Source organism: Phyllobates terribilis, unplaced genomic scaffold, assembly GCF_046119375.1.
Source record: "Phyllobates terribilis strain yellow unplaced genomic scaffold, ASM4611937v1 Scaffold_2__4_contigs__length_985480577, whole genome shotgun sequence".
Lineage (NCBI taxonomy): Eukaryota > Metazoa > Chordata > Amphibia > Anura > Dendrobatidae > Phyllobates > Phyllobates terribilis.
In genome coordinates, this window is record NW_027362762.1 from 142702342 (window position 1) to 142774284 (window position 71943).

A 71943-nucleotide genomic window follows, 5' to 3' on the forward strand; every position below is an offset into this window, starting at 1 on the left:
TGGGCTTGTTTGCACCCTGAATAAAAATATATAACGTGCAAAAAATCTATTTTGTAAACATGAAGTATTGGTCGATATTTTGGCCAAAGTATGCAAGCTCACAACCCTCAAGGGTCCTCATACAGTGGCATGTAAAAGTTTGGGCACCCCTGGTCAAAATTACTGTTATTGTGAACAGTTAAGCAAGTTGAAGATGAAATGGTCTCTGAATGGCCTAAAGTTAAAGATGACACAATTACTTTTTTAATAGTGTTGAGCGAGCATGCTCGACACTGCTCGGTACTCGCCCGAGCATCTCACTACTCGGGATGTTCGGCGAGTACCGAGCATTTTCGGGTTACTCGGGCGGGAGCTCGGGTCTCCGCCCTGCATGTTTGGCGCTCTTTACAGAGCCAATGAACATGCAGGGATTGCCAGCCAGTCACTGTAATGCCGCAGCCAAGTTGGTTGTGGGCATTACATTGATTGGCTGGCCACACAGCGTCACCTCGAGTATTTGACTCTCCCCCTGGGCCGTGGGGTACCCGGAACCGGGCCTTCTAGTGTTCAGTGCTGATGGGGGTAGTAGTGGCAACCGGATCCCGTTGCTCAGGGTGGTCAGACCAAATGTTGGCAGTCTTTTTATCAGTGTTTTGAATGTCCGACTACGCCACCCGTGGATTGCGGTCGGGGATGACCGCCGCTGCAAGGCAGACCGCTGAGGCTGGTGTTGATGTGCAGCACAGGGATAGGATAACTCCCCACGGGAAGAGTGTAGCCTCAGGGCAGAGTAGGTGGATGCTGGGGGTGATAGTGCGGGCCGCAATAGTAAAAGTTCAGAGCCTGTTTCAAACAGTTCTGGGTCTTTATTGCAGATGTTATTACTGACCCAACAGGAGTACCGGTTAGGAATGGGCCTGGGTATCTGAGAGCATTCGGGCGAGCTCCACTGGTCAGGGTGAGTGTGTAGTCCTACCGTTCTCTCTATGCTCTTTCTGACTATCCCCCTCTTCGTGGTGTAATAGCCCACGTCCCTGAGCTGGCCGTGTACTTCGCCTGTATGGCTTGCGACTCGGGCCTTGGGTACCTTTTGCGTTCTCCTCGCTGTACTGGTCCCTCTGTGTGGCGGAGCCTCCAGGCTTCTTAGGCCAAGGAACCTGAAATCCCTCACGGGTTGGTTCTCTGCTGCTGGGCTTACAACCCTGACAGCCTCGGACCCCAATGTCCGGTTGGATTGGTTCTCTCAGCCAGGACCGGCTCTCGTCGCCTCTGTCCCTGGCTTGCAGTTTCTCCTCTGCCTCACGGACTCCTCAGCTACAGCTGAACTGTCCCTCCTTCTCTGGGACTAGTCTCAGTCCTGAGCTAGGTCGTCTAGTTCTCTCTAACCCTGCCCCCAGTTCCAGCTTTTATAGGGGCAGCCTGCTCCCCCTACTGGCCTGGGACAGGAGGTGCTGTATGCTAATTGTCCCTAACCAGGGAACCTCCCTCCTGCTCTCAGACACAGCCTTTATTATTTGTGGCATCCAGGCCTGGCGTGACACATTCCCCCCTAGTAAAATTTAGTACTCCGGACTAAACAGAAAACACAAATACAGGGTATAAATGACAACATATCATATTTACAAGTACATTTTGTCCTTAAGGTCACGGCACTTCCGTGACCGGGTGTCCATATCACCCAACAAGGTGAAGTTTTCCACAGTGTGGGGACCTGTCCCTATAAACCCCAAGTTCCTAGCCTTGGGCGTGGCGGCAAGGTAAAAGCTAACTACTTTGGACCACAAGGAGGCCACGCCGGACAGGTTTTTCTTCTGTGGCCATCTTCACAAGAGGGCACCAAGTGCAACTATCTACATGGTAGTTCCGGTTATTCCCTGTCCATAACCTGTCAGTCCATTGTATCTAGGAAAACTGGGAAAACAGTATTAATAACCAGGGTACAAACATAAAACATTAAATATATACTTTACATTCAGATCTTCCAACGAGCTGGTATTTAACCCCTAGTGCTCCGGGTTGACCTGCGTAACCCACTGTCTGGTGGTGGTCTAATCTGGCTTTCCCCACTAGCATTTAGGGTACAGCTACTAGCTGGATTTACAGGCAGGGCAGGGAGCTGTCTGTGGGTCCTTTGGTTTTCCGCAGGCATGGCAGGCTCACTGTCAGCAGAAGGTTGACTCTCCTGGGCTGCTGGCATGGGTTCTTCTGCCTCCGGGGCTGCTAGTTCTTCTTGTTCTTCCTGCTCTCCTGTAGGCTCCTGCTGGGTAGGTTGAAGAAAGTGTAGGACGGGTACCACTATGGCATTGTTTATTCGAGTCCAGGACCGGGGGAACTCTCCAAGAACTGTGCTGACCATTTCTTCCTTGTCCACTGCGGGCTCAAGGTCATCTTGATCTTCACTTGGACTCTGCAGTTGCTCGGGGCACCGTTTTAGGTGGTCTCTGGAGACAGTGCTAGTGGTTTCTCCTCCATCCTTGGTAATTACACATACCTTCGGGTTGTTGTGGTCGGACTGCAGTACTGTGTACGGGTCTCTCTCCCACTGGCCATCTAGCTGGTGAAGCTTCCTCTTCCGCTTCAGGACCCGCTCACCAGGATCCAGGGGACCAGCAGGGGCATGTTGGTTGAAGAGCCTCTCTTGCTTTTCTCTCGCTTGAGCCAGACTCCTCTCCACACTCTCCTGTACCTTCTTGTACTGTAGCCGCCGTTCCATATCCCAATCCGCATCTGGGGAGGTGTCCTCGGGTGTCAGGACTCCCATCTCCAGGTCCATAGGCAGCTTACCTGGTCTTGCTCGCATCAGGTAAGCCGGGGTGCAGTTGGTAGCATTCACCGGGATATGGTTGTATAAGTCTATCAGGTCCGGCAGTTTTTCCGGCCACAGGCTGCGTTCCTCCAGGGGCAACGTTTTGAGGAGATCAATGACGATATTATTCATTTTCTCACACAGCCCGTTGGTTTGCGGGTGGTAAGGCGTTGTCCAAATCTTCTTACAGCCGTAGAGGTTGCAGAACTCCTGGAAGATTTCTGCCACGAACGCTGGACCTTGATCTGTCAAGACCTGTTCCAGATACCCGTGTGGATGGCAGAAGTGTTGTTGGAAGGCTCTGGCCGCTGTTTGGGCTGTCAAGTCTTTAACGGGAACCACCACCAGGAACCGGGAATAGTGGTCCACTATTGTCAGGGCATAGACGTAGCCCGACCGGCTTGGAGCCAATTTCACATGGTCCAGAGCTACCAGCTCAAGAGGCTGCCTGGTGACGATGGGCCTCAAGGGTGTCTTCTGGCTGGTACAGTCCTTCCTTCTGAGGTTACATGGGCCGCAGTCCCTTCACCACTTCTCTATGGCCCCTCTCATACCGACCCAGTAGAACCGCTCTCTCAATAGGAACTCCAGTTTCTTCCACCCGAAGTGTCCCGCTCTGTCATGGTAGGCCTCCAGGACCATTGCTGCATCTCGTCTCGGGACCACTACCTGCCAGGTCAGCTCGTGCGTCCGGTGGTTGACAAGCCTTCTGCACAGCTTACCTTCGTAGAGGAATAGCCTGCTTTTCTCCTTCCATAACTGCTTGGCTTCCTCTGGAGCGTCCAGGCCAGGGCTAGCGTCTGCCTGGGTGAACAGGTCTTTCACCAGGCGAATTGCGGGGTCACTATCTTGCGTTTCAGCCCAGCCGTGGTGGGGTAAGGGATTGAACATGACGGTGGTTAGGTCTTTGTCTCTTACCCGGTGAGAATACTGAATGGCCCCATACCGGTGGAACGCAGGGAGCTCTACTTCCTCCAACTCTTCTGAGTCCTCTTCTCCTTCGGGCAGGTGGGGCATTCTTGATAGGGTGTCTGCATTGGCATTGCTTCTGCCTGCCCGGTATTTGATTGTGAAGTCATAATTTGATAGCCGGGCCATCCACCGCTGTTCTAGGGCACCAAGTCTTGCATTGTCCAGGTGTGTCAACGGGTTGTTGTCCGTGTACACAGTGAACTTTGCGGAGGCCAGGTAATGTTTAAACCGTTCTGTGACGGCCCACACCACTGCCAAGAGTTCTAGCTTGAAGGAGCTGTAACTCTCCGGGTTTCTCTCGGTGGGCCTCAGCTTCCGTCTGGCGTACACGATCACCCTTTCTCTGCCCTGTTGGTTTTGTGACAGTACGGCTCCCAGCCCCACATTACTGGCGTCTGTGTGGAGGATAAAAGGCTGGCCATAATCGGGGTAGGCCAGGATCTCATCCCCCGTGAGGGCCATCTTCAGCTGGCGAAAGGACTCCTCTTCTGGCTTGAAGGGTGGCTTTTGGCTTCTGGTCTTAGATTGTCCTATAAGGAGGTCCTGCATAGGGGCTGCCATCTTGGTGAATCCGGGGATGAACCTTCGGTAGTAGCCTACCAATCCGAGGAATTGCCTCACTTCCTTGATGTTAGAGGGGCCTGGCCAGCTTTTGATTACTGTAACCTTGTCGGGGTCGGGGGCTACTCCCTCTGCACTCACCACGTGTCCTAGGTACTGTACCTTTGGCTTTAACAGATGGCACTTGGAGGGTTTCACTTTCATGCCAAAGCCTGCCAGGGCCTCGAACACCTCGGCCAGGTGCTTTAGATGGTCCTCGTAAGTCTTCGAATAGACAATCACGTCGTCCAGGTAAAGTAGGACCGTCTCAAAGTTTCGGTGCCCTAGACAGCATTCCATCAGCCTCTGGAAGGTCCCGGGTGCATTGCAGAGCCCGAATGGCATACAGTTGAATTCACTTAATCCCATCGGGGTGGTGAAGGCTGTCTTCTCCTTGTCAGCCTCTGCCACAGGAACCTGCCAGTACCCGCTAGTAAGGTCCAAAGTAGAGAAGAAATTAGCTGATTTTAGTGCTGCCAAAGACTCCTCTATTCTAGGCAATGGGTATGCGTCTTTATGGGTGATACGATTGACTTGTCTATAGTCCACGCACATTCTCATGGTACCGTCATTATTTTTTACCAGAACCAAGGGGGCTGCCCAGGGGCTACTGCTGTCTCTAATGACCCCGGCTTCTTTCATTTCTCTCAGCATGCCCTTTGCGTTCTGATGGTGTGCGGGGGGTACAGGTCTGTATCTCTCCTTTATTGGTGGGTGGCTCCCCGTGGGGATGTGGTGTTCTACCCCCTTCACTCTGCCGAAGTCTAGCGGGTGCTTACTAAAGATTCTCTCGTACTCCTGAACCACCCGGTAGACTCCTTGTTTTTGGTGCAAGGGAGTGGAGTCAGCACTCACGTGGAGTTTGTGGCACCAGTCCTCCTTGGGTTTCTGGGAGCCATTACCCTCCGCCTGGGGAGATGGAGGCAAGGGTTCCACGGCCCTGATAGCATTGTGTTCAACAGTAAACAATTTGGCTAGTGTAGCGTACCGGGGCAAGTGTACTTCCCTTTCCCCAATGTTTAAGATCCGGATGGGCACCCTTCCATGGCGGACATCAACCAACCTCCGGGCTGTCAAAATGGTGGGCCTGCTGTCTGAGTACACGGGTTCTACCATGGCTTGGTAGTCTCTTCCTCTCAACCCGATTGCAGTCCGACACCAGATCATCATTTCACTTTTGGGAGGCATGGCAATGGGGAACGGGTCGCTCATCCTCACGCTACCGATCTCACCACCAGACAGTTCTACCTGTTGCCGTCTCATCAGGGCTCTTATCTCTTTCTGGAGGACCCTCTGCTGGCTGGAGCTCGCATTCATCGCCATCTGCTGCAAAATTACAATTACTTCTGAAAGACAATTTTTAATCACGTTAGTACCCAAGGTTATTTTAGGGTGACTTTCTCGACGGTCAATGTCCACAATGATCACTCCCTGTGCCAGCAGTTCAACTTTACCAATCTTAATGGTCATCTCTCTGAACCCCATCTGCGGCACGGGCTGGCCATTGCTGGCGATGATGCTCAAGTCATTGTCTGGATAGCGGGTTATGTCCATGTCACTCCAATACTGCTTAAAAAGTACATAGGGGATGGTAGTTACTTGTGACCCGGTATCCGGCAGTGCACTCAATGGGGATACCGTCCAGCACTACGGGTAAAACTGGGCGTCCCCCCACGTACTTATCACGCCAATTAGACAGGCCTGATGACCTTATGCCCCAGGTCGGACCCATTTAAAGTACAGTACCTGGATACGTGTCCCGGCTGGCTGCAACGGCGGCAAATCGGCTGTCCATCCTCAGTGTAACGGTCGGTGGGCCTCCCTCTGAACGACGGGATCCTCCTCTGTCGACGCCACGGGACATCCTCCGGACTGGAAGCCAGCTTGATTGGTCCTGACGGGTCCATCTGTAACGACTGTACGGTCCTGGTCAATGCAGCAACACTCTTTGTTAGTTCTTGGACCTGATGGTGCAGGTTTGCAGGCGGGGATGGGTTTAGGGCCTGCGCATCAGCCCCCGCAAGGTCTGCGGGGTAGGGCGCTGCCCCCTGGTGGTAAGTGATGGCAAGGCGCCGGGAAGCTACAGCGCCACCTGGTGCGGGTTCTCGGAGCACCCGGATGGCCCTATCTTTGAACTGTGCAAAAGTCAAATCGGGGTTCTGTAGGGCCATGAGGAGCAGCTGGGTTCTGTGGGCACTGGACAGCAGACCTTCTATGAACTGGTCAGTCAATAGTTTATCTGTATCCTGCACGCTGCCAGGGTCAGCTTGCTTAATTGCCCCCAAGGCTTCCTGTAAATTTAGGGCATAATCTCTGATGCTATATTGAGCTCGCTGCTTACATCCATAGAACCGCATTCTGATTTCTGCTGAGGTACGGGTATCAAAGGTGTCCTGTAGACCGGTCAGAACCCCCCTTACAGTCCATTTCTCTTCAGCTGGGCCGCACCAATTAACTGCCCTATCAGTATGCTTACTTTCTGTTCTTCTGTCAGGGGATAAACTTTGAACAGGCTATACAGCCTTTCTTTAAAGTCGCCCAAGGTATGCAACTCGCCGGCATACTGTGGCAGCCAGGCCGCTCCGGGGATATAGGGTATGGAAAACGGCATCACAGCTGCAGCGGCTATAGTAAAAGTTCAGAGCCCGTTTCAAACAGTTCTGGGTCTTTATTGCAGATGTTATTACTGACCCAACAGGAGTACCGGTTAGGAATGGGCCTGGGTATCTGAGAGCATTCGGGCGAGCCCCACTGGTCAGGGTGAGTGTGTAGGCCTACCATTCTCTCTATGCTCTTTCTGACTATCCCCCTCTTCGTGGTGTAATAGCCCACGTCCCTGAGCTGGCCGTGTACTTCGCCTGTATGGCTTGCGACTCGGGCCTTGGGTACCTTTTGCATTCTCCTCGCTGTACTGGTCCCTCTGTGTGGCGGAGCCTCCAGGCTTCTTAGGCCAAGGGACCTGAAATCCTTCATGGGTTGGTTCTCTGCTGCTGGGCTTACAACCCTGACAGCCTCGGACCCCAATGTCCGGTTGGATTGGTTCTCTCAGCCAGGACCGGCTCTCGTCGCCTCTGTCCCTGGCTTGTAGTTTCTCCTCTGCCTCACGGACTCCTCAGCTACAGCTGAACTGTCCCTCCTTCTCTGGGACTAGTCTCAGTCCTGAGCTAGGTCGTCTAGTTCTCTCTAACCCTGCCCCCAGTTCCAGCTTTTATAGGGGCAGCCTGCTCCCCCTACTGGCCGGGGACAGGAGGTGCTGTATGCTAATTGTCCCTAACCAGGGAACCTCCCTCCTGCTCTCAGACACAGCCTTTATTATTTGTGGCATCCAGGCCTGGGGTGACACATATTTAAAACCGGGCGCCGCCATCTGGGACACAGTCGCTCCGGATCAGACAGTGTGGGGAGAGTGCTGCTGAGCTAGGGAGAGATTTATACTGCGAAATAGGTAGTGTAGGGTCTCTAAAGCCTGAAAAATCAAGCAAACAGTCCTTCTGAGGACCAATATACATCCCAGATATCAGGCAGGCAGGCTGTATAGGAGACGCAGTGGTTATACCAACAAACACTGCATTACAGTCCTGTGTGCTGCTTCTCAAATTGCTAGACTTAGCCCTAGGTCTCGAGGGCCAAGAAAAATCCTTTTTTTTTCATCCAAATCCTCTTTTTTTTTTTTCCCTCAGTCAGACTGTACAAATACCCATCTTATTAACCTTTTGGTATCCCCCCCCCCCCAAAAAAAAAAAAATTGAGTATGTCTGTGAGTATTCAGACACAAATATATCTGTTTAAAAGAGTCTGGTTTCGCCCAGATAATTGGAATTGTGGTTTTGCAGTTCCACTGTTCAAATCTCTGTATTATCCACTTTTTTGCCTTTTTTCCATAAAAAAAAACAGTTTGACTGTCTCGCTGACTATACCACCCCTTTATAAAGCTGTCATTGTAACATTCTCCTTTATCCCACCTGATGAAGACGGCTTAGACCGTTGAAACGCGTTGTGGCAGTGGTATTGGAGGAAGAATAAAAGTCGGTTGCCATCTATTAAATTGTCCAGTATTCCTTTGGCGCTCCCTGAGACCGCTGCACCATTGTTTACTTGTGAAATATCTCCATACGGAGCCAAAGCGGCAGGAGCAGTCTGGTCTATTTGGATGTGTGAGGACCTGCGGTTATCCAGCCACCGGGTTAAACTACTGAGGACCTGCGGTGACGTGGTATCTGGTCCGGCAGGATCGTGTGACCACTTGAGGAGCACGGAGTTGCGAGGCAAACACCGACAGGACGATACTACAAATAGAGGTGACCCGGAGCCTCATTAATCACACGCTTAATCTTGGTTGTGTAGACGTACACAACCATCACAGGTGAGTGTACTGGCACTTTTTAAATTATTTAAATAGCCCTGTGAGTCTACACATGCGCCCTTTCTTTTCTTTTCCCTAACTATTCAGACACAAATATATCTGTTTAAAAGATTCTGGTGTAGGCCAGAGAAATAGAACTGTGGTTTTCCTCTTCTACGGTTCAAATCTGGGTGTAATCCACCTTTTTGCCTTTTTTACATAAAAAAAACGGTTTGAGTGTCTCACTGACTGTTCAGACACAAATATATCTGTTTAAAAGATTCTAGTGTAGTCCATAGAAATAGAATGGTGGTTTTCCTCTTCCACGGTTCAAATCTGGGTGTAATCCACCTTTTTCCTTTTTTTCATTAAAAAAACAGTTTGAGTGTCTCGCTGACTGTCCAGATACAAATATATCTGTTTAAAAGATTCTGGTGTAGGCCAGAGAAATAGAACTGTGGTTTTCCTCTTCCATGGTTCAAATCTGGGTGTAATCCACCTTTTTGCATAAAAAAAACAGCTTGAGTGTCTCGCTGACTGTCCAGATACAAATATATCAGTTTAAAAGATTCTGGTGTAGGCCAGAGAAATAGAACTGTGGTTTTCCTCTTCCATGGTTCAAATCTGGGTGTAATCCACCTTTTTGCATAAAAAAAACAGTTTGAGTGTCTCGCTGACTGTCCAGATACAAATATATCAGTTTAAAAGATTCTGGTGTAGGCCAGAGAAATAGAACTGTGGTTTTCCTCTTCCACGGTTCAAATATGGGTGTAATCCACCTTTTTGCCTTTTTTACATAAAAAAAAAACAGTTTGAGTGTCTCGCTGACTGTTCAGACACAAATATATCTGTTTAAAAGATTCTGGTGTAGGCCAGAGAAATAGAACTGTGGTTTTCCTCTTCCACGGTTCAAATATGGGTGTAATCCACCTTTTTACCTTTTTTACATAAAAAAAAAACAGTTTGAGTGTCTCGCTGACTGTTCAGACACAAATATATCTGTTTAAAAGATTCTGGTGTAGGCCAGAGAAATAGAACTGTGGTTTTCCTCTTCCACGGTTCAAATCTCCTTTTTATTACCCTTTTGCCATTGATAGTGCGAGTGTAAGCTATTTTACTTCATTTACAATGGGCAAGGCATGTGGCAAGGGACGTGGAACTGGACGTTCTGGTGATGGTGCTTGCAGAGGACGGGGGACGTGGCTAAGGTGAAAATGTGCCATAACCAACAACTACATCTTCTCGCTCCCTGTTCTTGACTGAATTACTAGGGAATGACACAACAACACCACTATTGTGAACTGATCAGTGTGAACAGGTTATTAATTGGATAGCAGATAATACTTCCAGTCACCTGGGCACCACCACTTCCGGTCTGTCTTCCACACGGTCAAGTCTTAGTAGCCGTGAGTCTCGACCGCATACTCCTCCTCACCCTGATGCTCCTTCCTCCCACCATGCCGAGTGTCGTCAGACAGCAATTGATCCCACACTTGGACACTCTGAAGAGCTGTTCACTGGTCCATTTCCATATTTGGGCCCCTCGCCTGCTACGCTTGAAGTGGTGGAAGAGGAGATCCCATGTAGCGATGCCCAAATATTTGAACAGCCACGGCCACAGGAAGGCGACGCTGGCAATTTGTCACAAGAGGTGGACGATGACAAGACACAATTGCCATGAAGTGAGGAGGAGGACCGTGGTGCGGAAGTGGAAGAGGAGGAGGTGGAGGATGATCTAGAAACTGATCCAACGTGGTAGGAGAACACGCAGAGCGAGGCAAGCAGCATACAGGGGGAGGGAGGCCGAGTACCCCAACAGGCAGGAAGAAGCAGTGTGGTGGCCGCAGACAGAAGGCGGTCAACCGTTCCCTGTAACACCAACATGAGGGACGTTGCCAGTACAACCAGTAGGTCTTCCAGAGTCTGGAATTATTTTAAAGACTCTGCTGATAACCCCAAAAAGGCTATTTGTACCACCTACCAGGGCAGCATCAGCAGGTGTGACAAAACTACCAGCCTGACCACCACCAGCATGATCCGGCACTCGTCAGCAAAGCACCCAACTTTGTTGGGCGAACCCCAGGGTCCACGACCAGTGTCAGCGGGTGTCACCACTGCTTCTTCCGCTGTTGTGCGTGTAAGAGAACCACCTGTTGTGCGTGCAAGGCAATACCCTGTCCATACTGCATGCAAAGATGCCCCCTCCTCTCAGTCTTCACTTGTTATGGCAGTTTCTCAAGAAACAGCATCAACGTCCATGTCCACGTCCCACCGCAACGTTCAATTGTCCATATCCCAGAGCTTTGAACAAAAGCGCAAATTCGCATCCAATGGGCCACAGTCCTAAATTCGCACATTTCACGACTGCTTGCATTGGAAATGCTGCCTTTTAGGCTGGTGGAGATGGAATCCTTCCGCAACCTTATGGCGGTGGCCGTCCCCTCGTTATTCGGTCCCCAGCCGACACTATTTTGCCCGGTGTGCCATCCCCACACTATACAAGCACGTGTCCCAAAACATCTGCCGTGCCCTCAACAACGCAGTTACTGGGAGTGTCCACCTGACAACGGACACGTGGACAAGTGCTTGTGGCCAGGGACGGTACATCTCCCTGATGGCACACTGGGTAAACATAGTGGAAGCCGGGACCCAGTCGGAACTTGGGACGGAATACATCCTCCCCACACCGAGGATTGCGGGCCCTATGTCAGTCAGAGTTGCCCCCACAGTGTACAGCTCCTGCGCATCATCCTCCTCCTCATGTTCAGCCTCCATCTCAGATATCACCACACCAGTTACAAGCTGGAAGCACTGCAGTACTGCCTCAGCCAAGCGGCAACAGGCTGTGCTGAAACTCATAAGCTTAGGTGAGAAACCTCACACTGCTTGTGAGTTGTGGACAGCTGTGAAAGAGCAGGCAGATCTGTGGCTGAGACCGCTGAACCTACATCCAGGCATGGTCGTGTGTGACAATGGCCGTAACCTGGTGGCGGCTCTGAGGCGAGGCGAGATCACACACGTCCCATGACTGGCTCATGTGCTTAACCTCATGGTTCAGCGGTTTCTTAAATCGTACCCCGAGTTGCCAGATCTGCTCGTCAAAGTACGCCGCCTGTTAGCTCATTTTCGGAAGTCACCTACAGCTTCAGCCGCCCTTGCTGTGTTGCAGCAGCATTTGCAGCTTCCGACACACCGACTGGTGTGTGATGTCCCCACACTTTGGAACTCTACCCTCCATATGTTGCAAAGGATTTGTAAGCAGAAGAGAGCAGTTGTGGAGTACCAACTGCAACAAGGCCATCGATATTCAGGTCAGACTCCACACATAAGACCTCAGGAGTGGACCTGGATGTCTGACATATGTACCATTCTGACAAACTTTGAGGGGTCCACCAAGATGGTGAGTGGCGATGACTCCATCATTAGCGTCAGCATCCCACTTGTCTGTCTTTTGCAACGCTCTCTGCAGAGAATTAAAGAGGAGGCATTTCTGCCAGAGTATGATGAGATGGATCAAGAAGCCATAGCTGGCGATTATACACAGCCCAGCCTCATCTCATCCCAATGTGCATTGGGGGACAATGAGGGAGAGGAGGAGGAGGAAGAAGAAGAACAGGAGCTTGTATCATGCGCTGTAGAAGGTAGTACCTGTGAAAACTGTCATACCGTCGGTTCAGCATGGGTGGCCTGAGGACAGGGGGGAGGAGGAGGAGAGCATGGTCAGTCATCATCTTGGTGAGGACACGGAAGTCTTGCCCGTTACCAGTCTGGCACGCATGGCTGACTTTATGTTACACTGCCTTAACCGTGACCCTCGCGTTGTCAAAATGTTGGGTGACAGTCATTACTGGTTGGTGACACTTTTAGACCCCTGCTACAAGGAGAACTTTCACTCTCTTATTCCTGAGGTGGAGAGGTCTACAAAAATGGGGCAGTACCAGAAGGCTTGCTGCAGAACTGTTAAAAAAATTCCCATCTGAACACGCTAGCGGCAGAGGTCACAGTTCGTTGCCCAACCAAGGCGTACAGGCGAGAAAGACGCAACTCCGATCCAGCAGTGGCAGGGGAACACTGTCAACGTTCTGGGACAGTTTTCTGAGACCCGCCCAGCTTACAGACCCTTAGGCGCGGGGTACTCTCACAAGGAGTGGAAAGTTTCAAAAGATGGGAGTACCTTGCCGACCGTACCAGCGTCCTTCATGATTCCTCTGTGCCTTTTAATTATTAAGTATCCAAGCTGGACACTTAGAATGTACTCACTCTGTATGCCTTGGAGGTCCTGGCCTGCCCTGCCGCTAGCGTGTTACCAGAGCGTGTTTTTAGTGCCGCTGGGGGAGTTATAACTCATAAGCGCACTCGCCTATCAACTGACAATGCTGACAAGCTGACCCTTATCAAAATGAACAAGGGCTGGATTGGGCCAGACTTCTCATCAAATCCACTGTGTTATTTTGGGAGGTGTATTCCCATGCACTGCTTAACACCCACACATGGGTATACGCTTCCTCATTTCGGCTGTTTTTTGCTCTTCTCCTTATCCTTAGCCTCCACCACCACTATACCACCAGGGTGACCGTGTCCGTGTTGCCAGCTTTGCAAGTTCCTCCGTCCTAACTTTTGGCAGCTTTTGCTTGGAAGGCATAGGCAAAGACTATGGGAGACCCACTCCCCAATAATGGGAATAATGTTTTTAATATGCTGTACTGCATGGCTCTTGTAAGGGGCATTGCAAGTTCCTCCATCCTAATTTTTGGCAGCTTTTGCTTGGAAGGCATAGGCAAAGACTATGGGAGACCCACTCCCCAATAATGGGAATAATGGTTTTAATATGCTGTACTGCATGGCTCTTGTAAGGGGCATTGCAAGTTCCTCCATCCTCATTTTTGGCAGCTTTTGCTTGGAAGGCATAGGCAAAGACTATGGGAGACACACTCCCCAATAATGGGAATAATGTTTTTAAGATGCTGTACTGCATGGCTCTTGTAAGGGGCATTAAAATCATCTTGTTAAGCTACTGTGACCTCCACGTCTCTTCGAAGGGATATTCATATTGTCTTTTTATTCCACTGGGACCTCCACGTCTCTTGCAAGGGGCATTGATATTGTCTTTTTATTCCACTGGGACCTTCTCCACTCTTCCAAGGGGCATTGATATTGTCTTTTTAATCCACTGGGACCTCCACGTCTCTTCCAAGGGGCATTAAAACCTTCTTGTTAAACCACTCTTTCCTCCACGTCTCTTCCAAGGGGCATTAAAACCATCTTATTAAACCACTCTGGCCTCCACGTCTCTTCCAAGGGGCATTAAAACCGTCTTGTTAAACCACTCTGAACTCCACAGCTCTTCCAAGGGGCATTGAAATGTTGTTTTTAATTACCTCCACGACTCTTCCAACAGGCATTGCATTTCCTCCTAATTTTAGTCAGCTTTTGCTTTTCAATGCATAGGCGAACACTAAGGGAGACCGACTCCCCAATGATGGGTAGAAGGTTTTTAGTATGCTGTAATCCACGTCTGTTTCAAGGGGCATTGCAGTTCCTCATAACTTTTGGAAAGCCTTCCATTCACTGCTTAGGCCAAAAGTGTACAGGAGACACAGTTGCTATAAATGGAAAAAATGGTTTAGTTAAGGCCCTCTGACCTCCATGTCACTTCCAAGGGGCATTGCAGTGCCTCGAAATTTTTGGTAGGCATTGCACTCACTGTATGCCCTATAACTGTGTAGCTGAACCGCTTCTTTTGGTACAGAAACATATCCTACAAGACATATGTGGTTGACTGGCCTGATATTGATGTGAATGGTCCCTGTTCCTCCTGCTCTTTCTCCTTTGCCACCACCTCATCCATCATTCATCACCTGAAGCTTTGTTTTAACGGGAGTCAGAGAACTGGGATAGTAGCAGGAAAACATCCAGCAATCCTCGAAGGAGGTAGAATATACGCCAAAACGCTGACCACCTCAGGCCTAGCCGCTACTACATACATGTGCTTGCATTCCAAGGAACAGAAAGCTAAAGAGATGGATGGCCTCACGATCATGAATAATTTACTCGTTGTGTAGGAGGCGGACCACTGCTGCTGTCTACCTTCTGAACTTTGTGTTGAAGCCTGATTGACCCAGGACCCGCAATCTTCTATGTCTGGAGGAGGTGTTGCATCCCAGTGTCCAACTGTGTCCTGGCTTCCACAATATTAACCCAGTGTGAAGGTGTCAGTGAGATGGACCATCCCTGGCCACATTCACTTGTCCATGTGTTTGTGGTTAGGCTGTCCTTCCCACTAAATGCACTGGGGAGGGCACAGGTAATGTTTTGGTCTGCGCGCTTGTGTTTAAGGCGCACCGGGACAAATATGGGCGGCTGGGGACCATTTATGGACACCAGGCCGCCCCCAGGCGGCTGGGGACCGTGTGTGCGCACCCGGCCGCGGGGCGGCTGGGGACCGAGTATGGACACCTGGCTGCCCCCTGGCAGCTGGGAACCAAGCATGGACACCTGGCCGCCGGTGGCTGGGGACTGAGTATGGATACCTCGCTGCCGAAGCAGCCATGAGGTAGTGGCCAGCTTCGGCCTCCTCCAAACTAAAAGGCCCCATTTCAAGTGCAAGCAAGCAAGCAGTATGGTATTGCAGCCTGGGGGTGGGTGGGTGGCAGGCTGCATACTTGCGCTTTCATTGCAAGGAATGGGGGAGGTACAATTGAACACTGCCCTGGGACCAGAACTTGCACGGGGATAGTTGCAAGTCTGCATCTTCTGATGTGCCAAGGATCACTTCTGATGGGCACACTTTTAGGCAGTGACCTGGGTGTCAGAGATGCTTCCAGGGGTCTTCCCCATGCTGTTCCCATGTCTTTTCAGCACTGTATGCATATGTCACACAGCACATGGCCAGATAAGGTTGTAAAATGTTAAAATGACATTTCCCGGTGAATGCATTTGTCACGGTTGAAAGCAATACAAAAGTGCAAAAACGCATAAAAAATGCTACTTGTGAACATAGCCCAAGGTGTGGAGGAGTATTTTTGTTTTTGGTTATTTATTTTACCTTATGCACAAGTCTTTACCCTGGAAAGGATGTTCCTTAACATATTTCACAGGAAAACAGTTTCAGTTTCGTTTTTGAACATTTTATTGTGAGCCCGTAAAAGTGGCTTAATACCTCTGGCAACGTTGTTGACAGCAGTGACCTGGGGGTTAGAAATGCTTCCTGGGGCGATTCCCATGCTGTCCACATGTCATTTGAGCACTGTCACTATCGTTTTGGGCACTTTTTAGGCTTTCTACAGACTGCCGGGGGTGCCACCGCAAAAATGCTCGGGTCTCCGATAGACTAACATTGGGCTCATTGCTCGGGTCGAGCACCCAAGTATCACGGTGAGCTCGGCCCGAGCATCGAGCACCCGAGCATTTTAGTGCTCGCTCAACACTATTTTTTAAGCAAAAAAAATATATATGTATATACTGTATATATATATATATATATATATATATATATATATATATATATATATATATATATATTTTTTTTTTTTTTTTTTGGCACCCCTGGAGATTTATGTGTTCAGATAACTTTGACCAAGGTTTCACATTATAATTTACCAGTTAGGGTTATGGCTTGTTGACTTTCATCATTAGGAAAGGCCAGGTGATGCAAATTTCACAGCTTTTTAAAAACCCAACCTCCTCTAACCTTGTGGCAAAAAACAGCAGCCATGGCTATTTCTAAGTAGCTACCTAGCACTCTGAAAATGAAAATGGTGGAGGTCCACACAGCAGGAGAAGGCTTTAAGAAAATCGAAAAGCGTTTTCAAGTTGCCTTTCCTCAGTTTAAAATGTATTTAAGAAATGGCAGTTAACAGGAACAGTGGATGCCAAGATAAGGTCTGGAAGACCAAGGTAAATTTCAGTGAGAGCTGCTTGTAGGATTGTTAGAGAGGCAAATCAGAACCCCCACTTCACTGCAAAAGACCTTCTGAAAGATTTAGCAGACTCTGAAGTTGTGTTACATTGTTCTACTTTTCAGGGACACCTACACAAATATGGCCTTCATGGACGAATCATCAGAAGAAAACCTCTCCTGCTTCCTCACCATAAAATTCAGTGTCAGAAGTATGCAAAAGAACATCCAAACAAGCCTGATGCATTTTGGAAACAAGTCCTGTCGACTGATGAGGTTTAAACAGAACTCTTTGGCCACCATGATCAAAGGTTTAGATTTAGCTAAGGAGAAAGGACCTTTTATCAGTTTATCCCACTGATGACAAGGTAGAGGGCGAATGCTCCTGCTGCAGTAATTTGTCTTATATCCAGATATACAGTAGAATAGTGAGGAAGAGTAGAGGGGACTCATGGGTGCATACATTTCTCAGGTTTAAGGAGATTTCTGTAGGAAGTGCTAGGATATTCTTTTATTTTTGTGTATATTTTCTAAGTTTAATACTCCTTTAAAAATATCCAGTAGATTTGCGCTAACCACTGGCGGACAGAGACAGAAGAGGGTCCCTGTGCAAAAGCAGTATATGAGCACTTTTGCAGTCCAATAGTTCATCATAATGCACAATTTCATCTGTTTTGGAGGAGGATATGGGCCACTTACCTCTTGGGCCCCTATGTGGTTGCACAGATTGCACCAATGATACATCCACCCCTGGCACTAAGTGTATGAACAAGAATCTGTAATGTATACAATTTGGGAGGGTAGGGCTGGTAATGAAAAAGTAAAGCCTCCAGGAAAAAGTAATTACACATTGATGCAATCCTTTTCTACTATTGCATACACTGATGCAGTCAGCAGTTCAGTATAAGTATTATATTTTTAGTGGCAATTTAGGAAATGTTTCCGTCAGATTTCTCTGTGTGTCACAAAATTACATCCAGACCATTGGCCACCAATAGTACTATGTAGATGGAGATTGGAGTGTCAGAAATGAATTCAGGTGGTGGGAGTATGTTCGTCTCTGCCTTAGTCAAAGGACTTAGGACAGGTCTATGGCAACAAATTGAATCTTTTCCTTAGAAAAGCGCACCAACACCTCTGCAAATAGGGCATGGCCACCATAAAGAAAAAGAAAGCACAGGGTACATCCATGCAGATTGTATGATTTATCCTGTGGTGCCGTGTGAATTATACTTCTGGGTGGTATAGCCCTTTAAGCAATCATATAATTACTGTTATCTTGTGTTATTACTTATAATTGGAAAATAAATTCAAATTCAAACACTTATCGTGTGTTATCATGAATGCAATTTATTAGACAAATTATATAGCTTGAAAGGAGCTTAACGATTACCACATTGAACTGACGTTGCATCTGGAGCAGGCATCATATGTAAAAATAGTACAGTGATACAAGCATAAAGTGCCATATACAAAATATAACATGCGCAGAGAATTTCATGGAACATACGGTACGTATTTATCATACCTACATTGCCCACATGTCCTTAGACAAGACCTTGTTTAATTAATATTCAGCCTTTTTCTCTGAACTTATAGCCCAACAACACCAAAAATCTGAGAATTTACATGTGACTTGACTACAGTTAATTCCAATACGTTCCTCTTTCCTCATGTCACTTTCAAAGAACTTTAAGAAGTTGAGATATGAAGAGCTGCCAATTTCACTCATCTGATGTTCAGGGGTTTCCTGACCAAAACTCCATAGTCTCATAGGCATTTGTAAGACTGTTGAGTTCAGGTCAGGAGACCAAAGGCTGATCCGGACATTGTGGTCTGCACTTGGACTGCAAATGTCGGACATATGAATCCAACCTTAGGCAATGTCATCACACTAGAGAACAGGTGGTCACTGGAGATTTTTGCTCCCTGATAACGTTTTAAGCATTTAAAAGCAGTAGACTTTATGCCCATCAATATTCAGAGTGGGGGTTTTGAAAAATACCATCTTTTAGACTTCAAACTTGTGACAGGGGAGAAAAAAGTACTATGTTAAGTAATGTCACACCAGGATTTTTAGGTTTTTTGGTTTCTTGACATTTAATACATCCATTACATATATGTATATGTCATCTGGTTATATGGTGGTAATATTACAATTGTGGATCAGCTTGTGTTTTCTAAAGTGGGGGAGCTAAAAGTTTTCAGTGACTAGTCTAGAGCTGAAGTGGTGGTATTCACTGTTGGACATAGAGAGACATAGAGAGAACTGCATCAGATTCTAATAGAATATGGTGAATTGTCATAGTCATAATTTCTCTGGTTTGCAATTCCATTGACTTCATGACATTGCTGTTTGAATGAGGTGAGGCATGTAGGAGAGAAGGACATACCCTAGCAGATAGAAAATAAACTTGATGGGGTAATGGTAGGCTTAATTTATTTTTCTGGTTGATGAGGAAGAGGATGTTTTGGAAATAATTGTCATGCCTTGCCTGCTTGAAGAGCTAGAGCCACCCGCTCCAAAACCATAATCTCCTCCGCCACCTCCACCACCCATAGAATATCCTCCTCCATATCCACTACCTCCTCCAGCTCCAAAATCCATTCCCCCTCCTCCGTATCCACCAGCTCCTCCAAATCCACCACCTCCTGCTCCAAATCCTCCTCCTCCTCCTCCAGCTCCAAATCCACCTCCTCCATATCCGCCACCACCGCCGCCGGCTCCAAATCCACCGCCGCCAGCACCAAATCCACCTCCTGCTCCTGATCCACCTCCTCCCATGCTGTATGAAGTGGAGCCGCTGACCACAGCTGTAAGAAATGCTCATATTAGAAGTGAATGGCAATAAATTGTACCAAAAACATGAAGAAAACAGATTCTGGTTTACTTACATATATTCACAGGATTAGTAATTTCTCCTGACATCCTGTAATTAAAATGAATGAAAAAAAAATTAGATACTTTACAAAATTTGGCATATCCTTCCCTGCGGACAGTTTACTGACATATTTCAGTCAATGAATACAGGGGTCTAGTGTAGGAGATATTTAGATGGAGATCACTCAAACACCCATTTATGACAAGGACAATCTAATTTATTTTGGCAATTCATTCGTATTCGAAGCAAAGTGGAGTAATCACATGACCCATGGTGTCACAGTGTGACAAATAGCAAATTTGAGAGTGTGCCAATGTCAACATCTCATATTTGTAGAATTGCGATAAGTTTGTGATATGTGTAGGAAAGTAGAAGTCCATTACTAACCTGCATTCTTCTCCTTCCAACAATGCTCTGTAGGTAGCAATCTCAATATCCAGGGCCAGCTTCACATTCATCAGCTCCTGGTACTCACGCAACTGCTTGGCTAAATCTTCCTTTGCCTTTTTAAGAGCTGCTTGAAGCTCATCAAGTTTCTTTTGGGCATCTTTTACAGCAAGCTCACCGCGTTCTTCAGCTTCTGCGATTGCTGCTTGAAGATTAGCACACTGAAAACAAGAAAAATAGTTATAATACTATAAATTTCTACAGAATCCTATGTAATAATACTAAATAAAGGTCATGGTATAAGGCACTGTAAATAAAGTTACCGGTACAACTGCGAATGGAAAAATCTGTTACATAAGTTTAGATAGAAAATAGGTTTGATGATTTAATAGTTATTTTCCATTATATGTAGCCGTCTTATAGAAGAGAAAAGTTCTACAACATTAATGGCATATCCACAGGCTATTTCCATAACTCCCATATTCTTCAGTGGTGCTCACATGCAAAGCCATTTCTCCACTAAGCCTCTTCCAAAGGAGCCCAACACTGGCATCATTCTTTGATAAAAATGGTCATATATGTCGTATACTGTAAATTTTCCTGATAGGTGGGAACAGTGTTGGACTTGGGTGGCAAGGGCCCACCAATAATATTGACTCGAAGGGTCTATTGTTCAGCTATATGCAAATATTACATTACCCTCTTTCACAAATTTACCTCTGCTTTTATATAATATTAAATCAGGTAGTTTGTTGAATGAATGATGAGATGCTGCTTATGTTTCTGCATAATGAATCAATGTATTGGTCCAAAAGCAGCTCATGATGAAGGTTAAGTGGCATACTTCCGCAAAGAGGCCCATCAAGGGATTCACTTGGTTGACCAGTCTGAACCTGAGTGGGAGTCTTAGCAGTAGGACCTCTACTTATCAGATAATTACAATATATCCTGTTCTTAATTTCTTATCTAATGCTCTTCAAATACTTTTGGATTTTGTTCATAATTATAAGGACCAAAATAAAAAAGATAAGCTTTTAGAAGACAAAGTACCATTTGGCCTGCAAAGCCAATAGCTATATGACTTGTGTCTAGGCCGAGTGTCAAAGAGGTCTCTGTAGGATGAACTTGAAAAGTTGACATTGGATTCAAGGATGTACATACAAAAATATATGAGGAAACATGTATTCTTAATGATATAGTTGATGTTTAAAACCTCTTGTGTAGGTGTGAATGACCTATTACATAAGCTAATTAAAAATAATACATGAAATTAGGTAGTTAAAATCTTTCGTGTTTTAGGGAAAGACTAAGTGAAAATATGGTGTAGGTATCAATGACTTACAGTAAGTACCATGAAGCAAGCATCAAAGACAACTTTGATCCCTTGTTTTAGGTTATTAAGAAAAAGTTGTGTAGAAAAACAAAAGATGGGAGTTAATGAAACTAGTAGGGCACCGGCCTAACATCTAATTTGCAAGTGTGCCCACAAAAAAAAGTATCAGACTATTATATTGAAAATGAAGTTCCGCTATATTCTCTCTTGAGGACTGTAAATTTAGAGCAAACTGGAATTTTTTTGACGAGCACCGCTTGTACCTGTTTCTTCACACTTTCGATTTCAGCCTTCAGTCTTTGAATCATACGGTTCAGATCAGCTATTTCGCTCTTGCTGTTTTTCAGACTGTTACCATGTTGACCTGCGGTGTCTTGCAGCTGTTGGAACTATAGTGGATCATAGAGACTTTGTATGATTTCCTTTACAATGGTGGTCATAATAATACCATGTGTTCAACTTATTGTACGTGTTGTAAAGCATCAATAGGTAGTAGGAAACATCAATATAAGCATTTACAACAACATTAAAAGTCTACAAAAACACTTTAAATGCTAATCCATTTTGGGATTTAATAAGATAACTTGATATTGTGATATCATTATTCATATTCATAACTCTTATAGAATAGCTGCTTATGCTTATATAAAATATCTCTTTCATAATCAGGTATCATAAATGGTCAATTAGCCATAATCATACTCAGTAACAAGATGTTGAGTTACAATGGTTGATCCACTGAATTCTGCACTAGTGTCTTCAATATCTAATACCTGGTTAATATTGGCATTCCCTAGTTACAGCAGGATTCATCTTTAGACACATCATTTAGATAGTGAAGCCCTATAGAAAATTCCCTATCTAGTTAAAATACCTAAACTCCCATTACAAACATGGTATTGCTATTACCTTCATAGCATATGCATTTTCGGCCTCTGCTCTGCTCTTCTGCGCGATTTCTTCATACTGAGCCTTAACCTCAGCAATGAGGCCATCAAGGTCTAGAGCTCTGTTGTTGTCCATGGAAAGAATGACTGATGTATCAGAAATCTGGCCTTGAAGATCACTCATTTCCTGCAATTTAAATACAGCAGGTTAGTGGTCATCAAAAGATAAAATGCAATATCTTTAGTAAACTTAGCTAGGTAACAAATAATTAATATGCACTTGACAAGCCAGGTCAATTCTTGCAGAATTACCTTTGTACAAAATGCTCAGGTTAAAATTACCTTGTGTTGTGTGTTCAAAGCTTATGTCAACTTTAGGGATTTGGAAAATTCATTGTTGAATTGAGGAATTTAAACTTTATAGATTGTGATTCCTTATTCATGACCCTCATCTAGTTAGGGTAAAAGACTAGCTACTAACAGTGCCTGTCACTCTGGAGGACCCAACATGTTCATGCATTACAGACAGCCCAGTGATTCAAGTAAGAACTCTGCAATACTTCCTTTGACCTGTGGAGGCACTGCAGAGAAACTGATTACTTCTAGTCTTGCTTTAGTACAATAAATCAATTTTCTCATAATGTTTTAACATCCAGTTGAAAGGTATTTATTTTTTTGTTGGGAAACTTTGCTATTAAAACATATTACAACATGACCCCAAAATGCTGCAGATTCCTTCCTTCTATCCTATTTAATAGAAGATTCAAAGGACCATATTTTTGTAAAATAGAAGTTAATAATTACAGGATGTAACCAGAAAGGTATCTTTATCCTGTTTTAAAGATGACTTTTTTCCTAATCTTGATCACTGATGATCGCAGGAGTGGGATACTCTGTGATCAGCTTATTTTTTGGGAAAAACTTTTATAAGATAAGGGGACTATCCATAGCAGAACAGACGCTGCATTGCCTCTGTTATAACTAGAAGTGAGACTTTACCGTTTCATAGAGTGTTCTTATGAAGTTGATCTCATCAGTCAAAAGATCTACTTTGCTCTCCAACTCCACCTTGTTCATGTATGCAGCATCCACATCCTAAAAATAGTTTCACAGAATGAATCAATGAATGCACAATGAACAGACCTATTGAGACATTAATGGTTGAACTGCAATCACGATGGCTCAAAATGACATAATGATATTAATTTCCCTCATCAGATAGATAGATAGATAGATAGATAGATAGATAGATAGATAGATATTGTTTTTTTTTAAACATTTTTGATTGCTTTCATTTATTGCAGTTTTGTCAATAGTCACCTTCTTGAGGACCACAAATTCATTTTCGGCAGTTGTACGCTTGTTGATCTCATCTTCATATCTAGCATAAAACAGAAATGTAATGTCACTGTATTGCATCTATAGTATCTACAGTACTTTAATGTAATGTTAATCATTAGATAGCATTGCTTTCCTATACTTAGGAGTAGCAGAGTAGATAGCAATCAACCAGTATAAAATCATGTATTAACAATTTAACATACTAATAAAGTAATAGCTCTGCATTCTAGATATATGACACTCATCAGATTAAATAAATTCAAGGCACACCAGAAAAACATACATTGTTCTTAGCTGCATAATCCTATTGACTTGGAGAACTTTGCTTAATGGCTTATTCTCAAGGTTGTTAGTTATCCCCTAAGGATAGTAGATACCTTACTGATCACTGGAGTCTGACTCCTAAGATCCCAAGAGATCCCAAAAATAGGGCTCTGGAACTCAGGAACCATAGTTTCATAGTTTTAAGGTTGATGGTAGACATTAGTCCATAGAGTTCAACCTGTAGCCTAACCGGCCTCTGCAGAGCTTGATTCGAGCGGAAGTGTGCATGCTCAACTTCTGCTCCATTCATTGTCTTTGAACCACTGGCGAAAGCTACAGATACTATTGTACTAAACATTCTTTTAGGTAAAAAAGTAATGCTTTATTAAAGAAACTTAAAATATACCCAACCAATGTATCACTCAATACTAAGAACAAAAAGTGATACGCAATTGTATCAACCTTTGACAATTGCAAGGGAGAAGTACAGAAATATATACTGCTCCAATGCGATGTTTAGGGTCTGTTGGGGATTTTGCCTATTTTAATAACTCATAATCTATGTGTATATTGATGAAATATATTTAGACCCTATATTGGGCAGAGGTTGTCACTCTAATGGACAGGTGATAATGACTCCCTCCAGTCTACATCTTAAATTGCCAATAATATCGAATGCATGCATAAGTACCCTCACCCCAAATTTCATACAAAACAAAAAAATACTAATAAATGTAACCTCCATATGTTAACTCTATGTAGTAAGCTAAATAAATAATAATAGATTTCCAGAACACTAACTGGTCCTTATAAAAGTATAATAAATTGTTTTATACTTAGGCAGCTAAGTACTTGAAGAGCTCCATTCAAGATGAGACTCTGCACAGACCAATTCCTGGGTTCAAGTGCCCTATTCTCAATATTTCTTGGGGGTGCAGTAGTCAAACTCTCAGTGATCAGTAAGTTATCCCTTATCCCAAGGTTAGGTGATAACTTACTATATTGAGAATCACCTTTTGAATGCTTCAGAAAGTCTCAGTGATACAAATATTGGCTCTTACTCACCCTACTAGGCCAAGAACATTATTGTCTCACTACTGTTAACAAACCATTACTAAGTCATATCTGCAGTAGAAATATAACAGAGTAGGATACATTTGCAATATTAACAGACTATATATATAAGCAGATGACTCATACTTGTTTTTGTAATCTTCTACTAAGTCTTGCATGTTCCTGAGTTCTCCATCAAGACGAGTTTTTTCATTAACTAATGAGTCTAGCTGACGCCTCAGGTTGCTGATGTAAGCCTCAAAAAGAGGGTCAATGTTGTTTCTCTTTGTTCCCCCTTTTTGCCCTTGTTCCTGTAAGAAGCTCCACTTTGTCTTTAGAACTTGATTTTGTTGCTCCAAAAACCTGACCTATAATATACAACAATATAGCAAAAATATAATACAATTATAAAATATCTACATAGCATGAACATAAAGCCAATAACAGTTAGTGAACAAAGTAGATTACATTACCTTGTCAATAAAGGAAGCAAATTTATTGTTGAGGGTCTTTATCTGTTCCCTTTCTTCTGTTCTCACTTTTTGAATAGTAGGGTCAATTTCCAAATTCAGAGGAGCTAACAGGCTTTGGTTAATGGTTACTTGTTGAATTCCACCAGGTGGGCACACAGGAAAATTTGGGCCACCAAAACCTCCATCTGGGAAGCCGCCTCCAGGTCCTCCAAATCCTCCACCTCCCATTCCACCACCAAAACCTCCTCCACCTCCCATTCCACCACCAAATCCTCCTCCACCTCCCATTCCTCCACCAAATCCTCCAGCTCCTCCACCTGCTCCACCACCCATCCCATAGCCACCACCGCCACCACCGCCACCACCAGCACGAGAACTAGCACTAATAGATATTCTCTTGTTTCCCCCAAGAGAATAACAACTTCTAGAACCAAAGCCACCAGACCGGCCACCACCACCACCACCTCCACCTCCCATTCCTTTTGACACAGAAGCTGAGCTAAAGCTAGCTCTTACTGCACCACCTCCACCACCACCACCACCACCACCTCCAAGAGAAGCAGCTGTGAAATTCCTGCCGCCTGACATAGACATACTACCAAATGACTGGCCCCTACTCATTTTGGTAAATTTTGCGATAAAGAAAAATGTAAGAAATTAATAAGCTGATCCACAAAAGCAGAAGTCAGAGGGAAGGAGTCTAAACCCCTCTGTTCAGAGAGGTCGTTGTGCTACCTTTTATACCATCTAATAAGTGGGTTTGGCTGCCTAGGGAATCAGAAAATCAATTTACTTTAATCATGGGCTTGGCAGGTTTGGCATGCCTGGCAGCTCATCTTTTATTTTAGCTGCATATTGGGTTGATAAATTGGGACACACCTTTAAATGAATAGGAAAAAAAAGAATGCAATGAGATATTACTTCACTTAGCTTTGGGGTTATGAAATCCTTTTATGTATAAATTAGTGAACATATCCCAGAAGAGATCTCCAGGCTACCTTTTTTATGTAATCAATGTGCAGAACCAGCATATTTAAAGCTGAGCTCCACCTTTTCATCTCATCTCATCTTAGACTTTGTGCCAAGTCATTAACATGGAAATTACACTGAAAAACAAAAGGTCCTTGTGTGATCTCTTTTATATGCTATAATTGTCATTATGGAAAGCTATAATCTAAACTAGTACATAAACTAAACTACATTGAAGATACATAAAAATAACCTAAAACACAATGTAATCTAAGTATGTATCATGTAACTCACCTGCTGCATAAATCATATCTCTAAAACAAAAAATATATTTTGTTCAAAACTTTAAAAATGTTTTCTGACTGTAAATAGCTCAAAATTGGGAAAAGTGATTTCAGTAGGTGTATGTTGTGTGTCCTAAATATATTTCATTCAGAGATCTTAAAGGGAATCTATCAGGCAACGCATGTTGTGCTGACCAAACCATGTGCAGAATGAATCTCCCCCCTCTATACGTGTACTCGAGGGAGAGACCTGTCAATCAACTGCAGTTGCACTGGGAAAATCTTCAAAGTATATTTTATCTGAAACTCTGGAGCATTTCAGTAAGTAATATACCTGTCTGTACTTGTGCAGCCAGGCTCTGATTCATACTGGCAGTAGTTTGGGTAGCATTGATCACCTGACAGATTCCCTTTAACCCCTTCTTGACATATGATGTACAGTTACATCAAATGTGGCGCCCCTGAGGGTTCGACCGCCACAGGGATGCTGCACTTCTCTAATGGAGTGTAGTGTTCCTCCTCTGAGGTAAGAACAGTGTGATAGTCATGACCCAACCTTGCATCCAACACCACATTTCTCCACCAGAGGGGGCTAGTATGCACTAGGTGCTGCCCTCCTGGTTACAGGGAGACTGGGGAACCAAGAGTGAGGGGAACCAGTTAGTGGGTGAGGGTGGAGGACTTACAATTTAGTTACACTTTAAATTTAATATTTAATAAAAAGCCATCTTGGGTCTTGGTTCTTGGAAGATACATTGACTGTCTGTATGCTGTCAATTGCTGAGTGGTACTGTGATCTCCCACCCTAACGCGGATCCTGTGTGGGCCTGCATCGGATGGAGACACAGCCCTCGTACCCCGGCCTTGGGATGAGGGGCAGGTTGTAGACAAGGAATGTCTCGACCTGGTCAAGAACCAGGACCAAGAAGGCCCGGAGCTTAAGAGTGTGGCTCCATAGCAAATGGATCCCGGGGAGGATGCAGACGGAGCGGTGTACGCCACCTGTCCTCACCACCTGATATATTCAGAGGGAGTCCGGCTGCAAGAAGGGTACCGGCCCCCGACACTCGACCTTGCTACTCCATGTCCTGGTCGGGAAAGCCCGGTAGGCCCTGAGGATCCCACCGGGTATCGGAAGGAGCGGAGCTGCCACCCGTACCCTTGTTCTGAGAGGAACTCAGAGGGAGACCCGGCCTATTCGCACACACACGGACAGGAAAGGATTCGGTCTGTAGTTCAGGAACACTCTGGTGTAGGGTCCCGACGGAACGCTGGACTTACTCGGAGGTTGTCGGACCCCCGTCACTGGTGACCGCAGGACTCCATGGGGAGCAGGGAGTCGCCTTCCTTCTGACAACTCTAAAGTGAGTAAAGCCTTGGAAGTTCACCCATATGGCCTCCGGACTGTTTATTCTGCACCACACCGCGCGACGCGGCATCCGTTCTCCTCTACTACTACCCCCTCCATCCTGTCCCCCTGCCCTGAGGCCCTGCTCCGCCTGGGGGAGTAGTAATAACTTTGGCCACTATAACATCATGCCTCAGCGGACTGCAGCGGCGCTGGTGGCCTTCACCAGGTGCCACAGGTGGCGTAGTCATAAATCAGCCACTCAACCCGGATAAGCCCATACCATCCTTTTAACTGTGACGGCCCTGAGCACGGGTCGGGTCCGGGCCACGGCTGCACCCCATCTCTCCATCACAGGACCCGACTCCGAGTCCCCCATCTCCCAGGGTAAACAAAGGGCTTTTCGAGTAAGAGGCGTCACACATATGTTTGGTCTGTAACATTGATGCAGGCTCACAAGCCGAGCAGGTATCTTTCCCGGCAAATGATGGCTGAATTATTCAGCCATCATCTGCCTTCAACAGCCTGCATGTTAACCTGTTAAGTTATGCTGTCAATCTCTGACAGCAGCATTTAACGCATGCTGGCAGGAGGGCACCTGGAATGTGATCACAGGGAGCCAATGGGTAGCCATGACAGTAGGGGTCGGCCGAATACTTACATGCTTGTCATGACTATGCATGTTTGGTATCTGAGTAATCGTACTGACCTGGAGAAGCATTGTACTTATTTTGCAATTTCAAAGCACTTGGAAATTTTTCCCACTTTCCAGTGCATCACATGATAAAAACTTGTCTCGCAAAAAAACAAGCCCTCAAACAGTTATGTGGATGGAAAAATTAAAAAAGTAATTTCTCTTAGAAATGGGGAAGGTAGGGGGTAAATGAAAAAAAATCAACTGAAAATAGTACAGTCATGACGAGGTTAAACAGTCCCCATAGACCTACTGAGCAGAGTTAAAGTTGTAGAGAAAAACAAGTTCCATGTAACATAAATTTTATTTTGCTAATAAAGTGCAGGACAGACTGACTACCAAAAATTTGCTAATCGTACCAGCAGTTTACAGATTCCTAAATTGCATGGGTGGAGTTTAAAATACAGATTTAGCCAATCGGCATCTAGAACAAAGAGATCTTTCATGAAATTTACATGGAATAATGTAGTGATCAGCAATATGAGACTTCACACATCATCACTAGTGTTGAGCATTCCGATACTGAAATATCGGGTATCGGCCGATATTCGCGGTATCGGAATTCCGATACTTAATTCCGATACTATTGCAATATCGTATACCGGAATCGGAAGTTCCCATAATGCAATGAGACATTTTCATTTTATTCAGCCAATGAGGATCCTAAGAAGTGTGGGCACATCCTGTTAGGCATGTAGGCATCTTAACTAATGGCATGGCTGTGATTGGCTGCTGAAATGATGTCATGATGCACTATAAAAGCCACCGCCGCCATTTTGAGCTCACTCTGCTGTGAATTCAGTTAGGGATAGGACGCTGTTGTTCTGAGGGACAGTTTTAGCTACCTATTTGCTCTATACTGCTTTACCCAAGCTACTTTCTAAATCACTGTGCCTTGCAGTGCTAGTGCACAGTTCCCTGTGCTGTTCACCGCTATCTGCAAGGTCTGTGTGTGTGAGTGCAGCTCACCCTGTAGTGTGTGCTTCAGCCAAGTCTGGTTGTAGTGCACTCAGTGTGTGTCACTGCCTCATACATTGTCCTTTTTTGCCAATTCATAATTTTTCCTGATATCTCCTATTAGTGTGGTGGTTCCATCTGTATTCAGCTAAATTGGTTCCAAACACACTATATAGGAGTAGATAGAGAATTTTTTTTCCGTCTTGCAGCACTAGTGCACAGTGCTCTGCATCTGTACTGTTCACCGCTGTCTGCAAGGTCTGGTGTGTGAGTGCAGCTCACCCTGTAGTGTGTGCTTCAACCCCGTCTGGTTGTAGTGCACTCAGTGTGTGTCACTGCCTCATACATTGTCCTTTATTGCCAATTCATAATTTTTCCTGATATCTCCTATTAGTGTGGTGGTTCCATCCATATTCAGCTAAATTGATTCCAAACACACTATATAGGAGTAGATAGAGGAGCCTTTCTGCAGCATTGGGCCCTGCAGCCCCAGCCAGATTAGTATTAGCCTATTTTTTGCAGCCTCATCTATTGCATTGTAGGTTACCTTCCTACATTGTAATAGCTACAAAAAGTTTGTGATACTATCGTTATTACATCTTTAGGCACATCCAGTGTCTTTTTGTGACAAAAAAAACCTAAATAAAGTTCACCAAACACTCCACTTTACAGTTGTGTAGGCCACATTAGCTCATATTAAAGTCTAGTCCACACTTTATAAAATTAGTGTTTCTTATACCTGTTAGCAGCTGTTCAGGAATAAGCACACTAAGCCCTTAGTACTTTTCTGCCTATCTTTATCAGTCTACCAAGATGAAGAAGGCAGGGAGTAAGGCATGTGGTCGTGGTCGTGGGCGTGGGCGTGGAGTTTCTGCAGGGAGAGGACGTGAGGATTCTGTGCCTGCAGGGAGAGGACGTGGGGATTCTGTGCCTGCTGCGGGCACCAGTGACTCAGCATCCCCCAGTTTTACCAGGGAACAGTCCTTTATGCGCAGCTTTGTAGGAGCTAGCCGTACCCCACTGCTGCGCGAGGACCAAATTGAAGCCGTTGTCGGATGGATGGCAGCTAACGCATCGACTTCAATTAGTTCCAGATCCTCTCAGGTCCTGAGCACTGAAGAGCACCCATCTGTCTCTTCACCACCTGCCAAATTGCCCAGGCAGTCAGAGAGCCCTGGACAGGAGCCATCTCTACTTCTGTTCTCTGAATCTCTTGGCTTGGAAAGAGGGGGCCAGCCAAGCAGAATTCGAGAATTTGAAGAAGAGGTAGTATGCAGTGATGCGCAACCGTTTTGTCTCTCTGAATCTGAAGAGGCGGGTGGGCCAGTGCCTATGGTCAGCAGCACACCTCAGTACGCATCTGATGATGAGACTCAGGTGCCACTTTCTGGTGCGTACTGTGCTGTCGAGACTACCCAGGAGAAGCAGTTGTTTGAAGAGGGTGGTGTAGATGATGAGGTCCTTGACCCATCATGGCGTGAGGGACAGGAAGGTGGTGGGAGCAGCTCTGAGGAAGAGATTCCCCGAACGGCCCAAAAAGGAGGGAGAGGGAGGGGGCAGACTTGGTTGCCTGTAGCCTCCACTTCGGCACCCATTAGGAGCATGGCTCTTCCAAAATCCAAAGCGGGCGCTCCCAAGACTTGCAGTGCCTGGTCCTTTTTTGACACAGTTGCAGATGACATTTGCTTTGTCAAATGCAAGCTGTGTAATCAGAAGGTGAAAAGAGGGAAAAGTGTCAGCAACCTCAATACCACAAATATGTGGAAACATGTGCGGACCAAGCACGTGGTGGAGTTACACAAACACACTGAAGACCTAGGCCAACCTACAGCGCCACCTACCACCTCTTCAGCTCGTGTTGTAGCCTCTTCCTCCAGCTCACACACAGCTGGTTCGGCTTCCTCACAGGATCGCCATGGAAGAATCTCTGGCACTGTTGTACAGAGACACAGTGTAATTCCACCCACAGCACCACTTTCCCAGTCATCCTCACACTCCCAGGCCAGTCTACAGCCATCGTTAGCACAGGCATGGGAGAAAAGGCGCCCATACTCGGCAAACCACCCCCGAGCACAGGCTCTGAATGCTGGCATTGCTAAACTACTGGCCCTTGAAATGCTATCATTCAGGCTGGTGGAGACTGACACATTCCGTAACTTTATGGCATTGGCAGTCCCACAATACAACGTGCCCAGCCGCTTTTATTTCAGCAGGCAAGCCGTCCCTGCCCTGCAACATCATGTGGAGGGAAAAATTAAACATGCGCTACAAAACGCCGTCAGTAGCAAGGTCCACCTGACCACTGATGCGTGGACCAGTAAGCATGGACAGGGACGATACCTTTCCCTCACTGCCCATTGGGTAAATGTTGTGGAGCCGGGTACAGATCTTGAGAGTGGCGCTGTACGTGTTCTGCCAACTCCAAGGATTGCAGGAATCCAGTCTGTACACATTGACTCCTCCTCATACTCCAGTTCCTCTGAATCAGCGCTGCAGGAGCCGTCACGGTCTACCTCCACATCGACCCGTGAACGGTTACCTGTTATGATGACCGATATGAGCACAGCCGTGGCCAAACGTCAACAGGCCGTATTAAAATTAATTTCTTTGGGGAATCGAAGCCACACAGCGCAGGAGCTCTGGAATGCCATCAAGCAGCAGAGTGACGTGTGGTTTGTGCCAGCGAATCTCCAGCCAGGCATGGTAGTGTGTGACAATGGCCGAAATCTGGTGGCAGCTCTGGGCCTAGGCAACCTCACTCACATCCCATGTCTGGCACATGTGCTCAACTTGGTCGTGCAGAGTTTTTTGAGGGACTATCCGGATCTTGATGCACTGCTTCACAAGGTCCGCATAGAGTGCGCTCACTTGCGGCGTTCCAGCAATGCAAGATCACGCATTGCAGCTCTGCAGCGCCGATTATGTCTTCCGGAACATCGCATCATATGTGACCTACCCACCAGGTGGAATTCAACGTTACATATGTTGGAGAGGTTGTGTGAGCAGCAGGCAGCAGTAATGGAGTACCAGCTGCAGCAGGCGCAAACAAGTCGCAGTGCGCGCCGTTCACACTTCACCACCACTGAGTGGGCCTCTATGAAGGACATTTGCCACGTTTTGCGTGCCTTCGATTATTCCACGCGGATGGCGAGTGCAGATGATGCACTAGTCAGCATGACTATCCCCCTTATCTGCCTGCTTGAAAAAACACTGCAAGCACTAAGGGACGAGGTTTTGGAAGAGGTGGAGGATGAGGAGTCACAAATGCCATCTGCTTCTCTACAGTCTGCGCAACGTGGTTCCTCACAAAGGCCTAGGCAGGGGACACTTTGTGAGGAGGATGAGGAGGAGTCAATGGATGAGGAAGACATCTGTCCAGAGGAGGGAGGTACACAATGCTCTAGTAGTCAGTATCTAGAGCGAGGGTGGGGTGATGCAGAGCAGGCAGAGATCACGCCTCAAGCAGGGGACAGCGTTTCTTGGCCAGTTGGCAGTCTGCAGCACATGGTTGATTTCATGCTGCAGTGCCTCAGAAACGACCGCCGCATCGCCCACATTCTCAACACGGCTGATTATTGGGTGTCCACCCTCCTAGATCCTCGCTACCGGGACAACTTACAAAGCCTCATAACACCATTGAACCGGGAGCGTAAAATGCGGGAGTACCAAGACGCACTGGTGCATTCCATCATGTTCTCCATTCCAACCGAGAGCAGTGCTGCTAGTGCTTTACAAAGCAGCTCAGTGCGTCGAGGCAGTGGAGGAAGCTCTGCACAAAGAGGGAGCAGAAGCAGCGCCTCAGCACAAGGCAAGACCAGTATGGCCGAAATGTGGCAAAGTTTTGTGTCCCCGCCGCCACAAATGTCTACACCATCACAGACAGCTCCAGTCAGCAGGAGGCAACGTTTTCGTCAGATGGTGACAGACTACATGTCTTGCCCTCTTAGTGTACTCCCAGACGGCTCTTCTCCCTTCAAGTTTTGGGTCTGTAAGCTGGATACATGGCCAGAGCTTAGTCAGTATGCACTGGAGGTGCTAGCTTGCCCTGCTGCTAGTGTATTATCGGAACGCGTCTTTAGTGCCGCAGGTGGTGTACTAACAGACCGTCGCATGCGACTATCCTCCGATAACGTTGACCGGCTTACTTTTCTCAAAATGAACAAGGCCTGGATCTCTCATGAATTTGCCAGTCCTCTTCCAGAATAAATAATTGGTTGGCAACAGTATCCAGGTCTCCTGTTCTGTTCATGTTTCTACCACCTGAACTGTAATCCCTGAGCTCCAACACCGCCAGTTGGCGCTCGGAAGTGCCGTCTGCACAGTCAACACTTGCTGCCGTGTTATTGGGGTTCAGTAACGTCAGCTGTTCTCCTGCTGTGCGGACGGCAATTTCTCCTGCTTTGTCCAAATCCACTGTACTACACATTTTAAAGTTGCTCGAATTACACCTCTGGCTCCTCTGTTTTCATTCTTATCCCTGGGCTCCAGCACCGCCAGTTGGCGCTCGGAAGTGCCGTCTGCACAGTCAACACTTGCTGCCGTGTTATTGGGGTTCAGTAACGTCAGCTGTTCTCCTGCTGTGCGGACGGCAATTTCTCCTGCTTTGTCCACATCCACTGTACTACACATTTTAAAGTTGCTCGAATTACACCTCTGGCTCCTCTGTTTTCATTCTTATCCCTGGGCTCCAGCACCGCCAGTTGGCGCTCGGAAGTGCCGTCTGCACAGTCAACACTTGCTACCATGTTATTGGGGTTCAGTAACGTCAGCTGTTCCCCTGCTGTGTTCACGGCAATTTCTCCTGCTCTGTCCATATTCACTGTGCTACTTATTTAAAACTTGCTCCAATTACACCTCTGGCTCCTCCGTTTTTAGTATTTACCCTGGGCTCCAACACCGCCAGTTGGCGCTCGGAAGTGCTGTCTGCACAGTCAACACTTGCTGCCGTGTTATTGGGGTTCAGTAACGTCAGCTGTTCCCCTGCTGTGCGGACGGCAATTTCTCCTGCTCTGTCCACATTCTCACTACTACAGATTTTAAAGTTGCTCGAATTACACCTCTGGCTCCTCTGTTTTCATTCTTATCCCTGGGCTCCAGCACCGCCAGTTGGCGCTCGGAAGTGCTGTCTGCACAGTCAACACTTGCTACCATGTTATTGGGGTTCAGTAACGTCAGCTGTTCCCCTGCTGTGCGGACGGCAATTTCTCCTGCTCTGTCCACATTCTCACTACTACAGATTTTAAAGTTGCTCCAATTACACCTCTGGCTCCTCTGTTTTCATTCTTATCCCTGGGCTCCAGCACCGCCAGTTGGCGCTCGGAAGTGCCGTCTGCACAGTCAACACTTGCTGCGGTGTTATTGGGGTTCGGTAACGTCAGCTGTTCCCCTGCTGTGTTCACGGCAATTTCTCCTGCTCTGTCCATATTCACTGTGCTACTTATTTAAAACTTGCTCCAATTACACCTCTGGCTCCTCCGTTTTTAGTATTTACCCTGGGCTCCAACACCGCCAGTTGGCGCTCGGAAGTGCTGTCTGCACAGTCAACACTTGCTGCCGTGTTATTGGGGTTCAGTAACGTCAGCTGTTCCCCTGCTGTGCGGACGGCAATTTCTCCTGCTCTGTCCACATTCTCACTACTACAGATTTTAAAGTTGCTCCAATTACACCTCTGGCTCCTCTGTTTTCATTCTTATCCCTGGGCTCCAGCACCGCCAGTTGGCACTCGGAAGTGCTGTCTGCACAGTCAACACTTGCTACCATGTTATTGGGGTTCAGTAACGTCAGCTGTTCCCCTGCTGTGCGGACGGCAATTTCTCCTGCTCTGTCCACATTCTCACTACTACAGATTTTAAAGTTGCTCCAATTACACCTCTGGCTCCTCTGTTTTCATTCTTATCCCTGGGCTCCAGCACCGCCAGTTGGCGCTCGGAAGTGCCGTCTGCACAGTCAACACTTGCTGCGGTGTTATTGGGGTTCGGTAACGTCAGCTGTTCCCCTGCTGTGTTCACGGCAATTTCTCCTGCTCTGTCCATATTCACTGTGCTACTTATTTAAAACTTGCTCCAATTACACCTCTGGCTCCTCCGTTTTTAGTATTTACCCTGGGCTCCAACACCGCCAGTTGGCGCTCGGAAGTGCTGTCTGCACAGTCAACACTTGCTGCCGTGTTATTGGGGTTCAGTAACGTCAGCTGTTCCCCTGCTGTGCGGACGGCAATTTCTCCTGCTCTGTCCACATTCTCACTACTACAGATTTTAAAGTTGCTCCAATTACACCTCTGGCTCCTCTGTTTTCATTCTTATCCCTGGGCTCCAGCACCGCCAGTTGGCGCTCGGAAGTGCTGTCTGCACAGTCAACACTTGCTACCATGTTATTGGGGTTCAGTAACGTCAGCTGTTCCCCTGCTGTGCGGACGGCAATTTCTCCTGCTCTGTCCACATTCTCACTACTACAGATTTTAAAGTTGCTCCAATTACACCTCTGGCTCCTCTGTTTTCATTCTTATCCCTGGGCTCCAGCACCGCCAGTTGGCGCTCGGAAGTGCCGTCTGCACAGTCAACACTTGCTGCGGTGTTATTGGGGTTCGGTAACGTCAGCTGTTCCCCTGCTGTGTTCACGGCAATTTCTCCTGCTCTGTCCATATTCACTGTGCTACTTATTTAAAACTTGCTCCAATTACACCTCTGGCTCCTCCGTTTTTAGTATTTACCCTGGGCTCCAACACCGCCAGTTGGCGCTCGGAAGTGCTGTCTGCACAGTCAACACTTGCTGCCGTGTTATTGGGGTTCAGTAACGTCAGCTGTTCCCCTGCTGTGCGGACGGCAATTTCTCCTGCTCTGTCCACATTCTCACTACTACAGATTTTAAAGTTGCTCCAATTACACCTCTGGCTCCTCTGTTTTCATTCTTATCCCTGGGCTCCAGCACCGCCAGTTGGCGCTCGGAAGTGCTGTCTGCACAGTCAACACTTGCTACCATGTTATTGGGGTTCAGTAACGTCAGCTGTTCCCCTGCTGTGCGGACGGCAATTTCTCCTGCTCTGTCCACATTCTCACTACTACAGATTTTAAAGTTGCTCCAATTACACCTCTGGCTCCTCTGTTTTCATTCTTATCCCTGGGCTCCAGCACCGCCAGTTGGCGCTCGGAAGTGCCGTCTGCACAGTCAACACTTGCTGCCGTGTTATTGGGGTTCGGTAACGTCAGCTGTTCCCCTGCTGTGTTCACGGCAATTTCTCCTGCTCTGTCCATATTCACTGTGCTACTTATTTAAAACTTGCTCCAATTACACCTCTGGCTCCTCCGTTTTTAGTATTTACCCTGGGCTCCAACACCGCCAGTTGGTGCTCGGAAGTGCTGTCTGCACAGTCAACACTTGCTGCCGTGTTATTGGGGTTCAGTAACGTCAGCTGTTCCCCTGCTGTGCGGACGGCAATTTCTCCTGCTCTGTCCACATTCTCACTACTACAGATTTTAAAGTTGCTCCAATTACACCTCTGGCTCCTCTGTTTTCATTCTTATCCCTGGGCTTCAGCACCGCCAGTTGGCGCTCGGAAGTGCTGTCTGCACAGTCAACACTTGCTACCATGTTATTGGGGTTCAGTAACGTCAGCTGTTCCCCTGCTGTGCGGACGGCAATTTCTCCTGCTCTGTCCACATTCTCACTACTACAGATTTTAAAGTTGCTCCAATTACACCTCTGGCTCCTCTGTTTTCATTCTTATCCCTGGGCTCCAGCACCGCCAGTTGGCGCTCGGAAGTGCCGTCTGCACAGTCAACACTTGCTGCCGTGTTATTGGGGTTCAGTAACGTCAGCTGTTCTCCTGCTGTGCGGACGGCAATTTCTCCTGATTTGTCCACATCCACTGTACTACACATTTTAAAGTTGCTCCAATTACTCCTCTGGCTCCTCTGTTTTCATTCTTATCCCTGGGCTCCAGCACCGCCAGTTGGCGCTCGGAAGTGCCGTCTGCACAGTCAACACTTGCTGCCGTGTTATTGGGGTTCAGTAACGTCAGCTGTTCTCCTGCTGTGCGGACGGCAATTTCTCCTGCTTTGTCCACATCCACTGTACTACACATTTTAAAGTTGCTCGAATTACACCTCTGGCTCCTCTGTTTTCATTCTTATCCCTGGGCTCCAGCACCGCCAGTTGGCGCTCGGAAGTGCCGTCTGCACAGTCAACACTTGCTGCGGTGTTATTGGGGTTCGGTAACGTCAGCTGTTCCCCTGCTGTGTTCACGGCAATTTCTCCTGCTCTGTCCATATTCACTGTGCTACTTATTTAAAACTTGCTCCAATTACACCTCTGGCTCCTCCGTTTTTAGTATTTACCCTGGGCTCCAATACCGCTAGTTGCTGCTCAGAAGTGCCGTCTGCACAGTCAACGCTTGCTCCAGTGTTATTGGGATTCAGTAACGTCAGCTGATCCCCAGCTGTGTGTCCGGCAAATTCTCCTGCTTTGTCCACATCCACTGTAGTACGGATTTAAAACCTCCTCCAAATACACCTCTGGCTCTTCTGTTTTTAGTATTTACCCTGGGCTCCAGCACCGCCAGCTGGTTCTCGGCAGTTCCATTGGCTCTTGTACCTTCTGCTACCCATCCGGGTTCCAGTACCGTCAGCTGGTTCTCGGCAGTGTCTTTGGCACGGGTACTCCCTCCTGCCCAGCCTGGTTCCAGCACGCCAGCTGTTTCCGGGTAGTGTCAACGTCACTTTGCCTCCAATGCGTTGTCCTGTCGTGTTGCGGTCGGGTTAGCCGACTCTATGGTGCCTGCAGTTTAGGTGACTCCTATGTGGGCTGCGGGATCTGGCAATGAAGGCTGGTTCCATAGTGCCAATAGGACAAGCACCCTCTGTAGGACTGTGGGTTTTGGTAACTGCGGCCGGCTCGCGGCCTTGAACTTTTTTTTTACATGGGTACCTTCTGCTACCCATCCGGGTTCCAGTACCGTCAGCTGGTTCTCGGCAGTGCCTTTGGATTAGGTGCCTCCTTCTCGGTATCCAAGTTCCACCAACGTCTGCTGGTCCTTGGTAGTGCTTTCTGGCACAGGTACCTCCTGCTTAGTAACCGAGTTCCAGTAACATCAGCTGGTCCTCGGTAGTTCCATTGGCTCTTGTACCTTCTGCTACCCATCCGGGTTCCAGTACCGTCAGCTGGTCCTCGGTAGTTCCATTTGCTCTTGTATCTTCTGCTACCCATCCGGGTTCCAGTACCGTCAGCTGGTTCTCGGCAGTGTCTTTGGCACGGGTACTCCCTCCTGCCCAGCCTGGTTCCAGCACGCCAGCTGTTTCCGGGTAGTGTCAACGTCACTTTGCCTCCAATGCGTTGTCCTGTCGTGTTGCGGTCGGGTTAGCCGACTCTATGGTGCCTGCAGTTTAGGTGACTCCTATGTGGGCTGCGGGATCTGGCAATGAAGGCTGGTTCCATAGTGCCAATAGGACAAGCACCCTCTGTAGGACTGTGGGTTTTGGTAACTGCGGCCGGCTCGCGGCCTTGAACTTTTTTTTTACATGGGTACCTTCTGCTACCCATCCGGGTTCCAGTACCGTCAGCAGGTTCTCGGCAGTGCCTTTGGATTAGGTGCCTCCTTCTCGGTATCCAAGTTCCACCAACGTCTGCTGGTCCTTGGTAGTGCTTTCTGGCACAGGTACCTCCTGCTTAGTAACCGAGTTCCAGTAACATCAGCTGGTCCTCGGTAGTTCCATTGGCTCTTGTACCTTCTGCTACCCATCCGGGTTCCAGTACCGTCAGCTGGTCCTCGGTAGTTCCATTTGCTCTTGTATCTTCTGCTACCCATCCGGGTTCCAGTACCGTCAGCTGGTTCTCGGCAGTGTCTTTGGCACGGGTACTCCCTCCTGCCCAGCCTGGTTCCAGCACGCCAGCTGTTTCCGGGTAGTGTCAACGTCACTTTGCCTCCAATGCGTTGTCCTGTCGTGTTGCGGTCGGGTTAGCCGACTCTATGGTGCCTGCAGTTTAGGTGACTCCTATGTGGGCTGCGGGATCTGGCAATGAAGGCTGGTTCCATAGTGCCAATAGGACAAGCACCCTCTGTAGGACTGTGGGTTTTGGTAACTGCGGCCGGCTCGCGGCCTTGAACTTTTTTTTTACATGGGTACCTTCTGCTACCCATCCGGGTTCCAGTACCGTCAGCTGGTTCTCGGCAGTGCCTTTGGATTAGGTGCCTCCTTCTCGGTATCCAAGTTCCACCAACGTCTGCTGGTCCTTGGTAGTGCTTTCTGGCACAGGTACCTCCTGCTTAGTAACCGAGTTCCAGTAACATCAGCTGGTCCTCGGTAGTTCCATTGGCTCTTGTACCTTCTGCTACCCATCCGGGTTCCAGTACCGTCAGCTGGTCCTCGGTAGTTCCATTTGCTCTTGTATCTTCTGCTACCCATCCGGGTTCCAGTACCGTCAGCTGGTTCTCGGCAGTGTCTTTGGCACGGGTACTCCCTCCTGCCCAGCCTGGTTCCAGCACGCCAGCTGTTTCCGGGTAGTGTCAACGTCACTTTGCCTCCAATGCGTTGTCCTGTCGTGTTGCGGTCGGGTTAGCCGACTCTATGGTGCCTGCAGTTTAGGTGACTCCTATGTGGGCTGCGGGATCTGGCAATGAAGGCTGGTTCCATAGTGCCAATAGGACAAGCACCCTCTGTAGGACTGTGGGTTTTGGTAACTGCGGCCGGCTCGCGGCCTTGAACTTTTTTTTTACATGGGTACCTTCTGCTACCCATCCGGGTTCCAGTACCGTCAGCTGGTTCTCGGCAGTGCCTTTGGATTAGGTGCCTCCTTCTCGGTATCCAAGTTCCACCAACGTCTGCTGGTCCTTGGTAGTGCTTTCTGGCACAGGTACCTCCTGCTTAGTAACCGAGTTCCAGTAACATCAGCTGGTCCTCGGTAGTTCCATTGGCTCTTGTACCTTCTGCTACCCATCCGGGTTCCAGTAACATCAGCTGGTCCTCGGTAGTTCCATTGGCTCTTGTACCTTCTGCTACCCATCCGGGTTCCAGTACCGTCAGCTGGTTCTCGGCAGTGCCTTTGGATTAGGTGCCTCCTTCTCGGTATCCAAGTTCCACCAACGTCTGCTGGTCCTTGGTAGTGCTTTCTGGCACAGGTACCTCCTGCTTAGTAACCGAGTTCCAGTAACATCAGCTGGTCCTCGGTAGTTCCATTGGCTCTTGTACCTTCTGCTATCCATCCGGGTTCCAGTACCGTCAGCTGGTCCTCGGTAGTTCCTCAGCTTTCTTGCACCTTCTGCTACATTTCCAAGTTCAAGCTTTTTGAAATGGTTCTTGGTAATCACTCTGGATCTCCCTGACGAGGACCCTGAAGACGAGGACCCTGAAGACCAACCCTAAGAAGACGAGGACCCCGAAGACAATGACCCTGAAGACGAGGACCCTGAAGACCACCCCGAAGAAGACGAGGACCCTGAAGACCACCCCGAAGAAGACGAGGACCCTGAAGACCACCCCGAAGAAGACGAGGACCCCGAAGACGAGGACCCAGAAGACCAACCCGAAGAAGACGAGGACCCCGAAGACGAGGACCCCCGAAGACGACGACCCTGAAGACCACCCCGAAGAAGACCAAGAAGATGACCCTGAAGAAGTTGACCAAGAAGACAAAGAAGAGAAGACAAGCACCAAGATACAGAAAAACAAGAGACAGAAAACCAAGAAGCAGAAATACAAGAAGCTGCAGAACAAAAAGCGGAAGAACATTAAGCATAAGACTAAAAATCAGAGCAAAAGATAATATCTAAATTATAAGCAGAAGATGACTAAGCAGTGTATGGGGGTGAGTCCGTTCCTCCTCGTGGTGCCCCTGGAAAAGACCTGCTGCTGCAGGCCAAACTGAACGCGGACAAATCCTGTTGTAAATCTTTTGTGACGGGCAGAACGAAAGGTGTAATGTCCAACCTTTTATAGATAACAACTACAGGAATGCCTGTCACAAATAAGAATATGATGAAGAAGAAGAATATGAAGAAGATGAAGAAGTAGAATATGAAGAATGTAAAAAAAAGAATAATACGAAGAAGGTGAAGAAGAAGAAGGTGAAGAAGAAGTGGATGAAAAAGATGCTGAGGATGATGAAGGAGAAAGTGTGGGAGAAGTAAAAAAGAAGGTGAAGAGCATGGAAGTAGTGAAACATAAATATCTGACAAAATATAAAAATACTTAACATAGTTAATATTTCCGTAACTCAGAACATAATAAAAAAATATTAATTCCTGCTATTCCATTTGACTGGGCTAAACCTCTATGCCTTTATTGTCTCCCCCACCTCTCCCAATACATTCTACATTATTCTTAGTTGTTTTCCTTCATGTAGAAATAACCTACAAGGAAAGAAAGGGTTTATTTTAATTCCGATATTTATGTCCCATTGACTTGCATTGGTTTCCGGTATCGGAATCGGCGATATCCGATACTTTTTCGGTATCGGTCCGATCCAATCCGATCCGATATTTCCCGATATCGGAAGGTATCGCTCAACACTAATCATCACCCATCAATGCATCACAGTCTATAAGTAATAACCTGTTCACAGGACTAGATGAAAACATGCCAGAGATTTTGCCTATTGAGAAGAAAAAAAACAAAAATGAGCTATTAATTTTAAAATAATAATGATAAATGGAAATACCAAAAGAACACAAATGGGTGATAATTCAAAGGGGTTATCCAGGAATTTAAAATTGAGGGCCTATTCATAGGATACACTATCAATGTTAACTTGATGGGGGTATGACTTTTCTACATCTACAGATCAGTTGTTTGAGAGATCTCAACATTATTTACAAGGATAAACTTCAGTATTTTCAATACCAACTGAGTCTGGTACTATAATTCATTGTACCAAGTAAATTATTTAGGGAACACAGCATTTGTAAGAGCCTCTCAGGAACTTTAAACTTTTGGTCAACGAGTGTGCTGAGAATCCGGGAAAATCAGGCCCCATACTGGTCTAATTCTAATGACCAATCAAAAAGCCATTATCCTAAAGTTCGAGATAACCCTCAAATGTCACTTTGGCCCTGAATCATAAATATACTTCAGAATCAATTAAAACAGGCTGGAAAAAAAAGAATAAATACTTGTGTGCTTCAAAGATGAGACGTGATCCAGTTATTGGGCAACTTGACAATATTCTGGCATAATTCTAATTGAAAAGTGGTAATATTTTTGCTCAAAGGGTATCCCTTCTCACTTATTATTACTGCAGATCTGTGATTTTTGCCTTCATTAGTAGAGGTTTTATGGTGTGGAAAATCACACAGTCTGTGTTGTGACAATTTTACACACAAAGCACTACTACTTACCACTAATTTGAAAATTACCACCTTTCTCAATTGTGAATCTGGTTATTCAAATTTCGTCCTTCAATTTCATTATAACAACATGTGGGCTGCAAGATTCAGACACTAAAGCGAAATTAAGTGAACATCAGCTCAATTCAGCTGATGGATACCCCAAACACAGGATTTTCACACTGCGCCTTAGCATGAGCAAGGTCACCCCAATCGAATACATGCTTCAACAGTCCCAAAAGGATTTATAAGGTTGAGATGGAAAATCATTTTAGATTCACACATTATCAACCATCCAACCCTATAAGCTTAATAAAATTACTGAGAGACTTTGCTTTCATTTTTTTCTCTCTTACAGAGCTTTAAAGGGAATCTATCAGCTGGATTTCATCCCCCAAAATTGTTTATATGTGCATGTAGCTATTTAAAAGTCAAATAAAGCAAAACCTTCATATGGCTAATCTGTTTCTCCATTAATGTGAAATCAGCATTTGATTCAATATGCAAATGGGGCTGAAGTGCTTTTGGTGTGTGGAAGTTCTCGCCAAGCCTGTTAGACAGCCAATAAACATGCGGAGATTGTCTGCCATACACGGTAATGCTGTAGCCATGTTGGTTACTGGAATAACTGTGATTGGCCGGCCGCATTGCGTCATCGAATCTTATATAAGACGCGGTGACGCGATGCTCGGCACACTCTCCTCTGGAAGCTGTTCAGGGAGAGTTGATCTAGGAGAGAGAGCTTAGATGAGAGCAGGCATATAGGCAGTGTTTATTTGCTATTGCAGTACTTGTATATTGCTGCTGCACCACAAAAGTTCTTTTAAGGGCTACATACTGACCTTTCTCTAGTAAAACTACTGTTACTTGCATTCAATGTAGGGATTAGAATGCATTCAATGTAGGGATAGCTGATGGAGGAGGGAGAGTTTGGGATTAGAGACATATAGGCAGGGATTATTGCTTTATAGTCCTTCTATATTGATTCAGGCCTCTCGACATGCACGTTTCAAGAGGGACATGAGGAGATTGTGTGTAGTGATGCCCAAATATTTCAGTAGTCATGGTCAGAAGAAGACGACTGTAGAGAACGGCAATTAGTGTCTCAAGAGGTAGATGATGATGACACAACGTTGCCAACAAGTGATGTTGTTAAGTCAACAAGTCAGGAGGAAGTGGAGGATGAGGTGGTGGATGATGAAGTTACTGATCCAACCTGGGAAGAAGTCATGCAGACTGAGGACAGCAGTGCAGAGGGGGAAGGATCTGCAGTACCGCAACAGGCAGGAAGAGGCAGTGGGGTAGCCAGAGGGAGAAGGAGGGCAAATGCTCCCCAGAGCACCCACACATGCCAAGTTCCCAGGCCAAGGGTTAGGTCTTCCCCAGTCTGGTGCTTTTTTAAAGAAAGTATGGTAGATAAAAGAACAGTCATTTGCAACCTATGCCATACCAATATCAGCTTGGGCCTGACCACTACCAGCCTGACCATCAGCAGCATGCTCACTCATATGTCATCAAAGCACCTGACTAGGTGGGCTGAATGCATGGGTCCACAATCAATGACTGCGAGTGACTCAACTGCCTCTTCCCCTGTGCTATGTGCTTACCAATCCCCTGTCCAGGATGCAGGCAGGGATGCTTTCCGCCCTGCTCCTGTCATTGCACATTCGCAATCACCATCAGAAACCAATTACAATTCTTTGCCCCAGAGCAGCGTTCAGATGTCCCTACCCCAGGCCTTGGAACACAAACACAAATATCCAGCTACCCATCCACAGGCCCAAACACTAAACGAGCAGATTTCCAGACTGCTTGCCCTGGAAATGTTGCCATTTAGGCTTATGGACTCTGAGGCTTTCCGCAACCTCATGGTGGTGGTTGTCTCTCAGTACTTGGTCCCCAGCCACCATTATTTTTTCCTGTGTGCCGTCCATGCCTTACACCAGCACGTGTCCTGTAACATCATCTGTGACCTGACGAACGCTGTTACTGGGGAGGTTCACTTAAAGACTGACACGTGGATAAGTGCTTGTGGCCAGGGACCCTACATTTCCCTGATGGCACACTGGGTGAACCTTGTGGAGGCCGTGACTGATTCGGACCCTGGGATGGCACACATGCTAGTAACGCCGAGGATTGTGGGCCCTAATTCCATCAGGATTTCCTCCATCTCCTACACCAGTTCCTGAACCTCCTCCTCCTTCATCTCCGGATTGTCATGTCAGAGCACTTCGTCCATATCACTCGCAAGCTGAATGCACTTCAGCGTGGCCTCGGTGAAGAGACAACAGGTTCTGTTGAAACTCACTTGTTTAGGTGACAAACAGTACATCACCGCAGAATTGTGGAAAGGTATAACAAACCAGACAGATCTGTGGCTCTCATCACTGAACCTACAACCAGGCATGGTCGTGTGTGATAATGGCCAAAAACTGGTAGCGACTCTGAAGCTTGGCAAGCTTGCACACGTACCATGCCTGGCCCACATGCTCAACTTAGTGGTTCAGCGGGTTTTGAAAACCTACCTAGATTTGCGTGAGCTAATTGTGAAAATACGCCGCGTATGCGCCCATTTCCAAAAGTCAGCTACAGCTGCCACCAGTCTGTCAGTGCTGCAGCAGCGCTTGCAATTGCCAGCTCACCGACTAGTGTGCAACGTGACCACGCATTGGAACTCCACATTACATATGTAGGCAAGGCTTTGTGAGCAGCAGAGGGCAGTAGTTGAATGCCAGCTACAACATGCCTATCGATATTCCAGTCAGCCTCCGCACATAACAACCAACTAGTGGGCATGGATGTCTGACAACTGTGAGGTTCTACAAAACTTTGAGGAATAAACAAAGATGGTGAGCGGCGATGATGCCAAAATCAGCGTAACCATCCAGCTTCTGTGTCTACTCAAACGCTTGCTGCTCACAATTAAAGAGGAAGCTTTGCATGTGGACCAGGTAGAAATGGAGGAAGAAAGTACACAGGGTGATACTACCCAGCTCAGCCTCATCTCATCTTCTCAGGGAAGATTGGGTGATAATGAGGAAGAGGAGGAACAGTTGATGGTTGCCTGCTCTACAGAGGTTACTATTCACACCAGCTTCATCCCGTCTTTACAGCATTGATGGGTTGAAGAGGAGAAGGAGGAGGAGAGGGAGGAGGAGATGGAGAGTTGTCCTCCTGGTAGGGACAGGAAAGTCTTGCCTGTTGGGAGCTTGGCCCACATGGCTGATTTCATGTTCCGTTACCTTTCCTGTGACCCTATACGCATTTTGGCCAACACTGATTATTGGTTGTTTAACCTTCTCAATCCACACTACAAGGAGAACTTTCCATCTCTCCTTCCTGTGGCGGAGAGGGCTAGTAAAATGCTGCAGAAGGCCCTAGTCAAAAAATTAGTATAAAAATTCCCATCTGACAATGCTGGCTTCAGAGGTATTAGTTCCTTGGGCAACCAAGGAGGAGAGATGAGGGAGACACACACCAGGCCCAACAGAGGCAGGGGAGTACTATCAAAGGTCTAGGACAGTTTAATTAGACCCTCCCAGCGCCCAAGCCTTGATGCCCAGGGTAGTCTGACAACGAGAGAAAAGTTTTGGAAGATGGTGAAGGGGTACCTAGCTGACTGGACCAGTGCCCTCCATAATTCCTCTGTGCCGTACAACTATTGGGTATCCAAGCTGGACACATGGCATGAACTGTCCCTCTATGTCTTGGAGGTGCTGGCCTGCCCTGCCGCTAGCATTTTGTCAGAGCGGGTTTTAGTGCTGCTGGGGGCATAATAACTGACAGACGCATCTACCTGTCAACTGAAAATGCTGCCAGGCTGACTCTTATCAACCACACCAGATGACAGCAGAGGAACATAAAGGGAATTCAAATTCCTTTTTTTCCGATGTATTCCCATGCACCCCTTCCATGCACCCGTTCCCACCCAAAAAAAGGCATAAGGTTCATGGTTTCTTCTTTTTCTTGTCCTCCTCCTCCTCCTCCACCATATCAACAGGGTAATCATGCGACCCTCCCTCCAAATTTTTAGAGAGTCATCTTGCAGCTCTCGCTCATAATTTTTAGTGGGTCATCATGCTGCCCTCACTCATTATTTTTACAGGGTACACAGGCGGCCCTCCCTCATAATTGTTAGAGTGTCATCAGGTGGCCCTCACTCATAATTTTTAGAGGGTAAACAGACGGCCCTCGCTCATAATTTTTAGAGGGTAATCAGGGGGCCCTCACTCATAATTTTTAGAGAGTCATCATGCGACCTCCGCTCTTAATTTTTCCAGGGTGTGTATGATGCACGCCTTCATAATTTTTACAGGATGTGTATATGGCCTACCTTTTCAATACTCTTGTATTGCTTCTCTCTCAGGTGCTTTTCACAAAATTAGAATATCCTCAAAATTTTTATGCATTTCAGTTCTTCAATACAAAAAGAATCTATGGGGTATTGTCAAGAGGAAGATGAGAGACGCCAGATCCAACAATGAAGACGAACTGAAGGCTGCTATCAAAGCAACCTGGGCTTCCATAACACCTCAGTAGTGCCACAGGCTGATCACCTCCATGCCACGCCTCATTGATGCAGTAATGGAAGCAAAAGGAGCCCCAAACCTGCATTGGGTGCATTTACTGAGCATACATTTCAGTAGGCCAACATTTCAGATTTTAAAAACATTTTTCAAGCTGGTGTTTTAAAGTATTCTAATTTACATTAACAGAAATAAACACTTGAAATAGATCACTCTGTTTGTAATGACTCTATATAATATGAGTTTCACTTTTTGCATCAAAGAACTGAAATTAATTAAATTTTTGATGATCTAATTTTGTGAGGTAAATTTTTTAAAGGTGTGTCAGATGTGACAGTCGACCTGCAGTTGGTTGCAGAAGATCTCTTCATTTGGCATTACAGACACCTTCATAGCTGTTTCATCTAGGACCCAGCAGCTACTTCCTTCCTGCTAATTGATACCCTGGCCTGGGTGTTTAAATAGTTTCACTTTGTAGCAGGAAGGTGGCGGTGATACTCACATGTTTCCTTGTGAATGCTTGGAGCTCTCAGACTGCTATCTTCCTCTGTGGTGCTAAGAGGAAGCTTGGAGTTATCTATCTGAAGTCGGCTAAAGCTAAGCTACTTTCCCCCGTGTTTGTCTCCCTTGTAGTCTTTAGTCGTTAGTGGGGATAGACTAGTGTTCATCCCCCTTTCTCTATCCAAGGCCAAGCGCTAAGGAAATACGTAGGTTCGAGTGCGGCGATTGGTGAGGAACCAATATAGGGACGTTAGTGGAGACAGGGTGAGATCAGATCAGCCTAGGAGGTCTCTACTCCCCCCTTTCCCTAGAGTCTGGGCTCCCTTTCCCCCTTCCCTTTGTGTTGCACTTAGTCTTTCTCACACCTTACGTGACAAGGAGTCCCGCTCCTTAAAATGGGGAAAAAATGTTTTATGAGGCCCTCCTCTATGTGTCTTCCAGAGTGTACTGCAGTCCCTCCTTCTAATGATTGGTAGCCCTTGCACTTAGTGCATAGGCTTTATGAGTCTAGGAATCCCACTACCAAACAATTTTAACAGAATGTGTATGACACCCTCCTTTATATCTAATACAGGTTTTATCGGAGTCACTCTTCCTTCTAATTTTTGACAGTTCTTGCATTGTCCGCATAGGGTTTGTGAGTTTCAGAGTCCCTTCTTCAAAAATTAAACAGGATGTGTCTGACCATGTCACACACCACATGCCCAGATAAGGTAGCAACATGTTAAAATTACATTTACTGGTGACTACCAGTGGGTGTAGTATTATTTCTCCCTCTACTATGTCATCTACTGTAGTCATAGGCGATGGGGAAATATGATGAGAGATGGCCCGGCTATTAAAGTGTGGAGGAGGCATTTTTTTTTTCTATTTTTAATTTTGCCTTATATACAAGTCATTATACAAGAGAGAATGTTTTCCAACATTTTTTCCTGTAAAATCCATTTTATCTTCGGTTTTGTATGTGACTCGCCCCCTGGTAAACCTCGGGGCGCCACATTCCCCCCTGGTAAACCACAGCATGTTCGGGTGGAACAAAGCAAAAGACCATTCAGAAACATGCAAGTTTTTAGAATGCATTCACGTATAAGATTATAAACCATTATAACTCATCCCTTTATGGGAGGCAATTCTTCTCTTTTAACGTTACTGGCACATTTTCTCTTTCAGCAGTTATTATAAGACTTTCTTCACATATATAAAACATTATAAAACTCTTTTCACTTTTATAACCACATCTGTCACATATAAAACATTTTTCTTGTAAACACTCTTCATGTAAAACTTTGGTTAACTGGTCACAGTGTACTTTGCAACCAGGTGTCCATCTTTCTATTAAGTGCAAGCACATAAACACAAACACGAGGGACCCGTTCATAAACCCTCAACGAAGGCCCTGGGGTGGCTGCAGGGCGTAGCTGATCCAGCTGCTGGACCTCGTGTTCAGCCACCTCTAATGGGTTTTTGTTCTGAGGTCAGTTGTTGTTGTGGACTCTTATAAAACTAGTAAGGGGCACTTTAAGAAGTGCAATTATGCACAAGATTGACCGCTCCCAGTCCTCGGCCGGATAGTTCAATAAGTTGGCTGCTCCCAGTCCTCCGCCGGTTTTAACTGACCCGATACCGGGTAACTCTCTGCAACAGTTCCTTCACCCTGACGGGCAACTATGTACATTGGTACGCTGCCACTCCTTAGTAGCGGTGTCCTCCCTGTGCACCTTCTTCCTCCTCGTCATATTCTTCAGACCCGTCCGGGTCCTCTGGGCAACAATACTCCTGGTACTGCTCCTCCTCCACCCTCTGGATGTTAAGGGCATACCACCCCCGCAGACCTCTGTGTCTGGTGTAGAACACTCGATCTCCCAGGAATAAATCCCGCTTCGGGTGTCCTTCTGGCGGGTGACTCTCTACGTCACTCCAGGTGACAAACACATCAGTGTCCGTCATCGGATCCTTGATGAAACCCCACCCCTCTTCTTGGTGTAATTTCACCACAGTACCTATGATTCTGGGACTGCGTGCGGTTTGGGGGTCTCGTCGGGCGCGCATTTTCTCTTCCGTGCTCCGGGCCTTCAGCTGCTCATACCTCTGGCGCCTCACCCGTCTCTCCTTCTCCAACTGCGCCACCTGTCGGTGACAGAACTCCCGCCTGCGGGCTGCGGCCGCCCGCATCTCCTGCGAGAACCCCATGAGGTCCTCACCGGCCTGGTCACACTCGTACTGGACCTCTTCGAGCGGGAGCTGGGGGACATCAACGGGCTGTGGAGCAGGCAGGAGCGGACGAGGCAAGGCTCCGTCCTCTGCGGACAGGCCCACCTGAAGACAAGGGTGAACCCACCCCTCTGGTACGGGGACTGGCTCTCCATCCGGACCGGTCAGTTGGGCATACAGGTCCGTGCCCAGGGGTGGTGGTTTCAAGACCGGGGGCGCCAACGGGCGACAGGCGCTTGAGGGCACCAGGCCTTGCGACCAGGCCTGAGGCGGGCTGCTCTCTGTCACGTCCGGGGTCAGGGGGCACGACGGGGGGCGTGGTTCAGCGGCGGTCTTCGCGGCTTGCGGCCCAGGTGTTTGCAGCGGGAGCATGGAAGCTGCAGTGGCTCTCGGGACTTCTGGCTCCGCGGTGGGATCCAGGGGTAAGGCGTCCACCTTACCTGCCTCTGCGGCAGCGCTGTTCTCGGCCTCCGGTCTTCTCTCTCTGTCTTCGGGGGCAGGCGCACTGCCGGGTGCTGGCAACGTCTCTTGCTGCCGGGTCGCGACCCGCCGGACCATCTCCTCCCTCCATCCGTCGATGACTTCCCTCTGCGCTCGGACCATCCTCCGGTCCAGCTTCTCCAGCGCTGTCCGCAGGAACTCAGGGTCTTCTGCGGGGAGCTGAGCCATAAGCTCCGTGAGGCTGTACGGGGACGCTTCGGCCTGTATCAGGCCTCTTGCCAGGGTGCTGGAGTTGACGCTCCTCTCCATCTCCGGGTGTGATCTGGCGAGACTGATCCAAACCACAACCTGCCCCGCGGTATTCTTCTCTTTCCGCCCCTGTTGGGGGTGGTCCCGGGGCAACCTGCTGAAAATCACTCTCAGGGGCAGCCCCCACACTTTGATGGACATCTCTATAGCCACACTCATGGCTGTTGGGGGTGGGCTCCTTCTTTGGCGCCATTCTGGGACCTGGCCCACGATGGGAGGTGGCTTCCTGTTGCCTTTTGGCGCGCACATTATGGCGTCCATTCTTCTGGGGCGGGCGCCATTTTTAATACAGTGAAACAGTCTCTTTTCAGGCACGCAATACCCGTTTGTGGCGGGTTGGTCACGATTCTGACGACTACGCCAAAACTGACTCGACCCCTGGACCGTGGGGCACCCGGAACCGGGCTTCTATGCGATGCTGGGGGTAGTAGTGGTGGCAACCCGGTCCCGTAGCTCAGGGTGGTCAGACCAAATTGTGACAGTCTATTTATCAGTGTTTTGAATGTCCGACTACGCCACCCATGGATTGCGGTCAGGGATGACCGCCGCTGCAAGGCAAACCGCTGAGGCTGGTGTTGGTGTGCAGCACAGGAATAGGATAACTCCCCACGGGAAGAGTGTAGCCTCAGGGCAATGTAGGTGGATGCTGGGGGTGATGGTGCAGGCGCAGCGTAAATCACACAGAGTCCAATGATGCAGTTCAGGCCTTTTACTCACAGTTGATATCCAAGTCACCTCTGTCAGCAATGACTGCTCAAGCCATGCTGCGTCCACCCGGTGAGGGGCTCGGTCAACCTCCAGGCAACTCAGGAGTATGGCACAGGACCCCCTTCTATCCTATCTCTGGCTTCTCGTGCCCCACCAGTGACCACGCTTCTGTCCGGCTGCCTCAGGCCTTTTCTGGTAAAAGTTGGCGCCAGTTTCCCTGACCCTATGTGGTGCCTTCCTAGCGGGTGTAGCAAGGGGTCGCACCAATAAATGATCACGACCTCCGGTTCTTGGCTGAGGGATGATTTACCTCCACCAACTTGGGAATCCGGTACCCTTCCGCGGCCTGACCCTTCACCCGATATAACGCGGGCTTGCAACGGTTGCTGTCCGTTCTGCTCTCTTAGTGTCCCTTCTGTCTTCTTGTTTCTGGAGCCTTTCTACTCCTCTGTCTTTCCTCCTTCCTTCCTTCTCCTCTTCTTCTCTCAGGCCCCGGCCTTCTCTCTAGGCCTGCCTCGTGGAGCTGAGCTCAGGCTGAGCCGCAGCTCCCTGTCAGCTCTCTCTGGCTGGACTCCTTCTCTGAACTCCACACTGAACTAAGATGGCTCCCACCTTTTATCTACCTCTCTGTGTCTGAGCTCAGGTGACCTGCACCCAATGAGCTCCTTCCTATGCTCCAGAAACCGTCCCCTACTGCTCCTACATCACTGGGTGCTCTCCCCCCTCCCCACTCCAGCCAGGGACATGGTCAGTTGTGCCTGCAATTATATGGGAGCACCGTCGAGCTGTCCCCCGGAAATGGGGAGTGTGTATGTGTGTGTGCAGCTAACTGAGCCCTGGTCCACACTCCATCCTTACCTGGTAGTGGAATATCACACCTCTGGTTGAGGTGCAATACCCCTGTGGCAACCAAACCCTCGGGGCGCCACATATGTTTTATTGTCAGTCCGTAAAAGTGGAGTAATGCTCTGACAACATTGTTCCATGTATCCATGCATTTCAATGATTTTCCTGCCTCCCCAGCCCTCCTGTTAGGGTCCTCCGGAAAAATGCTCGAGTTTTCCATTGACTTTCTTTATACTCGGTGCTTGTGTCGAGCCCATCCGACCTGTTCGATTTCATTACTGAGCACTCGAGCATTTTAGTGCTCGATGATCACTAGTGGTTGGCCTTACCACAGAGGTCACAAATTGAAGGCTATGTCATTGTTCCTAATGATATTGACATTCAGAGCCTACACTTAGTGTTCAATCCCACTGTATGAAACACCAGCTGCATAGAAAGTGGTGTACATAGAAATCATGGGGCCCTATAGCAAAAGTTATAAATTGACCCCCCTCCTCTACGCACACACCCCAAAAAATATTCGGCGGAGCAGGTGGAGTCATACGTCCCAACTGTTAATATCAGGGAGAGGGACATGTATTACAGCAGGTATACAGCAATTATGCCAATGCTGAAGTCTTAGTGTTCTCACCCACTACTTTACCCCTTTCATGACCCTTATAGAGTATAATGACCTAACAAAATGTTCCCATACTGCATGATACCCCCACAGTGAATTCCCCCCACACCACAGTGTCTCCACTAAAGTATGATGCCACCACAGTATCCCCAACACAGTATAAGTCCTCCAACAGCATAATGCCCCTAAAGTGCCCCCTACACAGTATGATGTCCCTACAGCTCCCACAAGGCATCATCCCCCCCCAAGCACTTACAATTTTAAAAAAAAGCTAACCTTTTGTCGTTCCCTCGATGTCTGTTCCGGTCAGCACACTGTGTCAACTAAGGCTCCATCCTCACAACAGACAATATGTAATGACGTCATCGTGCCTGCTGTGCTAGGTCATTTAGACGCACAGCCAAAGTGGCGCTGCAGAGAGCTGACGGCTCCGTCCTGCACCATTCTAGTCAATTCTAGAAATTGTGATAATAGGCAGGGAGAGTTGGGGGGATAATGGTGCCACTCGGCGGCATCGTGGTCTGTCGCTATGTGCGGTACACCCCTGACATAGAATATAACTGTGTGCATGTGCATGAGCGCTAACTGTTCTACCCTTGTTTTGCTGCCTTCCTTCTATTTGGATCTGTTAAACTAAAGACAGAAACATATGAAAGATGTGAGAAGAAAATCAAAAGTTGTCACATATGTTTTTCAGTCATAAATTATCCTCATTGTCACGTATGTCTAGACATGCCTAATAAACTTGATGACACCTGAAAGCATGGCCTCCTAAATAACTTTTTTACTTTTTCTGCAAACCAAAAATGTTAAGTGCTTGACATGTTGAGAAAGCAAACATCAAAGGATAGGAAGAATGCATGAAATTAAATAATTATCATTCACTGTAGAAAAAAACAAATTGCAAAACTGACTGAGTTCAAAAATACACTGCTCAAAAAATAAAGGGAACACTTAAACAACACAATGTAACTCCAAGTCAATAACACTTCTGTGAAATCTACCTGTCCAGTTATGAAGCAACACTGATTGTGAATCGATTTCTCCTGCTGTTGTGCAAATGGAACAGACAACTGGTAGAAATGATAGGCAATTAGCAAGATACCCCCTATAAAGGAGTGGTTCTGCAGGTGGTGACCACAGACCATTTGTCTGTTCTCATCCTTTTTGGCTATTATTTTGGTCACTTTTTCATTTTGTCATTGCTCTCAACCCTAGAGGTACAGTAGCATGAGGCGGTGTTTATAGTACAACCCACAGAAGTTGCTCAGGTAGTGTAGTTCATCTAGGATGGCACATCAGTGGGAGCTGTGGCAAGAAGGGTAGCTGTGTCTGTTAGCACAGTGCCCAGAGCATGGAGCAGATACCAGGAGATGTGGAGGGAGCCATAGAAGGGCAACAACCAAGCAGCAGGACCGTCACCTCCTCCTTTGTGCAAGGAGGAACAGGAGGAGCACTGCCAGAGCCCTGCAAAATGACCTCCAACAGACCACAAATGTGCATGTGTCTGCACAAATGGTTAGAATCCAACTTCATGAGGGTGGTATGAGGGCCCGACGTCCACAGATGGGGGTTGTGCTCAAAGCCCAACACCATGCAGGACGCTTGGCATTTGCCACAGAACACCAGGATTGGTAAAGTCGCCACTGGAGCCCTGTGCTCTTCACAGATAAAAGCAGGTTCGCACTAAGCACACGTGACAGACGTGACAGATTCTGGAGACGCCGTGGAGAGCGATTTGCTGCCTGCAACATCCTTCAGCATGACCGGTTTGGCAGTGGGTCAGTAATGGTGTGGGGTGGCATTTCTTTGGAGGGCCTCACAGCCCTCCATGTGCTCGCCAGAGGTAGCCTGATTGCCATTAGGTACCGAGATGAGATCCTCAGACCCCTTGTGAGACCATATGCTGGTGTGGTTGGCCCTGGGTTCCTCCTAATGCAGGACAATGCCAGACCTCATGTGGCTGGAGTGTGTCAGCAGTTCCTGCAAGATGAAGGCACTGAAGCTATGAACTGGCCCGCCCGTTCTGGGAGGAGATCCCACAGGAGACCATCCACAACCTCATCAGTAGCATGCCCAGGCATTGTAGGGAGGTCATACAGGCACGTGGAGGCCACACACAATACTGAGCCTCATTTTGACTTGTTTTAAGGACATTACATCGAAGTTGGATCAGCCTGTAGTGTGTTTTTCCACTTTAATTTTGGGGGTGACTCCAAATCCAGGCCTCCATTGGTTAATAAATTTGATTTCCGTTGATGATTTTTGTGTGATTTTGTTGTCAGCACATTCAACTTTGTACAGAACAAAGTATTCAATGAGAATATTTCATTCATTCAGATCTAGGATGTGTTATTTGAGTGTTCCCTTTTTTTTTTGAGCAGTGTAGCTAGTAATACATATTGATGTATATCACTCATTAATTATCAGTGAAGTTAAGTGTTAGATTTCTTTCATACCTGTAAGTAGCCAAAACAAAAGTATGATACCTTCATAAGATTTCATGTATGGATTATAAGTACATTTATGTTAAAAGAATTTTGCCACCCTGAAAGAGATGGTATATTGCTACTTTTACAGTATCTTATACTGGTTTCTACAATGGTAGATACATCATTTGAGCAACCTCTGCAGTTGTACATTGACCTGGCAGGCTAGAGAGCCCCCTGCAGACATACAAATTAGACATGTATTGATGTATTAGAAGATCCAAATCTCCCCAACAATTAGCAAATCTGTACAGCAACTAGGGGCTTTCTGGAGAACTATAAATGAAGTAGTCTATGGCTTGCACCCCACTGACATTAAACGGGTTGTCCGGCCTTGGGGTACAACTCTGCTGTCACTCTATGCGACTGCAGACTTGTGAATCCTCACAGAGCGTACACTGCGAGCTATGAGAATTCTCTGGTGCTTGCGTCAGGAGCAGGCGACCATAAAACTGTAAGTATGCAATATGCATAATTCCAGCAACAAATTCCAACTAGACGTATCAGGCCTCATTAAATTCAATTGCATTGGGCGAGGTTGTGCACGTCTAGTCAGCATGTGACCGCATGTATGCAAACTGAATGCCGCCAGCACCGGTGAATCCTCACAGTGCACAGTGCGCACACCGTGAGTATTTACAAGTCTGCAGTCACATAGAGTGACTGCAGATTGTAGTTTAAGGCTGGGCAACCGCTTTAAATTAGTAGCTATAATTTAAGTAGCCCATATACTATTCTTGCACAAGAGCTCTCTGCTGTTGTTGTGGTTGTCTGTCTCTGGGTAAGTTATTGTTCAACTGAAAGGAGAAGTATTTAGTGCTCCAGATTAAAAACCTCCTCATTCAGCCATTAAATATCCATAAAATCCATCAGAAAGTTGTGCACAGAAACCACAGCAATATGTTTGCAACGCACAGTGTGGCCTTACTTATGGCTATGCATAAAGATGGTTTGTGAATCGGAAATGTGAAAACTTTGTTGGTATGCTGATAGACATCAGATTTTTGGCCATTCAAGCACAATCCGCAGATTGGGATCAATTTCATAAATAGTGTATGAGGACTTAAGGTGTTAAACAAGTTCTTACTCAAGGATTGACCCCCCCATACTGTATATATGCTCACTGGGCATGGCTGAGTGTGCATGTTACATATATCAGATGGTCATTTGGGTCTTCTAAAGGTCTCCCAACATTTAATATGTGTGGCTATGTTAAAGGAGTTGACCACTGCTGAAAAAACACTTATTAATATCTCCACTTTACAGCCTAAAATAAAAAAAAAACTGTATACTTATCTCCCAGACTGGTGCCATTGCTCCGATTTCAGAGCTGTTTCCTCCCAGCGATCGTGTGAAATATACAATGTCATATGACTGTCACAGCAAATTAGTGGCCAGTGATCGGCTGCAGCCTTCACCATATCATCAAATTAGACATTTGCTTAAAATAGAATAGTGGAGGCTGAGCACTGGGGGTTGTGCTGATATCTGTGGAACAATGCCAATCCAGTCCAGAAGACAAGTATATTGTTTTTATTTTATTTTAGACTATACAATGGAGCTTTTAATATGGGGTTGTCCTTTAGTGGGCAAAACTCTTTAAGTTCAGTGCTAAAAATAAGATTTGCCTTATGTGGCAGAACCAACCTGCCCATATAACAACCATTTCCTCCTTTATCTGTGAATCATTGACTTTAGCTGTGGCCTTAGTGAATACAGAATCTGATCTTCTTGAGTTATTACGCAATAAGCTTCTGATCTTCTGCTGGCCATGACCGCATTGAAGCCTCAGTTACCGTCCATGGCAGGTTTTGACTTTGTTATTGTTTGTTCTCACTTTGAATTGTATTGTGACCACATACAGTGCTGGCCAAAAGTATTGGCACCCCTGCAATTCTGTCAGATAATACTCAGTTTCTTCCTGAAAATGATTGCAATCACAAATTATTTGGTATTATTATCTTCACTTAATTTGTCTTCAATGAATAAAACACAAAAAGAATTGTCCTAAAGCCAAATTGGATATAATTCCACACCAAACCTAAAAAAGGGGGTGGACAAAAGTATTGGCACCCTTTGAAAAATCATGTGATGCTTCTCTAATTTGTGTAATTAACAGCACCTGTAACTTACCTGTGACACCTAACAGGTGCTGGCAATAACTAAATCACACTTGCAGCCACTTAACATGGATTAAAGTTGACTCAACCTCTGTCCTGTGTCCTTGTGTGTACCACATTGAGCATGGAGAAAAGAAAGAAGACCAAAGAAATGTCTGAGGACTTGAGAAACCAAATTGTGAGGAAGCATGAGCAATCTCAAGGCTACAAGTCCATCTCCAAAGACCTGAATGTTCCTGTGTCTTCCATGCGCAGTGTCATCAAGAAGTTTAAAGCCCATGGCACTGTGGCTAACCTCCCTAGATGTGGACGGAAAAGAAAAATTGACGAGAGATTTCAACGCAAGATTGTGCGGATGGTGGATAAAGAACCTCGACTAACATCCAAACAAGTTCAAGCTGCCCTGCAGTCCGAGGGTACAACAGTGTCAACCCATACTATCCGTCGACGTCTGAATGAAAAGGGACTGTATGGTAGGATACCCAGGAAGACCCCACTTCTTACCCCGAGACATAAAAAAGCCAGGCTGGAGTTTGCCAAAACTTACCTGAGAAAGCCTAAAACGTTTTGGAAGAATGTTCTCTGGTCAGATGAGACAAAAGTAGAGTTTTTTGGGAAAAAGCATCAACATAGAGTGCACAGGAAAAAAAAAGAGGCATTCAAAGAAAAGAACACGGTCCCTACAGTCAAACATGGCGGAGGTTCCCTGATGTTTTGGGGTTGCTTTGCTGCCTCTGGCACTGGACTGCTTGACCGTGTGCATGGCATTATGAAGTCTGAAGACTACCAACAAATTTTGCAGCATAATGTAGGGCCCAGTGTGAGAAAGCTGGGTCTCCCTCAGAGGTCATGGGTCTTCCAGCAGGACAATGACCCAAAACACACTTCCAAAAGCACTATAAAATGGTTTGAGAGAAAGCACTGGAGACTTCTAAGGTGGCCAGCAATGAGTCCAGACCTAAATCCCATAGAACACCTGTGGAGAGATCTCAAAATGGCAGTTTGGAGAAGGCACCCTTCAAATATCAGGGACCTGGAGCAGTTTGCCAAAGAAGAATGGTCTACAATTCCAGCAGAGCATTGTAAGAAACTCATTGATGGTTACCGGAAGCGGTTGTTCGCAGTTATTTTGGCTAAAGGTTGTGCAACCAAGTATTAGGCTGAGGGTGCCAATACTTTTGTCTGGCCCATTTTTGAAGTTTTGTGTGAAATGATCAATGATTTGATTTTTGCTTCATTCTCTTTTGTGTTTTTTCCTTGCAAGCAAATTAAATGAAGAGAATAATACCAAAGAATTTGTGATTGCAATCATTTTCAGGAAGAAACTGAGTATTATCTGGCAGAATTGCAGGGGTGCCAATACTTTTGGCCAGCACTGTATATCCTCTAGAGCAGGGGTCTCAAACTCGGCTGGGTATATGGGCCGCACATGGAAAAAAATGTAGTTTGGGGGGCCGCATTCTTTGCAGGAGAAAGTGACATTTCTAGTGATACCATTTTTTTTTCTATACTCCTTTTGAACATTTTTGCTGTTTTATTTTATTTTATTTTTTATATCTTGGGTCGTTACAGATGTGGCAATAACAAATGTGCACTTTTTTTGTTTACTTTAGTTTAAATATCAAGCAGCATTTTTGTGGCAAAATATTTTTTCATGCTTTATTTTGAAGTTTTTCTGGCAAACATCTTGTAGTAATGTGCCCCATCTTGGTATGCATCTTGTAATGTCCCCCATCTTTGTCTCCATCTTGTAATATTCCACAATGGTCCCCACCTTGTTGGAATGTCTCCCATCCTGGGGCCAATATTGTCGTAATGTCCCATACTGATCCCCATATTATAGATATGTCCTCATCTTGTAGTAATGCCCCATCCTGGTCCCCATCTTGTTGTAATGTCCCCATTTTGTAGCAATGTCCCCATCATGGTCCCCTGTTGTAGTAATGTGCCCATCCTGGTCCCCATCTTGTAGTAATGTCCTCCATCCTGGTCCCCGTATTGCAGGAATGTCCCCATCCTGGTCGCCATATTGTAGGAAGGTTCCCATCCTGGTCCCCATATTGTAGGAATGTTCCCATCCTGGTCCACATCTTGTAGGAAGGTTCTCAACTTGGTCCCCATTTTGTAGTAATGTGCCCATCCTGGTCTCCATATTGGAGGAATGTCCCCATTCTGGTCCCCATGTTGGAGGAATGTCCCCATCCTGGTCCCCATGTTGGAGGAATGTCCCCATCCTGGTCCCCATGTTGGAAGAATGTCCCCATCCTGGTCCCCATCTTGTAGGAAGGTCCCCATATTGGGGGAAGGTCCCAATCCTGGTCCCCATATTGGAGGAAGGTCCCCATCCTGGTCCACATATTGGAGGAATGTCCCCATCTTGTAGGAAGGTCCCCATCCTGGTCCCCATATTGGAGGAATGTCCCCATCCTGGTCCCCATTTTGGAGGAATGTCCCCATCTTGGTCCCCATGTTGGAGGAATGTTCCCATCCTGGTCCCCATGTTGTAGGAAGGTCCCCATCCTGGTCCCCATCTTGTAGGAAGGACCCCATCTTGTAGGAAGGTTCCCATCCTTGTCACCATCTTGTAGGAAGGTCCCCATGTTGGAGGAATGTCCCCATCCTGGTCCTCTTGTTGAAGGAATGTCCCCATCCTGGTCCCCATGTTGGAGGAATGTCCCCATCCTGGTCCCCATGTTTGAGGAATGTCCCCATCCTGGTCCCCATGTTGGAGGAATGTCCCCATCCTGGTCCCCATGTTGGAGGAAGGCCCCCATCCTGGTCCCCATGTTGGAGGAAGGTCCCCATCCTCGTCCCGATGTTGGAGGAAGGACCCCATCCTGGTCCCCATGTTGGAGGAAGGTCCCCATCCTCGTCCCCATGTTGGAGGAAGGTCCCCATCCTGGTCCCCATGTTGGAGGAAGGTCCCCATCCTGGTCCCCATCTTGGTCCCCAACCTGTTCCTCATCTTGTAGGAAGGTCCCCATCCTGATCCCCATCTTGTAGGAAGGTCCTCATCCTTGTCCCCATCTTGGTCGAAGGTCCCCATCCTGGTCCCCATGTTGAAGGAATGTCCCCATCCTGGTCCCCATGTTGGAGAAATGTCCCCATCCTGGTCTCCATGCTGGAGGAATGTCCCCATCCTGGTCCCCATGTTGGAGGAATGTCCCTTGTGCCGTTCTTCACATACACATATAAGAGGGAAAAAAAAAGATTCTTCTCACTTGTCCTCCGTTCCCTCGGCGTTCTTTCTGCACATGGCACCATAGACCCCTTGATGATTGCGGTCCAGGAGCCGCCGACAGCTGAGCTTTAGTTCAGTGTATTGTCGCACAGAGACCGGCTCTCTGCACAGCAATACCAATGCCAGCCGCCGGCCTATAGGGGCTAGCAGCTGACATCTGCGCATGTCAGTGACGTCATACGCTGCTGCGCTGGGATGCAGATATCAGCTGCTGGCCTCTGATATGCCAGCGGCTGACACTGGTATTGCTGTGCAGAGAGCCAGTCTCTGTGCGGCAAAACACTGAACTAAAGCTCCGCTGTCGGCGGCTCGTGTACCGGACCGCGATCAGGGTCTATGGCACCTGCGGGCCGCATGAAGCAGCCTGAAGGGCCGCATGTGGCCCGCAGGCCGCGTGTTTGAGGCCCCTGCTCTAGAGCTAAAATTTAGAATTTTTTTTTGTCTACCTTTTTTTATTATAAAGTTCCTTGCTAATAGTAATTTGGCGGTACTGTTCTTCCTACCTTGGTTCCTCTTTTGTCCTCCAAAATATAAATGATCAGATAACCAACCATGATTAAGTGAAATGTACAAAGTACTAACCCAAGTCACAGGAAAAGATGGACATGTTATTTCAGTTTAATTATTCGGATCAGCGCTTTAATAGACATTCTGAGATGGAGTTTAACTGTCTAGTTTACTTCCACTCACTAAAAACGAGGAATGTGTGGAGACGTATCTCTAGTATTACTAAACAAGTCCTTATTAGTCCGATTTACTGCTCCTGTGGCTGGGATGATGTCAACGTCTAAATTCTCACACTTAAGTAATAACAATGATGTTATAAGTTTAAAATGCTCTTTATTGAAGGATAATACACAGAACTGCAGTAATGCAGTGATAGCAGCAAAAGCAGTATTTTTAGTAGAAATGAATACAATGAATATAGTCGGTCATTGATGTCCAATTTCTGGCCATTGATCTTCTGATCGACAACAAGTTTTCATTAAGTTAAGACTGATTTTAAAAAAACTAGACATCAATATATAGACCATCTCCAGTAATACAATTAGTTTGCTTCTGGAAAAAGAAATTATAATACCCATCTTTATACATTAATGGATCAGCAGCAAAGACTGGCTTGACTTTAAATATGCCTTCCCTGGAATCTGAAACTTTGATCAGAAGCGCTTCCTGCCGTAAGAGCTTTGACATGATGAAGACGTGGAGGAGTATGTTGTTTTTCCACTCTGGACACCCCTTGTTACGTTACTCCCACTGCTCTTGTCATTGCATGGCTTACAGTCAGAAACACCAGAACTGGAAGTCTTCCCAGTGGTACTGAACACACCTGGAAAGAAAAGCAGATTGTTTCAAGACCTCTATATTAAAATTCATAAAGAAATGTGTGTATGTATGTGATAGGGATCATAGATAATAATGTGTGCGATAGGGATCATAGATAATAATGTGTGCGATAGGGATCATAGATGATAATGTGTGCGATAGGGATCATAGATGATAATGTGTGCGATAGGGATCATAGATGATAATGTGTGTGATAGGGATCACAGATGATAATGTGTGTGATAGGGTCGTAGATGATAATGTGGATGTGTGTGATAGGGATCATAGATGATAATGTGTATGTGTGTAATAGGGATCATAGATGGTATTGTGTATGTGTGTGATAGGAATCATAGATGATAATGTGTGCGATAGGGATGATAGACGATAATGTGTGCGATAGGGATCATAAATTATAATATGTATGTGTGTGATAGGGATCATAGATGATAATGTGTGTGATAGGGATCATAGATGATAATGTGTATGTGTGCGATAGGGATCATAGATGATAATATGTATGTGTGTTATAGGGATCATAGATGATAATGTGTGTGATAGGGATCATAGAAGATAATGTGTATGTGTGTAACAGGGATCATAGATGATAATGTGTGCGATAGGGATCATAGATGATAATGTATATGTGTGTAATAGGGATCATAGATGACAATGTGTGTGATAGGGATCATAGATGATAATGTGTGTGATAGGGATCATAGATGATAATGTGTGTGATAGGGATCATAGATGATAATGTGTGTGATAGGGATCATACATGATAATGTGTATGTGTCTGATAATGATCATAGATGATAATGTGTGCGATAGGGATCATAGATGATAATGTGTATGTGTGTGATAATGATCATAGATGATAATGTGTAATTTATCCAACAGCAGCAATGAAAAGAGCAATAATTAGTTGTGTCTTACAGTTATCATTTAGATTTGTAGCATGGGGCATTTTTATTTTGTTAAACTAGAGATCTTCAAGTAATGAAGTGTAATTAAATGATATGTACAACTTTGAGGGTATTTTTTTACTTGAATGGATGTATTTTAAACTTAAAAAATATATTTTGTGTTATTTTTTATCATGCATTATGTTTCACTAAATTTTTTTACTGTTTGTTCTGCATATTGCTTTTGATGAGATTAACTAAGAATTTGTTAATGCCCTGGTAGTGAAGAGGAGTTTATAACTCTTTTTGCTGTGTTTTACTGATCTCCCATCAGGTGATTTAAAGTCAATAATGGGTGGAAACGACCGCGGAGGGGAGGTTGTTGATTTGCACAAAATGGCATATGGCAAAGCGGATGAGGCAGAAAAAAGGAAAGTTCAAGGACCTACACAAAGGCTCTTTAGATAGGTAGAAAACAATATTAGTGATGGAAAACTCCTTTAATACTAGCATATAGACAAGTTATAAAAAAAGATCTAACAAGTTACTCTACTTGAATCTAAAATATGATGTGGGGCCATATGTTATCTAGTAGCTTGGGCAAATGTGACCATATAATCAGCTATAAAAGCAGATCTGCAATGTTCATTGCAGCACTATAATAAGACACATGTAAACAATAAAAATCATAATTATAGCTGATCAAAAGGGCATCAATTAGGGAGATACCCTGTGATCATCATATATTTAGCAGATTGGGTTTATGCAAAGAGGTCTAAATTAAAATGATCTAAAAGCATATATGGTCTATCCTAACAGTTTATGGTTTATCTTTCATTATTAGTCATTTCATTATTAGCATCATTTTTATATCAGGTCATGATAAATTCTATGGCAAAATAAGACATAAAAAAGGTAATGAGAAGTGCTACCATAGAGACTGTACTAAAGTACGTGTCAAAATAAATTGCCCACTTTAGAGTATGGATCTTGCCATCTTAGCTTTCATTAGCCATATAAAAGATTATTCTGTGAGCACATAAACTAAAAGGAGGAGACTTTACTCAGAATTGCTGTATACTTACATATTTTAACATTGTTGTCGACATCTCCGTCTATCCTGTAGTGAATAGAATCGATAAATGGGAAAGTTTAATATGGAACAGCAGATTAAAATCAGTTCATTTGCTCGGAATATTGTCATTGTAGGCCCTTATTTAATCCTTTGGATGAACAGAGGTTACCCGAAATCCCTTTTTCTTATCTGGTGACAGCATCTAATTTTTGGAGGTCAAAGTGGTGGGACCCTTTGTGATTAAATATAATGTGTTAATCTGCTCACAAAAAATGGGTTTCCCAAAATGGAGATTGTCTCTTTAGAGAGGAAGAGAACTAGAACTCTAGTGGCACCTAAAGGAAGTAGCAATCCTAAAAGTCAATATCGATCCTTTAACGAGCCTTGTCACATGACTTAGGATAAAAGCCAGAACCGGAACCTTAATTTGCAGACTCTGTGTTTCAGGGTACTGCCCCTCGTCAATGCAAAGTGTGAGATCTGGTTTGGCTGGGTGAGAGGCGTCAGACCGGTATCCAAGGGGTAACGTCCAAAATGGAGAAAACCCTAATCATTTTATTGGAGATAATAAAGTCTATTTTATTGATGTAATAAAGATATGTATATTAAAGAACGTCATTAGGTCCAGGAAACTTGGGTTTGTTACAAATAAGTGGTTACTGCAGCAGACAGATTTGGGTTTACATTGGTTTCAAGTACCTTCTATAACTAAAAAACAAATTCTTACCTGCTTTCTTCTCCCTCCAATAAAGTCCGGTAAGTAGCTATCTCAATGTCCAGCGCCAATTTGACATTGAGAAGGGCCTGATAATCACGAAGCTGAGAAGCCAAATCTTCTTTGGTTTTCTGTAGAACAGCCTCCAGTTCACATAATTTGGCTTTGGCATCTTTCAGAGCATGTTCTCCATGGTCTTCAGCTTTACAAATTGTTGTCTCTAAGTTGGAGACCTTCGAAAAGCAAACAATAATGTAAGGTTATGTCGGTTCAAAGAGAAATTTGGTCATCTAAAACAATGATGGATTTTTTTTGCATTATAGGATACCACAAATATTTGTTGCTACAGTGGTATATGCACAAAGTTTCCTTAAAATAAGGGATGACATTGAGAACCTGTAAGTTGAACTGCTTATTCTGTATTGATACTGTATTCGGAAATTTAGGTTGTAGCTCATTTATTAAAAAAGGTTACGTTCTCCACAGATGTATTTCCTTACCTAAAGAAAGTATCTTTTGCTGATAATGAAAGTTTTTTTTTACAATATACATTACAAAACCCTAATCTTTAAATTGATGAATTCTAAACTGTGGATTTCTATACACCTACCTGTTTTTTTACACACTCGATTTCACTATGAAGTCTCTTGACCATGCTATTCAAATCTTGGATCTCGGCCTTGCTGTTCCGTAGACTGTCCACGTGTTGTCCAGCTGAATCCTTCAGCTGTTGATACTATTAAAACAGATAAAAAATATTTCCATCATTTGGTTCAGGAAATAAATTTATTCTATCAGAATTTTAATAGAAGAAATTTAATCTCTTACTTGTTTAGCATAGGTATCTTCAACTTCAGCTTTACTTTTTGCTGCAATGTCCTCATATTGAGCTTTTACTTCAGCAATAAGTCCATCTAAGTCTAAATCACGGTTATTGTCCATGGTCAAGACAACATTGGTCTCAGAAATTTGTTCTTGCATTTCAGTCAGTTCCTGGAACAGAATAAAATCCTCAAAACTATTCCACGAGACTGATCACTATAGTAGAAAGCTTTTGAAGCAATCTTAGAAATTAGAATCATGTCACTTTAAAAAAGCCTATTATGGCTGTAGGATGGAAGTGAATTTATATGAATTTATATGGAAATGAAGTGTCAGCATTAATATTTTGAAGCTTTCTTAATACTAAATTCCCGATTATTTTGCTGGTGAAAAAAGAACTTAAATGAAAATGAAAAAGAATGGAACATTCTCCTTACAAGTCTTAACCTGACCATACACATTAGATAACTGTTGGCTGAACATTTGCTCTTTATGCCCCCCCCCCTATGTTTGCTGTTGGAAAGTAGGAGGATAAGTGTGAGACCCCCATATACAAGTTTGGAGTTGGAAAACAAGCATCCAAAGCCTGTATCCAGCTACTTGCATTCTTCCCGTTACTGCAATTGGTTTTGTAATTTGCAGAGCATTTTATTTTATTAACATATCTAAACAATCTTCATGGATCCCATTGGCTTCACAGGGGTTCCCTGTTGTTTTTAGGATTCATTTTTCACAGTACTCAAACCTTTAAAAGAGCACTCTGTTATGTTTGTGGAAAAACAATGGAAACCCAATGGTTACTATTGATAGTCTGAACAGCGACTAACAGTCTTACTTACTGTATACATATAAGTATCTCCTTAATGTGTCATTAAGTTATATTTAAAAAAGAAAATATGTCTGACTGGGACAATGATTTATTGGATAGATTAAACAAAACAAGCTTAACTAAAAGGCATTATTGCACTGATAAAACATATCATTACGTAACAAAATAAATTCAAATATATCTTTTTGATGGGATTTAAACTGAGTACAGGATTAAATAAAAGACACCTTCCAACACCCTATAATTAACGCGCATCATAAAATGAGGTAGACACAAAATCGCTACAACACAATTGATGTGTTTTATTATGAAAAGCTTTAATCCACATCTACTGTAGGCCCAGACAGAATTCTGAGGATGTAAGGTAAAACAAGACTAACAAATAAAATAATTTTAATACCTCATCATAGAGCATCCTCAGGAAGTTAATCTCATTCACCAAGGCATCTTGTTTGGTCTCCAGATTACCTTTTTGTAAATAGAACTCATCCACATCCTAAAAAATTAAAGAATTTACTTTACTTTAGTAAAGAAAAAACCTTTCTGTGTCATTTGGGAAAAAGTCACAAATTCACATGGATGCATCAATGTTATAACAAATAAAACTTAAAGGTGGTTCCATGGTTAGAAACAAGGTTATGGTTTCTAAACATCATGCAACCATTTTTCATGGAATTGTCTGGTATCAGAGTTCTGCAACGTTCCATTAAATAAAGATAAGCAAGAGTAGCACTGTTTCTTTTTTTTTTTTAAAGAATATTAAATACTACTAAATAATAAATAGTTGTATGTATGTATACTACAATAATACTCGTTGATGTCAAATAAACAGCATGTAAATAAAAAGTTAAAAAGTAATACATATCGACTATCAATCATTGCAATTTTTCAAATTTCATGTCCGAAGGACAACATCTGCAGCAAGTTTGAAAATTATATTCATTTTTGCATTAGTTTGTCGGTTCTCCAATTTCTTCTCCCGATGTAAGAACATACTGACTGGTTAAAGGGATTGTGTCATCTCCTTAAATTTATAAAAATGCATAGAGCTTAAAAAAACAAGCAATTTTGTAATTTACCTCTTATTAAAAATCCTTTAATCTCAAGAAGAGAGCAATTTTTAATAATTGTATATTACTCATTGCCTAGTCTATTAGTGGTGGCTGGTCACCTAGGGAAGGAGTACAGCGGTAACAAGCTCTTTGCAATGGAGCTTGTTAGCTCTGTTCTGTTTGCTTTTGAACCTGTCGAGCTTCAGTTCCACTGCACATTTTCAATGCTCTGTGTCTGCCTACAGTATTGAGCAGTTCAAACAAACAACTCAACCTTGCAATCATCAGGAGCGCACTGCCACTATTTTTAAGCAGGAAGCCGGTAGGAAGGTGAGCAGTGCACTCCTGAAGAGTGAAAATTGGAAATTTTTTTAATTCCGATGAAATCAACCTGTGTGTGAGATGTGAGTTGAGGTAGGAAAATGAGATAGCAAGCCCCAACACTGGGGCCCATCAGTAACAGGAAATTAATATATTTCATAAATAGATTGTGAATGACATACATGGAAAAAACACAATTAATGATACAATTCAAATGCAGATAAAACTTACCTTCTTCAGGGTTACAAATTGATTTTCAGCACATGTGCGTTTATTAATTTCCTCTTCATATCTAGGAAAGATAATGAAATTATTTATATTTTGATTCTATAAAGGAAATAGGCTTCAGCCTTGATTAGAAATGTCACAAAGTTTCCATATTCATACCATACTCAAATACGATTTAATGTACCAATAATCACTCATGGTTACTGCTGTATATAACTTACTTGCTCTTAAAATCCTCCACAACATTTTCCATATTATTCACTTCACCATCCAGGCGGCATTTTTCATTTTTGGTACTATCCAGCTGTCTTTGAAGACTGTTAATGTACGCATCAAACAATGCTTGATATTGTCTGTCATGGATCTCCTTCCTGGCTTCCATCTTTTGACTTTGCTCTTTTAAAAAGCTCCATTTTGTTTCCAGAATTTGATTCTGTTGCTCCAGGAATCTAACCTAAGTAAAAATATAAAAGATACAATATAGACATTTTAGGTCTAGATAGCATGAAACTCAACAAATATATATTTTATCCTCAGTTGATATTCAAAGTATGACTTACCTTGTCTATGAAGGATGCAAATTTGTTGTTTAGACATTTGATCTGCTCTCGTTCTTCAGTTCTGACTCTCTGAATATTTGGATCAATATCTACTTTGACAGGTTGGAGGAGTAATTGGTTAACTGTAACATTTTGGATACCTCCTGGTGGGCAAACAGGGAAGCTTTCGCCAAAGCTGCTAAGAGTTTTACCACCACCAATGGCTAATCCTCTATTACTTCCAGAACTGATGGAAATCCTTTTGTTCTTGCCGAAGTTAAAGAGGCTAGTTGAGCCGAATCTTCCTGTTCCACTGCCAGTGTATGCAGGTTTACTTCCAGATCGTATCACAGAAGAAGAAGTGAAGCCGACTCTTCCGCCTCCATACCCACCACCAGTTGAGCAGCTGCTAAAGTTCTTAGTGCCACAAGAGCTGCCAACACTACACTTTCCAAGTTTGGTGCTCAACGCTTGACTCATTGTGGAGTGGTAAAGATAAGTCTACACACCAAGCAGAAGCAGATGAAGAAGAAGACTAGACATAACCCCTCAAGTGGACCAACATTTCCTTTTATATATTTTGAGATAAGGGTTTGGTCACATGGGAAAGTGATAATATTTTTACAACATTAAAGGGCTTGGTCTTGGGCATGGCAGATGTGCCACTAGGCATTCCTTCCTCACTAAATATAGGTGTAAATTAGAGAGTCTTAATACCATTGTGAAAATATAAATTATTCTGTTTATATGTCCTGCTTCAATGTAATGTAATTTAATTTCTTATTTTATAAGCACTGTTACCTTAGAAATAGGCCACTGAGCAATTATGTTTTCCATACGACAAATTTAGGTGACATTTAAAATGTCTGTTGCTGCACATATTTGTTTCATCATCCATACAAACATTTTTTTTCTTTTATTTCTCCTCCATTTTTACATTATGTTTTCAAACTTTAATAATTTTTTTTTATTACCAACAGTTAATTTAATTTTGTAAATCAACAGCTTGTAAAAAAATTTATAAGCTTGAAATTCAATCATATTCATATTTCCTTTCTCAACACGTCTAAGACTAATATGCTTCTTTCTATCTATGCATCTGGAAATTTTTGTTACAACACAGAGGATGAAGGAACATTTTGTTATTTTTGTTCACAGATACACAATACATACCATCACTCTTATACTTTTTGAAGAGTAACTTTATTGATACATGAGATTATAAATCCTCATTCTGGCTCAACATAAAGAAAATCCATCTTCTTGATGTTGACATCAGAACAAACTGTACAAGACTACATGGTTTTGGCTTCACTGACTTTACATCTAAGCTGTCCAGAATTTGTATGTTTACAATTTAAAAACTATTAATTTTACAAAGAGTGCTACTTTTTTTTTCCTTTTCTTTACTGTCTTATAGAACCCAGCGGGGGATACTATTAAGGTGTAATCAAGTCAGTGATTACACACTTACGGTATTTTGTAATGATTATTATTACATTGGAAAATAAGGTTTCTCATAAAGGCATATCAAAGTTTACAAAGTTTAACGATAAAACCTTATTTGATTTGGTGACTTATTTTTTTAACAAATTAAAAGGGCTTCCATGCCACGTGAAACCTATTTGAATACAACTCAAAATGAAAAAAAAATAAATAAAAGTCATATCCTACCAATCCCCCTCTGTTCTAATTCTAATGCCTCTCTAAACTCCGCTGATCTCTATACTTCCCTGTCGCTCATCATATCCCTTCACATCCCACTGCATCAAATTACTATCAGGAATTAAGCAACTAATTGCTGTCCATGAAGAATAGGCTAAGATTTCTCAGAACACTGCCAGAAGCTGGTGTCTGGCTATAAAGCACTTTTGCAACTGGTCATAACAGCTAAAGGGTGATCTACTAAGTATTGAAGACTAGAAATAAGCAAATAAATTTGAGTTAAATTGAATTTAACTTGAATCTTACAAAAATCCACATTTGCCATAATGCGGATTTTTTGTAATTTGCTTCCACGAGGATTCAGCAAAATAGCATTTTTTATCATAAAAGGCCATTAAAATGTTAAAAAATAAAACCTTTTACTCACCTCTTCGGCCCCTTCCACCCTCACCATCATGGTCATGTCCTTTGTAGGCTCATGTGCAGAAACCTTCCAGGCCTAGTGACCCATGCTTGAGGATTTTAATGCTGCTGTCACTGATCCAAAAACGCATCAAGGAGCAGACAGGTGGTGGTAAGGAACTGAGGGGCTGGTGAGCTGAGTGGTGAAGTGAGTATAAGGGTTTTTATTATTTTTTACATATTATGTTTGTTATGCTCTGGGGTCTAAAAAGACCCCAAAGCATAATAAGGGACATTAAATTTGCTGAGAATACCTTCTCTACAAATCAAATTTTCGGGGAAAAAACTGGTGAATTTGAATTTTGCCTAATCCCCTCATCTCTACTGAAGACACTCATCTAATTATGGGACCGTAGCAGTTATTAAAAGTGACATTTTGTGCTTGATTTGAAAAAAACACTTGTTCTAATAGTGTTCAGCTCTTTATATTGTTATTCTTTGATTGTTTTATTGCAAACAGCAGAAAGTTTATACATTTTTCTAATAAACCTAATTTGCAATGGAGGTTAAATATTTTTTATTGTAACTGTATAAAATATTGTTTTTTTTCTGACATAAACGATATTCTGAAGAAGATAAAAAATAGTAAGCATACTAAAGATGCTAACAAAATAATAATAAAACACCCCTTAAAAAGGTTGTTCAAGGATAGGTCATCAATGTCTCATTGTCTAATTGGTGGGGGTGCAACCGCAGGTACCTCCTGGAGTTAAGGTCAGGCGAGTTTGCTGGCCAATCAAGCACAGTGATACTGTTGTTTTTAAACCAAGTATTGATACTTTTGGCAGTGTGGACAGGTGCCAAGTCCTGCTGGAGAATGAAATTTCCATATCCAAAAAGCTTGTCGGCAGAGGAAAGCATGAAGAGCTCTAAAATTTCCTGGTAGATGGCTGCGCTGACTTTTGACTTGATAAAACACAGTGGGCCTGTAAGGTGCCCCAGCGAGGTAGTCGTGGGTGAGTTGTGACCCCTGCTCGCTTTGGCACCTTACAGACAATTCGTGTCCTCCTTCTGATGTGTGGCTGTGCATGTGACATTCTTCATTTACTTCACACCATCCGGTCGCGGCTGTCTCCAGACATTTCTCTTCTGGGACCAGGGCAGTAATAATTTCAGAGGACACAAAGTTATTAACCATAACTGGGGTTTTACTTGGGGGAAAGGAGTAATTACAATATTTACAGTCTGGTAGATTGGATAAGGCCCAACAGGT

General features: G+C 45.3%; 2 protein-coding genes across 2 annotated transcripts; both read right to left on the bottom strand.

Moving 5' to 3' along the window:
- Positions 1-17926: 17926 nt before the first annotated feature.
- On the bottom strand, positions 17927-25954 carry LOC141197886 (keratin, type II cytoskeletal cochleal-like). Its single transcript, XM_073662919.1, has 9 exons — positions 25217-25954; positions 24891-25111; positions 23406-23466; positions 23085-23180; positions 22108-22272; positions 21462-21587; positions 19866-20086; positions 19492-19526; positions 17927-19410 (listed from the first exon to the last, which is right to left on the bottom strand). The coding sequence occupies exons 1-9, from the start codon at positions 25835-25837 to the stop codon at positions 19031-19033; spliced, it is 1926 nt and encodes a 641-aa protein (XP_073519020.1). The 5' UTR covers positions 25838-25954; the 3' UTR covers positions 17927-19030.
- A 35997-nt stretch (positions 25955-61951) lies between these two features.
- On the bottom strand, positions 61952-69083 carry LOC141250359 (keratin, type II cytoskeletal cochleal-like). Its single transcript, XM_073669936.1, has 9 exons — positions 68625-69083; positions 68286-68518; positions 68068-68128; positions 66864-66959; positions 65641-65805; positions 65423-65548; positions 64825-65045; positions 64108-64142; positions 61952-62121 (listed from the first exon to the last, which is right to left on the bottom strand). Exons 1-9 carry the CDS (start codon positions 69081-69083, stop codon positions 61952-61954), a joined length of 1566 nt encoding a protein of 521 aa, XP_073526037.1.
- Between the last annotated feature and the right edge of the window lie 2860 nt (positions 69084-71943).

What these genes read in the sequence shown, in the direction of transcription:
- LOC141197886 (XM_073662919.1), bottom strand. Translation starts at nt 25,837, where the DNA reads ATGAGTAGGGGCCAGTCATTTGGTAGTATGTCTATGTCAGGCGGCAGG. An exon ending in TTGCTTCCTTTATTGACAAG is followed by an intron (nt 25,112 to 25,216) that starts GTAATGTAATCT and finishes TGTATATTATAG; the next exon opens with GTCAGGTTTTTGGAGCAACA. An exon ending in TCGAAAGTGTGAAGAAACAG is followed by an intron (nt 20,087 to 21,461) that starts GTACAAGCGGTG and finishes TCTTGTTTTCAG; the next exon opens with TGTGCTAATCTTCAAGCAGC.
- LOC141250359 (XM_073669936.1), bottom strand. Translation starts at nt 69,083, where the DNA reads ATGAGTCAAGCGTTGAGCACCAAACTTGGAAAGTGTAGTGTTGGCAGC. An exon ending in AAGATACCTATGCTAAACAA is followed by an intron (nt 65,549 to 65,640) that starts GTAAGAGATTAA and finishes CTGTTTTAATAG; the next exon opens with TATCAACAGCTGAAGGATTC. An exon ending in TCGAGTGTGTAAAAAAACAG is followed by an intron (nt 65,046 to 65,422) that starts GTAGGTGTATAG and finishes TGCTTTTCGAAG; the next exon opens with GTCTCCAACTTAGAGACAAC.